Raw genomic sequence first — 53,370 nt, forward strand, 5'->3', positions numbered from 1 at the left:
TATATTAAGGTTTTAGATAAAGACTAATATCAATCTCTTATGTGATTGGACTAAGATCTCATTGGTGTCTTTATTTTTCAGTGAACTTGACCCAACACTAACTTTAAAAAATAAAATTATCTTTATGTGAAATTTTGAAAACTTGAAATTAATGGATAATTCAAAATTAGAAAATGATATATATATATATATATATATATATATATATATATATATATATATATATATCAAAGTCGTACAAAATACTGAAATAAAAAATAGTTCAAAAGCATAAAAGACGGAAAATATTCATGAAAATAAGTTTTTTTCATAATTCCTTAGTCACTAAAAGGTAGGTGTTGAAAAAGATTCAAGAAAATATTAAACTGTAATGCATTTCGTTCCCAAGGGGAAATAAATTTAAACTTAAAAAAGAAAATAATATGATCTAATAGGTTTTCTTTTGAGAGAATAACGAAAAATATTTTTGTCATAATTATGTATGTCATAATCTGTGATTAATCTTGATTTATATTTTAAAAATTCTTCATTTTTCCCTTTATTCATTATGAGTATTAAGCTTCAATAGTTACATTTTGTCATCCTTTTTCTTTATCCGATGTGGTGCTACTCTTCCATATCAAGATTTTGGAATAGGAATTCGTTGAAGATCAATATTTTGTAAATCTTGAAGGTGATACCTTGCTTAGTAAGCATTTCTATTTGTTCTTTTAAACATAACTGAGTTTCTAATTTTAGAGTTTTTCTTATTGTATAATCTAAAACTTGAAATTAATATTTCAAATTACACAATTTAAAATACAAATTTGAATTTACAACGTGTTTTTGAATTGTATGATTCAGAGTATTATATTTAAAGTTTTTGAATTGTACGATAACATCTTAAAAAGAGTTCAATTGAAAAGCCTCACATTGAATCGAAGCATCTTTATTTCCCCTAATCATTTTATGTAACAACAATGAAAAGAAAAATGAAGCAGCATTCTGGTACACCAAATAATACAAGTGTGACCTGAGAAACATCACTGTCAAAACTTATATTACAATTGCAATGTTACTCTGCTCAACACACTCTTCTCTATTCACTGTGTGTCATTCATTGTGTCTTCAGTAAAATGGAAAATACAACTCAAAGCCTGTTCTTTAACCAATTAAGATTTGTGTTCAACCTAGTCACCTGAAAATGCAATGCCAGTTTCAGAAAATTACTATAGGTGGACATCATGCAAAAGAAACATCTAAGTGAAACAGTTGCTTAAACTGAACATGTGTCAAAAAAGCAATGTTCCTCCATCAAATCTTTTACTACTTTATAAAGAAAGTAGTAAATGCATTTAATGTCTTCAAAAAAATTGACTGGCTTAACTGTGTTCAACTCAAAATTTGCTAATTACTTCTTACCTACCAACATGTTGTAGCTGTGAAAGACTCAGTCTACATCTTTAATTTCAGCTTCAACATCAATTGCTCTACCAGAATCTTTTTCTGCCATGACAGAAACAACGGCAAACAGCATCACCAACAAAGATTAAAGGTAATAAAGAGAGGGCAGATAAGGGAGATCTTTGCATTTAAGCACAATGTACTTTTAAGGGTAAAAGGAAACAAGCCATGCGCAGATTACCATTTTTAGAACGGGTGAAATTATTGAATGCTTGTCCAAATGTTGTAGATTGGTTTGAAAACTTCACTGATTCCTTCACAAACTCATTTTCAACAACTGATATCAAAACAAACTTCAACTGTGAGAAATTATGTAAAGCATTTTAAGCTATATTAATTTCAGAACATCACATGAAACTTATCTCACAAAAGAATATCACTACCTCCCGTGCAATTAAATTCATCAGAAAAGTAAAGGATAAATGGCAAAAACAACAAATCGTTTGATAGTTAGAAACATTAGCATGGGCAAACCATATTCATCTTATTTTAGGGTGGCATGTCTACTACAACCTGTCGATTTTCTTAATTCCATATGGACCAAAATACACGGCTAAATGAAAAATTTACACAAGAACAAAGTTTACCACAAGGTGTTGCTTTGACATGGTTTTTTTAAAGACAGAAGGACAAATTAGTTTTCACTTGAGCGGGAAGAAATCCACAGTTGTCAATGTTAAGCAGCTAAACAGAACTCAGATGTCTGATCAAAACTGAGTTGCATGGATATGGTACAGAACTGGGTATGGGTAATCTTTAAAAAATGGAAATAAAGGTAAATTAACATAAAACATAACATAAATTGAATAAGATACAAGTAAATTATTTGATAAATATCTATAATACTCTGATTGAGTAGGGAAATTAAAATGGAAAAGTTGCGAGGAAGGGGAGATCCTTAATTTTAACTTAAAAACTATCATTGGTGGTGTTTCTACCCGGTCCAATAGACATACTAAAGAGCACAAGACTCATTAAGTCTCTTTATTCTGAAACATCCCAAACCTACGTCTACGGGGCAATATCCACGTATCATGACTAATCTCAACAGTTTAATATTATAGTTATTATTTTGTTATTATTATCTATTTTGTTATTATAATTGAGGTAAGTATTATAACAATGGAAGTATATACCCACGGCCCGTCTTGATCCTATAAATATAACAATTATTCCCCAATAATACTCACTTAATAATCACTATATTCATAAACATCCGGTAAGATCAGGTGGGGAGATGATTTAATTAGGACTTAAATTGCAAACCTAATTATACATTAAGTCACACCGAGTCTAATTAGAATCACACACAAGTTGTGTGACCACTTTTTCAAATAATACTATAATAGTAATTTTGATACGTACTCAGGTGTATCCAATGTGTACATACCAGATACAAATCAGAACTGAAATGAAGTACCCCAAGCTACAGACCGTCAAGAATAATAAGCAAGAAGCAACAATCAGAACTGATAAATCAATCAGCTAAGAGAGTATTTACAGACCAAGTTATACAAGAAGGTACATAAATAATAAACCAAAGGGATAGATAAAGTAAAATTGTCCAGAACATCTAAAGTATATGGAATATTCTAGCATTTATGCATGAAAGAAAACGAAATAAAGCAAATAGATCAATTAAGCGAGACACGATGTAAATTTAAACCAATAAGAACCATGTAATGTCGACAAAAAATATAACAAATAGTATCAATAAAACACAATCATCATCTGCCATGCATGGCACCCTTTCAAGTCTTAACCATAGTTTAAAAAGAAACTACAAACCATACCAGGTATGGCATGTAACAGTAGGAAGTTCCAAAAATGTTCAGTGTAAAAAGGCAACAACATCGTACAATGGTCATTTACGTTCTTTACTAAAAATCTATAATAAAACTAGCTCCGTTAATTAATAATCAAAGCTTTGGTTTTGTGTAATACTGACACTGACAACACACTGAGAATAATTCATGGAGAGACAAGCAAAGTAATCCATTCTTACCAGAAAAAGGTTGACCGCAGAAAGGGCACAACTGCAAATCATCATTCAGAGAAGATCTGAAACAAATTATTACAAATTATAGAGTAGAGGTGGTTAGTGGGATTAATTCAAAATAAATCATCAACAACTAGCTTAACAAGATGAATCTTACTTGAAAACCTGAAAATCATTTCCACAATTTGGACACTGCATATATACAACAAACACTGACCCAATCAGTACTGTTACAAATCACCTTAGCATTAACTACTTCTCAATATACTATGCGTTCACAGTAAGTGGATAGAATAAAATCAATAAATTGATATCAAAACAAAATAATGAAAAAAGCTAGTTTGACATAAAATAACTTGAGCATTTAAATTTCCACCTTAAAACCTTTTAAAATAAAATTTTGTACAAACCCTTTACTGGGGAAAATCGGCTTCATGCTTAAACATGGAAGTGAACAAAAGCAATACAATCAAGCGACTATAAGCTATATATCTCACAGATTAAAAAGTACAGTTAAAAGTGCAAGAAATTTCAGAGTTAAATTTGGAAGCATCCTCACAGTGCCTTGCATTATATCTCGTCCTGCCCACCAGAGGAAAGCACCGACACCTACTATTGGTATTAACACCGCAATGAGCTGTAAAAGAAAAAAAAAAAAAAAGGAGAAGAAAAATTAAATCAATCAGTTCATTGATTTACAAGGGCTAATTTCTCAGAACTACATTTATTGGATGATACTGAGCCTTAAGGGCCTTCAAGGGATTAAAGGACATATCTTTGAAAAATATTTCACATTGAATAAAAGGAATTTACATCACACAATGTTTTATGAAATTCTGAAATGGTGTCTTTTGATGAGGGTGAAATTTAAGAAATGATGTGAAAGCAGCAAATAAGAACTTATCCCCACGTCCCTGGACAGGTAGCATGGTCTTGCATTGGTGCACAAAATTTGTCTCAGTCAACCTAGAAGACTAATCATTGAAATAATCTTAAGAGCAACCTGATTCTTTTTTCAGGTTAAACACTAAATATGTTTTATCTGATCATGTAACACTTCTACCAGGGTTACCACCAATCTGACAACCAAAACACAAAAAGTCTAACAGCATATAATTTTCATTTAGTGAGCTGGAGCACCTAACAAAGTATTGAAAATTATCCTTCGTCTATTTCTAATTTAATTGCCTATCCAAAAACAAATTGCCACACCATCTTTTTATTGGATGTGTTAGACTATAACAGGATTTATAATACACACAATTAAAAGATGGGAAGAATGGTATAACCGAGAAGCACCAGGAAAACCTATTTGATAGACTCTGCCATAATAAATTACACAATTACTCATATTTGATTCCTCTGTTATTCATTCTATCTTGTTGCTTTCTTCTTTTAAAGTGGTGTGCAAATGCATTTACAAGAACATTTCCAAATATAGATGATAAAATCAGCAAGATGAGCCTTGGCACAACCTCAGGGTTTCTAAAAGAAACAAGTAAAAGTATGTACTCGGCTAAACTGACTAAACCACTCAGCACAGTAACAAAAGGATAACTCAAAAACAAGATCGAAAAAAAGAACCTATCATATACAAATATAATATGCACTTGAACACTTCCGTATTTCAAGACAGCGATAGAACAAAAGAAACCAAGGAAGAGAATATTGAACAATACCCAAATGGAGACAATAGCATCCAAAATCCAACCAAGTTGTCCAGTCACAGAAAGGTAAGTCAGCCCAACAGCTAAAGCAATATTTCCCAAAAGCCGAGCGGTGGCACCATCATCTCTTCCACCACCACCACCGTTGAAGCCAAACCCCTGATTATTCCTCACCGCCACCATTCTCTTTTCCCTCTTGGAACCCTTATCTTTCAACAAAACCCCATTTTGAAACACTGCGCTTCCCAAAAAGCACAAGTTCTCCCTGCCCTCTCTCAGTTTCAAGCTATTCCCACTAAAAGAGCCAACCTTTGCTTCCATCCGAGAGAAAGGGAAAGTGGGTCTCTTGTATATGCCATCATGGAAGAACTTGGGCTTCAAGAGCGAACATTTGATAGAAAATTGCACAAGTGTGGTCATGGGAAACATAAGGGAAAGGAAATGTAATGTGATGGACTTAGAAAAGTTGTAGACATGATGAAATTAGAGGCTCGTAGATGATATTTTTATTGAGTTTCATGACTCATGTCCAAGTTGAGTAGTAAGAGAGCCTTGGATTTTCCTTCACAAGTTCTTTCGTTCAAACTCCAAAGAAGCGTTGCCACGTTAGCTTCAAGGGCCCCTTCAACCACATTATCTTCTTTGGTTACTAGAGAGTTAGAAACCCCCACGAAATCGAAACAAGTTTTCTTTCTTCATTTATGTTACTTTGTTCGTTTTCCAAAAAATTCTATCATCTTATGTTAGTATTTTTTTTAATCAGCAATAAAAAAAATATATGAATTGTAGAGCACTTGGATGCTCCAATCCTTTTACACATGAAGATAAAAAAAATACAAGAATAAGACAAAAATATGTAACCTTTATATGATAAGTAAATATAAGGTGATCTATACCTAAGAGATATATACACTTCTAAAAAAAACATTGAGCATAGGTTATTTCATACATTCTATACTTTTTTAGACAAGACTTTTGTTCAAATGTTAATTGATGTAAAAGTCTAAAGTTATGACAAAGAACATGATAGTTAGACTATGAAATTTTTAAAGATGGTTTACTTTAATATATTGTAGAAAATAACGTGAGACTCTTTCTATTTTTCTTGTAACATCATTCAAAATATCTTTAAAAATGTTACAAGAAGTTTTCATTGATATTATAAGTAAAGTAGTTTTTGCAACATAAAAAAACAAATTGGACTGTCCATTTGAGAATTGTTATTACATAATAAAAATATGTTTAACTTCCTGAAATAGTGAAAGCATTACAACATTTTGTATTGGGATTGTAACTTTTTACCCTACCATGCTCTCCATAGTTTTATACACATAGATTCAATTAAATGTCAATCTAATAAGCCACAAAGATATAACACTTCTACCTATTATGATAGTGACATATTCCAATTTTTAGCAACCTTCGTACAAATAAAGTCTTTATCAAAAAGCATTATCCTGGTATAAGTATATATGTCTAATATGTCTTTTATAATTTATATACGTGCCAAATAAAATTGAAATCATTGCTCCTTTATTAATTTTGTAAGATCAACACACTTATGTTAGTGGTATGACTCCATTTCAAGTAATGACTAATATAATATCCAAAATAGATAATGAAATTGACAAACATTTGTTATATGTGTATATTATTATTTAGTTTCCTTTCCAATTGCATGTGTTCTACCTAGACTAAGTCACCACAATGCTTTCAGATATGTGTATGCATAGACTCACATGACTAATTAAATACCTACATATTTTATGCATATAATCAAGCACAAATACTAGTTCGAGTAAGAGAAACTTACATTAAGAACTTTATTAGTAATCCAAATTCATGCCTTAACTTGCCCTAGATTAAAGACTTCCACAACATCTTACACCTTACTTTTAAAGATAAAGATAATGTTAATCTTATGTGTCCAAATAGTACATACTATAGTAACTTACCTACATTTCCATATTGTATTACCCTTTCTACTTAACCTTATCAGACTAAACTAATAAAACTAATATATTATTGCATTATGAGGTATTGTAACAATTTCAACTCATTTATAACATATCTTCCAAATGTCTCATACAACTCTATAACTAAAATAAGTGTTGTATTGTTTCTTCAACACATTTGCACATAACACATGTTTCTTATCACATTTGTTCTTTTGATTAGGTTATCAAGCGTTGCGACTTTGTTTATCATTATTTTTTGTGCAAGTATAATACAGTTGGTAAGATTTTAATTTTTCACAATTAACCATATAAATCTACATCTTCTTCCATATTTTTGTTTCTAATAATATTATAAATTGATTTCACTGTGTACTCATTAGTTCACCATCATTTCCAAATTCACTCATATTTGTTGTTATTATATAAAGTACATTCGCTTAGCTCAAATAGTAATTTATTTATCTAAAATTTCTTTCACCATTGTTGTCATTCTAATTTTCATTTTAAGAGTCGTCATTCTAGAAATCAATCTTCCCTAAAGTAACCTATATTTATTAAGAGAATTGACATATGTTCTTGTAAACTTTTCTAACAATAAAACTTCTCCTAATCAATTATCTTTCCAAAACAAAATATTATCAAACCATTTTTTTTTACCTTTTTCACATTCCTTATCCAAGATTTTCAATATTGTAATAATGTTATTTAAGCTTCTCCAATACCTATACTTTGATTCTAAAATATCTTCCCAAAAACCAAAATTTTCTTTCTTTAATCTTCACTTTCATTTTTCTAATAATATATTGAACATTTTTATATTTCTAACACCTAAGCCACCCGATCAAGTTCAGTTTTTCTTAAACATTATTTTACAATTAAAGTTCGAAAATAAAAGTAAGAATTACTTTTGTGATTTTTATTTTTTTATTTTAAAGTCTTTTTTTTCAGTTAAAAGTTGTTTAAGTACATCACTCCATTAAATAATACATTATGTAACGTACAAATAAGTATGTATGTGTGAAAATAAATTACTGTGGAAATTTAATTTGATTGATACAAAAATATTTAATAAAAAATGCATAAATTATTTAAATATATTCATTTAAAACTACAAAAATTTAGGCCCCTATCGTGAATCATGAAATTCTCAATTGATTCCTAAATAGTGCTAACTTGAATCAATTAGGTCCCTGTCGTTAAATTTCTTTAACGAAGTTAAACTTTTATGAGGTGGGAGGTTGACGTGTCAGGTTTTTTAAACGTGGCATTCTCGTATATTTATACGTCGCATTTCATAACAAAAAAAATGTTTTAAAAATAGTATTGCGCTTGCAGATTAAAAACCAGAAATCCAGAGGTATGAAGCACATCACTGCCAAAGTGGCAGCTTCAGAGGAACACGGTAAGACCTTTCAATGGAGGGCGACTTCTACCTCAACCAAAGAAACGACACAAACTCCAACAACATCCTCAAACTGTACAAGAAATTCGCCCAAGAAATGATGTCGGTGAAGTCCATGTAAGACACACCAATAGATATCAAAGTCGATAACAGAATCCCCAACCAAGGCGTGTTGAACCGCTTTGACCTAACTCCGAAAAACTTGGGCAGAATCCTGATCTCTGCCATGCCCAGAACCTAGTACGCGTTGTTGCTCAACTACGCCTCGAAAAGACCAATTGCCAATAAACTAGGAAGAATAAAAGAAGTTTCTTCACCATTCTCTCCACTTGTATTTCATTCCGCAAACAGCATTAAACATTCCCATCTCAAAACCCCCTCCCATAATCATAAAATTGGCGTTTCTTTCATCTAATTAATACAAAAGAAGTTTCTTTCGTATAATTAATACAAAGAAAATCGGCGTCACAAGAATCGTAGTTGAGAGGATCCTCCAAGAAGAACTTCAACTGCGCAGCGCGCTGAGCAGAGGGCAACCTCACAATGAGTGCTCTGGTCATGCCATCCCTGAGAAGCACATAAGAAGCACCACCAGAGACGTAAATAGCTTTGCATTCTCTGTTAGTGTTGGCAATCAGGCACCCTTCAGTGGTGGTCGTAGGCATAATGTATTCCCTTCCATCCAACAACAACGACCCCACCACTCCAACGGGAATCTGTAGGAACCCTATCGGCATCTCGCAGCACTGCCCCAATATCGAATCGTAGTCAAACCCCTGCACGGGTAAACCCTCCAGCAACCGACCTGACAACCTCTGCACCGTCGCACGACATATTGCAGTTGCCTGACTGCAATCCCCAAGGCGCGACTCTAAGGCGTACGACGGGACCGACCCCGAAACCACCGCCTCAACGACCTCGTCGTCGTCAGGAGACAACGAAATCGGTGATGGTGCTCGTGCTGCCTCGTTAGAAGGTTTTAGAGGTGGAGGATTTGATAACTCCACCGCTTTGTTGACGGATATGGAGCGTGGGAGAGGGATTTGATTGTGCTTTATCTTGGAGGCAGCGGAGTCGAGGAGCGTAGCGGGGCAGGGGCCAGGGGTGCGAGAGTCTTCACGGAGGATAGTCTCCTCATCAGAGAGTTCGTCGAGGGAGGCATAGGAGGCGAACCTGAAGAAGCCGATGAGGTAAACAGTAGAGGCGATGAGGGAGATGAAGGCTGGATTTGTATGAAATGCCACGTATAAAGGTCTCAGAATGCCATTTTTAAAAAAAATTGACACGTCAACTTCCAACCTCAGCAAAAACTTAACTCCATTAGTCTAATTTCACGGCAAAGGCTCAATTGAATAAAATTAACACTATTTAAGACTCAATTGGAGATTTTAAAAAAACGGAGATCAACTGAAAAGACCTACATAAATAGAAACAACTAAAAAAGTCTAACCTTAATATAATGTTCATAATCCAAATGTTGACAGTTACGATAAATGATTGATTAATTGAAAACAATTTAAATCTTTTAAGTTATACTCCAAAGTAAAAATATTAAACTCAAATAATAATTTTCATGTAAAGAACATAAATAATAAATAAAAATAAAACTATGAAAATATGTTTATAATGCATGTCTGTATAAGTTAGAATTATATAATATTTATAAAAATAGGATTTTTTGAATAAATATTAATATTTTTTATTATTTATATAATGTACATTTACTGTGTGCTGATCCAACGGTTAAAAGGAGATTAACTAATATTAATTAATTTAAAATTAAGTATGATTATCAGTAATTAAAATGTGATTGGATAGCTATTACTTCAAAGTATAATCCAAAAATTATAAATACAAATTTAAGATAAAAAAATATACGATTACATTTAATACATATTAATTACTATAACTATCAAACATTGAAATACATAGTTTCTCCACTTAACCGAGCTAGAAGATTTATAATCTCCACCCTATAACCCAAACACACACTAATATTTAAATACATATACTAACTAAACTTTGATGCATGCAAATAAAATAATTGTATTAAAAAGTTAAAATAATACAAAAATATGTTGATGAAAAACTCAATACTTCCTCTAATTTCAAAATAATATTAGTTAAAATTATTTATATTTGTTTTGTTTACATTTGAATTTGGAGTATCAGACACATTAAACTAATTGTTTGTACAATGTCTTGATTATTTTTAGACTAAGCAAAGCAGAAGCAGATTAAGAAAAACAGAAACAAAACTATGAAGGCAAAGAAAGAAAGATTGGCAACGTAATATAGCTTTCTTTACAGCTATGATTAAAATAAATTAGCAAAATGATTAGATTGAGGAATAGAGAGAATCCAAATATAATAACTTGATTAGCAATAAACAGTTTCGTGTTTCTAAGATCCCTATAATGAAATCAATCAAGTAGTGTGGCATATAATGAAATGATTAAAAGTGTCTAACAGAATATAATATTATTATAAATAGCCATCTTTTCTTTGTACCTTTGCCCTAAGCATATAGACCTATTCATCAAATGTTTGGTCGCATCATTCCTTATGCAATTCAGTCCAAATATCACACCTCTTCAAACATGTCCTAATTAACACATGATTTTAAGTAATCTGAATGTTAATTAACATGTTTTTGAGGTAAATGTCTTAACTCTGAGTTTATTTAGATGATATTATTAGAATTTATCACTATATTTAAGATATTGTTTATTTTAAAATGTTATCACATTTTACTTTTAAAAGACAAATAAAGAAATTAAAAAAAAAAAAAAAAAATATATATATATATATATATATATATATATATATATATATATATTATCTTTAATATCAATCTCTAAAAAATATAAGACTAAGTATAGAATAAATATTCACATATTTATTTTTTAATCAATAATCTTTTGACAAATTTAATATTTATAGAAAATAACGTTTTTATGGTAATGTTATGTATCAAACATAACGTATTTTAAATTTTAATATTATTTTAATTTTAAATTGATCTTGAGAATCAATCATTGTATTTTAAGGTATTGTCTATTTTAGAATAAAAGAAATATTTAAATTATATTAGATTTTAAATCTTAAGTAATGTAGAAATATTGAATGTGATAAGTACAAATATGTTTAGTGACATGTTATAAACTTTACTTTGTATTTTAATAAGGAATTTGAGATTAAAATATACAAGTGAAATAAATAAAAAATGTTAAAATCACAAGAAAAAAACAATATTACAGTGGTTGAAGGAACACAATCTTTAGAAAGGAATCATAACGTTATTTCAAGAGTTTAGTTAGTATTAATGTATTTTTTTATGCACTTATACTATGTCATTATTTTACAACTACTTTTGAAGTCAACTGTCTCAAAAACATGTTTCTATAACTCCAAGAGCCATAATGCACTATCTTGTCAAACTTACACTTTAATCTTATACTCTTAATGTCTTTTCAATTCATTCATATTTATATTTTATCTTGATCTTATTTGATCAGTATAATTTCTATTAGTAATAGAATTTAAATACAAATGTCATTTAACTTTTAAATTCGTTTGTGTGCATTGGTTCTAGAATAAATAATAATAATGGCCCAGTGTATAATATTGTCAGACCTCGTTAAATGTACCTAAAACCCTTTGCTCAGACTCATTAAAAACGCACCCAAAAAGTGGAAGTCAGGTGTTGACAGGAGAGCGGACGCTCGTCTAGACGTGGGAAGAAAATGATTTTCTGAAACTTCCGTCCCACTCTTCTCTGCATGCACCCTTCTTCCAACTACTCTGATCTTTCATTTTTCTCCTTCTTCTCACTAGAAAATCTAGCTTCTCTCTAAGAAAACTCACCCTTTCCCTTCTCCGATCATCATTCAGAGATCGTAGAAGCATTCCCGGCGTCCCAAGCTTCAACTTGAACCGAACAGTTTCGAATTCTGAAACTGGTAAGTTTCCTTCCCCTTAGCCGTTCGTTCTTGTGGACATGCAAACCAAGTTCTAGTTGCATGAGTCCTTAGTTTAATTCTGAACCCTTTCGGTCTATTGTTTGATTTTGGTTTGAAGAATAGTTGAACGTTGAGGGTAGAAGGAATCGTAGTTTGAAGAAACTGAGTTGCGGTCTGTAGGACGTTCGTTCACGCTTAGAGGTAAGGGAAGCTTATCTAATTTAATTGTATGTTGTTGTACGTTCGTTGATAATGAATGCTTGTTGATGAATGATTGAATGTATGTATCAAGTATGAATACTGATATGGTGGTTGATGTGGAATATGATTTCTTGGTATGATATGGATTGTATGAAGTAATCAAATTGATTATGATTAGAATTTTATAAAGTTATGAAACTATGTATTGAGAAATGAATTGAATATAAATGAAATCTGAATATGTATTCCCCATGATAGTGTACGTTCGTCATTGAACGGTCCTTGACCGTTCGGTGATTCTGTTATATTTGTTTGAAATGGAATTCTTTCAATTGGGAAGAATTCTAGTTGAGGACGAGCGTCTTTTTGTAATAGTGCTATGTTTGAGCGTTCGGCCAAACGTAGATGTACCTGAGTGTTATGTGAGGAACTGAAAATCTTGTAAATATGTAGTGGTATAGTTAGTTATTCTTCAACCTGGTTTCCAACGTGTCTTATCATATTTATTATTCTTAATGTTTCTATTATAAGTTTAAATTAGTGATAGGTCTCAACCCAAGCTCTTGTAATGAGTGGCGCTCGGTCTTATACCGAACGCTCGTACTCGTTTTAATTTATCAAACTTGATGAAACGGCGTTCGTCCAAATTCAGTAAAAATTCCTTTTACCGTGTTCGGTCATTGACTGACATTAGGTTTCTGTAATTGAATTATTCTAGGTATGGTTCTTTAACGTCTTGATGTGTCTACATCCATTGGATCCGGCCTAGAGCCTCCGTACTTAATTTATTCTTTGAGTATTGGTCTGAACTCACGAGAGTCAGTTCATTCAACTGATTTACGTGGTAAATAACGTTCGTCATATATGGTATATTATTGTACTCGGGTTATTCTTGAATCTAAAAGTAACTCTCTCGGTCTTATTCTATTCTGGAACGGGAGATTTTATCGGTCTCGTTTCTATCGTTCGTCCTCGTTATGAAGAGGGCTGAACGTTCGGTATTTTATGTTCTTAGAAATGATGATGAAAATGACACTAAAGTGAAAGATTATAAAGGATGAAGAGTATATGAGATAAATTAAAGGTTGTGAATTTGGAACGAGCGTTCCGGGGAGGAACGACTCTTGGATGAATATTGGAATTGGTAAAGTATGAATATGGAAATGCTTAGCTGGCGGTTCATCCTGATGTTCCGTGAGTACTCGTCCTCACGTAGAGGGGGGTAGTTCATGTGTGGGAACGGCAGGAGGTCCTAGTCCTTAGGGGTACTTTGGACGGAACAGACTAACCTCGGGTGGCAGCTGATGAGAGAATTCCAGTTACTACATCACCCGGGTGCACGAACGTCGTAGCTACACAGAATTCATACAGTCCGGACAGTCAGTCTAGTATTAGAGTTTGATTGAATCGTATGTTGGAATGCTTTTGATATATTTGTATGTGAGAAATGTATGTTATTACTTGAATTAAATTACATAAGCTTACCCTGTGTTTTTATTGTCTCGTACTTGTACGTCCGTCTTGTCATTGCAATGATCATCCGTGTGGATGTGAGCAGATGGAGACGCGCTGTTGGAGGATGCGCTGGAAGAAGAGAATTTGATAAAAGTGGAAGTGAAGGCCGAGCCATAGGAGCGTTCGGCTAGTGTATAGTAGTTTAGTTGTGAGGTGATTGTTCGGTCACCTCCTCTTTTTTGATCTATGTGACCGTTCGGTATTCAGTTTTTGTAAACCGTTCGGTCATGTTTTCTTTTATCTGGAACAAATTAAGTTTGTAACTTGTGTAAGGTCGTTCGGTCCTGAACGTTCGTTGTTTAGTTAAGACTGAACTGATTCATTATTAACTGTAATCAATTCCATTATATGGTTTCATTTCTGTATTTTTGGGATGTTACATTAGTGGTATCAGAGCAGTTTTGTTCTTTTAAGCACACTGTAGGTTATGAGTACACTATGTTTTTGTTGTGTGCTCAACGTTTGTTTAATGAGTGTTTTCAACTCTTTGAACTTGACTAACGTTCGTTTTCTCTGCTTCTCAGAGAACAAATGGCACCGAGACCTCCTCCTCAACCACAACCCACCGAACGTGATGCATCCGATAACACTAGGTTGTTGAAATCAGTAATAGAAGCCCTACAGCAGCAGAACGCTGCCCTGGTACAGCAGAATACGGCTGCTTTACAGAGTTTGGAGGCCGCACGCGCCAACTCTGAAGCAACCTAGAGGCAATTGATGGAAATCATTGCAACCACCAGGAACACATCGGGAACGTCCTCTTCCAACCCAACCCATCAGGCAGAGTGGAGTTTAGAGAATTTTCTGCAACATCATCCGGCCAAGTTTAATGGGAAGTGCCTTCCTGATGAGGCTGATCAGTGGCTACGAGATATGGAGCGGATCTACAACGCCAAGAGGTGTCCGGACGACAACAGATTGACGTTCACTGAATACTTACTGACCGGAGAGGCCAGCCATTGGTGGGCGAGTATGAAAATGATATTAACGGACACCCAAAGTCCCATCTCGTGGGAAGTTTTCAGAAGCAAGTTCTATGAGGAGTATTGATGGAGGACCATCCAAGCTCAACATAGGACCTTTAGCAAGAGCCATGTCTAAGAGAATCAAAGAGGAAGAGGGAGCACTAACTACTTTGCTCTTATGGAGTATTAATTACTAAAATCTTCCTCCTCTTTAAATAACTTTACATTGTTTTGTAGGTCATTAAATAAAGCTTGGCAAAACACTTGGAGGAGTAACCAAGCAAGGAAAAGCAAAGGAGATAAAATTGAAGATGTTGCTGTTACGCTCAGATGCATGAACACTGCAGACAACAACTCCATCTTCCTCTGCAGCTCTGCTTAGCTGGCAAACTTAGCTTGCTTCCCAAGCTTCTTTTCATTGCATCACGTACCTTTAGAATAGCTTGCATCACACATCTTAGAAGTTCTCCTTCATCTATAAATAGGGGGCTTCATCCTTTGTAAATTCAACTTTGAATTGATAATGATATGCTGTTGAGATTTCTCCAGACATTCTTTCAGAGTTCAAACACTTTGTGCCTATTCTGCACATTCTCCTCTAGCTTCCTTCGCTCTTGGAAGGCTTTCGGAGCTTGAGATTCCTTGATCTACTCATACACCTTCATTGAAACATTCATCAAACACTTACCGTGCCTCATCGTCATCCAACTAACTGCTGCCTTCTCTGGTTTTGGAAGTGTTCGTGATTGAATTGCAAGGATGCTTCCATCATTTGGCATCAAGAGCCAGTCGTTTCAGTCACGCTTCAAGAGCTAAGTGTCTCGTATCCATTCCTCTGTTTTTTTTCCCGTCTTGTGCTGTTCATATATGTCACTGTTTCATTTTGTTTTTTCTGGTTTGATTCTGTGTTTGAGTGAATGTTTGATTCTATTCACTGTTCGTTAGTGTTTGTTTTCCATTTTAATCGGTGCAACTTCTTTAATTTTCGTTTGAATCCAGCTTAATCATCATTTTCTGTTTTTGTCAGTCATGTGCAGAATTTACTGCAGTTTTAATTCTGTCTAGTATTTGCTTCTGTTCCAGCATTATTTCTTTGTTGTTTAAGTGAATCCAGTGCACTTGCTAGCTATATGTTGATCTATAAAGCAATGACAGAAAGTCAGCTTTGATCATTTGAGCTCACACGCATGGTACACTGTTTTCCAGTCCACATTCTGCAGAAAAACTCATTTTCTGGTTTGCTTTACTATCATCTGTTTCTGTCCAGATTTCTTGTGGTTTCAAGCCTTGTGCACGTTTGTCTACTGTTTTTGAAAGTGTCTAAAGCTATTGCAAGTCATATGCATCAAAGAAAAGCAAAATGAGTGGTTGAGTTCCTCATAATCTGTTTTTAACTTCAGCAGCAAATTGCATTTCTGGTTTGATGTTGACCACACTGTTTCTGGCTAGTTCTTGTGTCTCTGAACCTTGCTGCAAGTTTGTTTGAAGTTTCTAAACTTGGTTCAAGTTGTTTCCATTCAGATTAACCACTGATTTGTGAAAATCATATTTGAGTTGTTTCAAAATGCATCAAAACAGTATTGTCAAAGTTTTTATCAAGCTTTTTGCACCGTGCTTGTAGTCTTTGTTTGGTATTAGGTACTTCAATTCTGCTAGCTGTTTAACTACAGTTAGATCTAGTAATTTAGGACTTTCTCCTGCTGTGATTGAACCAGCCAGCTTTGCTTCTGTTGTACTATTAAATCTGGTCCAGTTTTTGCTTCAAAATGCTGCATAATTTGCAACTCAATCTGTGATTTGAAGCATTTGGTTGTCTCTGAACAGTTTAACCATTTGTGCAAGTTTATTTGACCATTTGAAACTTGTGTAAACTGTTTCCTTGGTCCATTTTCATTACATCTGCAAAATCATAGTTTGACTTCCCATTTTTACTTCAAATTTGGAACTCAACCAGTCATACTCTGATTCAGTGGATATTGGCACAGTTTAGTTGTTTCTATACATGTATTTGGTGCATCAAAGTTCATCTTTACTGTTCATTTGGTCACTTTTACACCTTTGTGCCAAAACACTTTCTAAAACATCAAATTTGCCTAAATTGGGAAGTGCACTACTGATTTGCTACTGCAGTGTGTTTCATTGTTGTCTAAGTGTTTGCACACATCCAATTTGATGATATAAACTTGTTTGACAAATCATTTGAACCTCACATACACTGTTGTTCCTTATAGCCACTGCTGTTAATTTTTCCAGCCACTTTGTAAGGTGTAGAGTTCATTTTTATTGCTGTTTGCCATTGTGTTTCTTTGGTTTTTCATCTTTGGATTGGCAAAAGCTGGGTTTAAGTATCCAAATACATTTATATGCTTATCCAAGTGTATAGCAATCATAAAAAGCACTTTAAACCCTGTAATCCAGATTTGAAAGGTCAAAAACCAGAAAACACAAAATCTACTGTTCTTTGTGGCATTTTATCAAACAGTTTTGAATTTTCATCAAACACTTTTACAGCACAGATTTTTCTCACTGTTTTGAGTCTTTTCTTGCTTTTATAATCTGTTCTAGACCCTATCCTAGGTTCCTTTTGAGTGCTACCTTTTGTTCTAGCCGTATATCACTTGCATTCATCATTTTTGGCTTCCAAACTATGTTTAAAAACTGGTTTTTGGTTAACTAATTTCTAGTGCAGCAGATTTTCCATCACCTCACGGTTTCAGTGTTTGACAGTGGAGTGTGACTTCATTTTGAGGTGATCCAAGTTCCAACAAGCTTCCTCCAAGAGGGTAGCATACTAGGAAGTGGAGAGTTTGTAGAATTGGCTACAAAGGTTGTTCTCCAAGCTGCATTCTTGTGCAGTTTTCAGCAGCATTTCCCCACCCCTCACACCAAAAATTTCACATACTTTTGGAGCTACACTACATTCAGATTTGGTAGCCTTCCTTGTATACATAGAATAGCTCATTTTTCTCCAATTTTCAGCTTTGTATCACGGAACCTTTGGAGTTTAATTGCTTTACATTTTTCAAACTTAAAGTAACTTGGAAAAATGCTATCCAAGCAATTCCAAGTCTACTAAGCAACATTGTCATAGTTAGTTCCCACTTATTAGAGTGAAAGTGTGTCAAGGGGCTCCAAGTGTCACTTGCACTTTCACATAGGGCCGGTTATCATTGTCTTCCATTTCCATTCATTTATTTTCTTGCTTGATTGTCTTTTATGTTTTAAGTCTCCGTGATACTTAGGAGCGCGTTTCACATAGTTAAACCTTCGTTTGGTTTCTAGGAGCATAACATCTTTGCATTCCAAAAAGGTTTTGAATGACTTCTATCTAGAAACTTGGGTGTGAAGCGTCAGGAGACACTCTGGCTAAGGAAGGACAAGGTTTCTAAGCTTGTCCATTGTGACTCACCTCTCCTTCCTGGGAGCTATTCGGTTTCATCACCTTTAGAATCTCTATAGAAGTCATTTACCAAAAACACCTCAAATTCTCTTTTCAAAAGTTTTGATTCATACTTGTGCAAGGTTTTCAAATCATTGTGAAAACAATTTCTCTACTTCACAAGCATGAGTCACTCTAGTGTTCAAGGTAATGTCACTCAAGATCAAGAGAACATAGAGTTGCGAGAAGAGCTCAATAGAACCAAGACTGAGTTGAATGAGCTAAGGCAAATAGTCGCCACTCTTACTATCAATCAAAGCAGGCACACACAGGGAACTCACTCTCATAGGCAAAATTATGATCACGATGATCATTCCCACCATAGTGATCACCATACTTACCAACCTTATGATCACTATCAACACCCTTCTAGGCGACATCACAACCATAGAGAACATCATGGAGAACCTAAGCTTGACCTTCCTCCTTTCTATGGTAGAGATAATGTTGAAGAATACTTTGAGTGGGAGATGAAGGTTGAACAAATTTTTGAATGCTACAACATAGATGATAGGAGGAGAGTGACCCTAGCCACCTTAACCTTTCAAGGTGCAGCCCTTTATTGGTGGACATCCATCATAAGGGACCAAAGGATGAATGGCGACTACAAAATCCAATATTGGAATGAGTTGAAAGCAGCCTTACACAGGCGACATGTCCCAGCCTATTATGCTAGAGAAGTCATGGACAAGCTCCATAGACTTCAACAAAGAAACATGAGTGTTGAAGAATATAGGCAAAAATTAGAGTTACTCATGTTGAGAGCGGGAATCAAAGAGGAGGAGAGATTCACCATAGCTAGATTCCAGAGTGGATTAAACTATGAGATTAGAGATAAGGTAGAACTCTTACCTTACTTAGATCTAAATGATTTTGTCCAGCTATGTGTGAGAGTGGAAGAACAAAACAGGAGAAAAGCTTCCACAAAAAGACCCTACCCTACCACATCATCATATAGGAGAGATCTTAAGAGGGAGGGTAGCTTTCCAAGATATGAGGAAACAAAGGAGAGAGAGCAAGAAAGGACACAAGATAAGTTCAAAAGCAAAGATAGAGAGCTAAAAAGGGAAAAAGAAAGCTCTAAAGGAAAAGAACAAAGAATTCCAAGAGAGCCACCCAGAGATACCAGGGGTAGGGAGACTAGATGTTTCAAATGTGGGGCCAGAGGACACTATTCAACTGAGTGTCACTTTAAAAAGTCAACCTATATCCTTGAACATAAAAGTAATAGTGAGGAGTCATCCTCTAGTGTGTCTGAGTTGTCCTCATCTGAAGAGGAACATGAAGCTCCACCTTGCGATGGAGATCTTCTCATGGTTAGGAGACTCCTTGAGGCAAAGCATGTTGAGTTAGAACAAACTCAACGAGAAAACCTATTCCACACTCGCTGCAAAGTTCTTGATAAAACATGTTCTATGATTGTGGATAGTGGTTCTTGTTGTAATTGTTGTAGCACTAGAATGGTTGAAAAGCTAGGCTTAACTCCTACTCCTCATCCTAACCCTTACAAACTTCAATGGATAAAAGAGGATGAAGGAATAGTTGTTAAGGAACAAGTAAGTGTTCCCATTTCCATAGGCAAGTATGAAGACCAAATCATTTGTGATATTGTTCCAATGGAAGCGGGTCACATTTTACTTGGACGGCCTTGGCAATTTGACAAACAGGCTTTGCATGATGGAGTCACCAACAAGATCACCATTCAACATAAAGGCAAAAAGATTATCTTGAGTCCTCTTACACCATCACAAGTGCGAGAGGATCAAATAACACTTAAGAAGAAGTTGGATGGTGAGAAGAAACTTTACTCTAATAAAGTTTCCAAAGAGAAGAAGTTGAGTTTGGTTGCAAGTGCCTCAACCAATGAAGTTGTTCCACCACACACTTCTAAAAATCTTTTCCTTGGACAACCTCACTTTCTTCTCTATTGTAAGGAGGCACTTCTTTCCATAAATCATCCACTTGATTCTCATCCAAAGGGGTTACAAAAGCTTTTGAAAGAGTTTGATGATTTATTTCCTAAAGAGGTTCAAAGTGGTTTACCACCTCTTCGGGGAATTGAACATCAAATTGATTTAATTCCATGAGCCAGTCTTCCTAATAGGCCAGCCTATAGGACTAACCCCACAGAAACCAAAGAGATAGAGAAGCAGGTTAATGATTTATTGGGAAAAGGGTGGATACAGAAAAGCCTTAGCCCTTGTGCGGTGCCAGTGTTGTTAGTACCTAAGAAAGATGGATCTTGGAGAATGTGTACAGATTGCAGGGCTATTAACAACATTACAGTCAAGTATAGGCACCCTATTCCTAGATTGGACGATATGCTAGATGAATTACATGGAGCAAACATGTTCACCAAGATTGATCTTAAAAGTGGGTATCATCAAATAAGAATTAAAGAAGGAGATGAATGGAAAACCGCTTTTAAGACCAAATTTGGCCTTTATGAATGGTTAGTCATGCCTTTTGGCTTAACCAATGCTCCCATTACCTTCATGCGATTAATGAATCATGTCCTTCAGGAATACATAGACAGCTTTGTTGTAGTCTACTTTGATGATATTTTAATTTATAGCAAAGGTCTTAAAGAACATCTTCATCATGTGAGGAAAGTATTGATTTTGCTTAGACAACACCATTTATTTGCCAACTTTGACAAATGTACCTTTTGTCAAGAGAGTGTTATTTTTCTAGGCTTCAAAGTTGGGAAAGAAGGAGTACATGTTGATCCTAGCAAAATCAAAGCTATCCAAGAATGGCCTATCCTCAAAACAGTGGGAGAAGTAAGAAGTTTTCTAGGTCTAGCAGGTTTCTATAGACGCTTTGTAGAAAATTTTTCTACTATTGCTGCTCCCCTTAATGAACTTTTGAAGAAGGATATGCCATTCAAATGGGATGAGAAACAAAGTTTAGCTTTTGAGACCTTAAAGCATAAGTTAACACATGCACCCATTCTACATTTACCTAATTTTTCCAAAGCTTTTCAAGTAGAATGTGATGCTTCTGGGGTAGGAATAGGCGCTGTTCTTATACAAGAAGGTCATCCAATAGCTTATTTTAGTGAAAAACTTAGGGGACCTACTTTGAACTATCCTACCTATGACAAAGAACTTTATGCCCTCATTCGAGCATTGAAAACTTGGGAGCATTACTTAGTGTCTCAAGAGTTTATAATAAACACTGACCATGAATCTCTCAAGTATCTAAAAGGGCAAGGAAAGTTGAACAAGCGACATGCAAAGTGGATTGAGTACCTTGAGCAGTTTCAATACGTCATCAAACATAAAAAGGGGAGTACTAATGTTGTTGCGGATGCTTTATCTAGACGACATGCATTGTTAGTTACTCTAGGATCCCAAATACTAGGTTTTGATGACATTAAACAACTTTATGAATCTGATCCTACCTTTGCATCTACTTATGCATCTTGTCTTAAGAAGCCATTCGATGGATTTTATATTTCTGAGGGGTATCTTTTTAATAAAGGAAAACTATGCATACCCCAAGGATCTATTCGAAAGCTTCTTATCAAAGAAAGTCATGGTGGAGGACTCATGGGCCATCATGGAGTTGATAAAACTCTTCATACTTTGAAAAACAAATTTTATTGGCCTCACATGAGAATAGATGTCCAAAAGCATTGTTCTAGTTGCATAGTTTGTTTACAAGCTAAGTCTAAAGTAATGCCTCATGGACTCTATCTTCCTCTTCCCATAGCTAGTACCCCTTGGGAAGACATTAGTATGGATTTTGTCTTAGGTCTACCCAGAACTCAAAAGGGCTTTGATTCTATCTTTGTGGTGGTTGATCGATTTAGTAAAATGGCTCATTTTATACCTTGCCACAAAGTAGATGATGCTAGCTATATAGCAAAACTCTTCTTTAAAGAAGTTGTTAAATTGCATGGTTTACCCAAAACTATAGTTTCTGATAGAGATGTTAAGTTTCTTAGCTACTTTTGGAAAACACTTTGGGCTAAGCTAGGAACTAAACTACTATTTTCTACTACATGTCACCCACAAACTGATGGACAAACAGAAGTAGTAAATAGGTCTCTATCTACTCTATTACGGGTAATGTTGAAGGGCAATATTAAAAATTGGGATGATCATCTACCTCATATAGAGTTTGCTTATAATAGAGTAGTTCACAAAACTACTAAACTTTCTCCTTTTGAGGTTGTTTATGGTTTTAACCCTCTCACACCTCTTGATCTACTTCCTCTTCCAGAAACATCTTCTTTTCTTCATAAAGAAGGTCTTTCTAAAGCGGAGTTCATCAAAAAGTTGCATGAAAAGGTTAAAACACATATTGAAAAACAAACTCAAAAGTATTCTGAATACAACAACAAAGGGAGAAAACAAGTACTCTTAAAAGAAGGAGACCTAGTTTGGCTTCACTTGAGAAAGGATAGATTTCCTTCTCAACGCAAATCCAAATTAAGCCCTAGAGGTGATGGTCCTTTCAAAGTGATCAAGAAGATAAATGATAATGCATATCAGTTAGACCTTCCTGAAAGTTATGGCGTCAGTCCTACTTTTAACATTTGTGATCTAATTCCTTTCATAGGAGATGCCCAACAGGGTTCCCAAGATCTGGGGACAGATCTTTTTCAAGAGGGAGGGACTGATGGAGGACCATCCAAGCTCAACATAGGACCTTTAACAAGAGTCATGTCTAAGAGAATCCAAGAGGAAGAGGGAGCACTAACTACTTTGCTCTTATGGAGTATTAATTACTAAAATCTTCCTCCTCTTTAAATAACTTTACATTGTTTTGTAGGTCATTAAATAAAGCTTGGCAAAACACTTGGAGGAGTAACCAAGCAAGGAAAAGCAAAGGAGATAAAATTGAAGATGTTGCTGTTACGCTCAGATGCATGAACACTGCAGACAGCAACTCCATCTTCCTCTGCAGTTCTGCTTAGCTGGCAAACTTAGCTTGCTTCCCAAGCTTCTTTTCATTGCATCACGTACCTTTAGAATAGCTTGCATCACACATCTTAGAAGTTCTCCTTCATCTGTAAATAGGGGGCTTCATCCTTTGTAAATTCAACTTTGAATTGATAATGATATGCTGTTGAGATTTCTCCAGACATTCTTTCAGAGTTCAAACACTTTGTGCCTATTCTGCACATTCTCCTCTAGCTTCCTTCGCTCTTGGAAGGCTTTCGGAGCTTGAGATTCCTTGATCTACTCATACATCTTCATTGAAACATTCATCAAACACTTACCGTGCCTCATCATCATCCAACTAACCGCTGCCTTCTCTGGTTTTGGAAGTGTTCGTGATTGAATTGCAAGGATGCTTCCACCAAGTATTTTCCCGATAGCGTACGTTTCGCTAAAGAGGTGGAGTTTCTTCAGTTGGTGCAAGGCGGGAAGTCTGTATCGGAGTCCACCAATACGTTCAAGCACTTAGTGAGGTTCAATACTATGGCTACCAGTGAAGAGTGGCAGTGTCGAAAATTCGAGAATGGGTTAAGGAGTGATCTCAAGGTACTAATTTCCAGCTTATGTATAAAGTCTTTTCCGACGATGGTGGAGAGAGCTAAAGTATTGGAGAAGAATGTGGCCGAAGTGGAGCAGCAGAAGGAGCAGCAACAAGCAGCTAGGGGACCGATTCTGTCAAGAACTAATATGAATCGGAATAGGACGTCGTACGCTCGTTCAACACAGCCATCGAGTTCAAGTGGGTCTCAATCTATGGTTGTTGTCGGACAATCTGGACAACATGGGGCAGTCAGATGTTTTCAATGTGGAGGACCTCATTTCAAGTCATCATGTCCTCAGTTGGTTGGAGGGAAGTGTTGTAATCGCTGTAGAAGAAATGGTCACTTGGAGAGCGAGTGCAATATGGGAGGATGAGCGGTAATGAGACCGCCAAATGCTGGAAGAGTGCAGCAAGGTCGGGGTGGACGAGCGTAGGCAGTGAGGAGAGTGTACGCAATCACGGGCGCTGAGGCAGCCAGCTCAGGTACACTCATCATCAGCACTTGCTTATTGTTTGGAAAGCCTTGCTGTGTACTGTATGATTCGGGGGCGACCCACTCCTTCATCTCGAAGGCGTGCGTTGAAAAACTGGGGTTAGCAGAGAGTGAGATGCAGTTCGACTTGGTGGTGTCAACCCCAACGGCTGGTGAGGTTAGAACGTCTACCGTTTGTATTATATGTCCTATAGAGGTCGAGGGGCGTAGATATAAGGTTAACCTAATCTGTTTGCCTCTAAAGGAGTTAGAAGTGATTTTAGGAATGGATTGGTTGGCTACCAATCGCATTCTCATAGATTGCGGCGAGAAGAAATTAGTTTTTCCTGATAAAGCAGAAGAAGACTTATCTGTGACGCTCAGTCAATTGAAAGAAGACATCATGGAGGGCGCTAGTTGCTTCCTGATTATGACGTACCCGGATGAAGAGTTTGGAGGTTCGAGTTATGAACGATCGTTCGGTCGTAAGTGGAGTGAAGAACGATCAGTCGTAGAGGAATTCCCGGACGTCTTTCCGGATGAAGTACCAGGACTACCTCCTCCTCGCGAGGTAGAGTTTACGATTGACTTGGTGACGACGGCAGGACCCATTTCGGTGGCACCTTATCGGATGTCACCAGCTGAGTTGGTTGAACTCAAAACGCAGATTGAAGAGTTGATGGATAAGAAGTTTATCAGGCCGAGCGCATCACCTTGGGGAGCGCCTGTGTTCTTGGTGAAGAAGAAGGATGACAGCTCTCGGCTCTGTATTGACTACCGACAATTGAACAAACTGACTATCAAGAACAAGTATCCCCTACCACGGATTGACGATCTGCTGAACCAACTACATGGTGCGAGCGTATTCTCAAAGATTGACTTGCGATCGCGATACATCAAATTCAGGTGAAGGAGGAAGATATCTAGAAGACTGCTTTCAGGTCTCGCTACGGACACTACGAATATGTAGTGATGCCGTTCGGTGTCACTAATGCACTAGCGATCTTCATGGACTACATGAATCGCATTTTCCGACCATACTTGGACAAGTTCGTGGTCGTCTTCATTGATGACATCCTCATCTACTCCAAGAGCTGTGACGAACATGAGGAACACTTGAGGATCGTACTTGGCGTCATGAGGGAAAAGGAGTTGTACGCCAAGCTTTCCAAGTGTGAATTTTGGATGAAGGAAGTACAATTCTTGGGGCACGTCGTCTCGGCTGGGGGAATATCCGTGGATCCGGCCAAGGTACGAGCGATACTAGAATGGGAGAGTCCACGTTCGGTCACTGAAGTCCGAAGCTTCGTGGGACTCGCGGGCTACTATATGCGCTTTATCGAAGGATTTTCTAAGATAGTAGCACCGTTGACGCAGCTAACACGAAAGGATCACCCGTTCGCTTGGATCGATCGGTGTGAAACGAGTTTCCAGGAATTGAAGAAGAAGTTGATGAGCACCCCAGTGGTGGTTATTCTAGACACGGCCAAACCATTCGAGGTATATTGCGATGCTTCTCATCAAGGTTTGGGCTGTGTGCTGATGCAAGAGAAGAGAGCGGTCGCGTACGCTTCTCGTCAACTGAAGATTCACGAGAAGAACTATCCGACGCACGACCTGGAATTGGCAGCGGTCGTCTTCGCGCTGAAGATTTGGAGGCACTACTTGTATGGATCAACTTTCCAAGTCTTCAGTGATCACAAAAGCCTCAAGTACCTCTTTGATCAGAAGGAGTTGAACATGAGACAGAGAAGGTGGCTTGAGTTCCTGAAGGACTATGATTTTGAACTACTTTACCATCCAGGAAAAGCGAACGTTGTGGCAGACGCTCTAAGCAGAAAGGTAGTTCACGTCTCGTCCATGATGGTAAGAGAACTCAATCTGGTTGAGAGTTTTAGAGATCTAAGGTTACAGTTCGACTTGGAACCGGGCAGTATTAAATGTTGTAACCTTAGAATATCCAGCAACGTCTTCGATCTTATCAGAGTGAAGCAGTCGGCCAATGAAGATTTGGTGAAGATTTTGGGCGCGCTCGATACGGATCAGGCCAAACATTTCAACACTGGAACGGACGGCCTCTTACGCTATATGGGTAGGACGTGCGTTCCAAACGACGGAGAACTGAAGAGAATTATCCTGGAGGACGGACACCAAAGTCGTCTTAGCATGCACCCTAGCATGACTAAGATGTATCAAGATCTCAGGAAATCCTTCTGGTGGCCAGGAATGAAGAATGATGTCGCTCGTTTCGTGGCATCATGCTTAACTTATCAACGAGCAAAAGCTGAACACCAGAGGCCGAGCGATTTACTACAGCAGTTGGAGAAAGAGAATTTGATAGAAGTGGAAGTGAAGGCCGAGTCATAGGAGCGTTCGACTAGTGTATAGTAGTTTAGTTGTGAGGTGATCGTTCGGTCACCTCCTCTCTTTTGATCTATGTGACCGTTCGGTATTTAGTTTTTGTAAACCGTTCGGTCATGTTTTCTTTTATCTGGAACAAATTAAGTTTGTAACTTGTGTAAGGCTGTTCGGCCCTGAACGTTCGTTGTTTAGTTAAGACTGAACTGATTTATTATTAACTGTAATCAATTCCATTATATGGTTTCATTTCTGTATTTTTGGGATGTTACAAATATTTGATTCAAGTAAATGATAATGGATTTTATTTTAGTGATTCAAAGTCGATGCTTATATGTATTCAAACTTCCTATCATTTATTTCAAACAATACATAATTCACACAAATGTTACGTTTACAAAAATATTCATTTAAAGTATGTTACGAAAAGTTTAGAAGGTTGTCTACATTTATACTTTACAAATTTTAAATAATTTAAATGAAAACGTTTAAATGTTATACTTTTTTTTCTTAAGTCGGTTTGGAAGTTTAATGTGCATGGAAAAGGTGATGTCTGCATGTAGATGAATATTTGTTTGTCTAGAATTGTTAGAATTTATTTAGACTATCAATTTGAGTTTGTTTACATATCAATTTGAGTTTGTTTACATGTATTACATATTGTGAAAGTGGTAATTTTTAGATGTTTGATGGGATTTAGAGGTTTAGTCTATATAAAGTAAATTATTTTATTCCTTATCTGTATTATAAGCTAGATAATATTCTTGTTCTTGTAAGAGTGATGTGGTACCATCCTTACTTTAAGTTGTTCAATGAAGTGTAATGATTGATGATGTTGAATATTAAAATGAAATGATGAATTGAATACTATTATCTAATGTGATTAACAGTGTAATGAAATGATGAGTTGAATATTATTAATAAAGTTTGAAATATCAGTTTAGTCAAATTGGTTCATAAGACTATTTTAGAAACAAAATTTAGAAACAAAATGTATTAGTTGTGGTATGAAAAGATAAAATACCAATTGAAACCAATTTTATAAGTTGGTATATTTGACAATATTTCTGAATCATGCTAACTTGTTAGGAAAGTCATCCATTCATTAGGCAAAATTCTAGTTTTTAAATCTAGTTTTAGTCTTTGAGTGATCCAAAACTTGTTAGATGGGCCTCTAAAACCGAGTTCTTAGGTTTTGGGTCGTTGGAAGAGTAAATAACTCGTTGAGCGAAATTATTTTCATAAAAATCTAGAGAGCCTAGGATGACTTGGTTGTTGGGCGAGTCAGACTTCATTAAGCAAATTAAATTAGTAAAAACTCCTAGAGAGAGCTCAAAGTCGATTGGTCACTAATGAGTCAATTTTGAGTAAGCAACTTAGAGTCTTTTAGATTCTTGAAAATGCATGTAAATTGTTTAAGTAGTGTTGAGCCGAAAAAAGAAATGATTTGTTTATCTAGACAAGAAAGATTATATGTTTGGTATTTTAAAATGAATATATCCTTATGTATGTGTGTGTGGCTGAGTAAAGTTAATGGTTTAACCATAATTTATTGTGAGTTGTTGATCTAATCTTTATGTGATATGAATGTAATTATTTCTAAGGAGTAAACACTATTTTGAGATATTTCAAATTGTATATTGAATGGGATATCAATAATGAGGTTTTTACAACTTTATTAATATTGGACTCACATAGAGAAAGATATCAGGTGGTGAGAGTCGATAGATGTTCTCATGACCTAGCATGCACTATCAAAAAGAATTATGTCTGATGGGTTAATATAGTATGCTAAATGCAAAATATCTTAGTCTAATTTAAAGCATGAGTCTTCCACTTGTGTGATCAAGTGTTTGTAATGATGTGATGTTTATATTTGATGACATAAGAGGTAGTCAGTTGGGCTAATATGTGTAAACTCTGTTTTTGATTGTTTGTGGTTTGAAATCCATTAGACGATGGATGAGATGAGAAATTTTGTGTGGTTGTAAAAGTTGTTGTTAATTATTATGTATGATATTTTAGGACTATTAGCTTACCTTGCTATTTTTGTTGTTAATTTTTAATGTGATAGTTATGTGTTATATAAGAGTAGATTGAGAAGTGATATATATATATATATATATATATATATATATATATATATATATATATATATATATATATATATATATATATATATATATATATATATATATATAAACTTCGTATGTAAAATTAAAATCATCTGCTCCCGTATAACAATACGAGTTATACAATCATCGCACAAACACAAACAAGAAAGGGTGAGCTAACCATAACATACAATCATTAAAACACACTCACATTATATCGTTCAAACATACACCATTAAAATTCATTACACACAATTATTCTAATGCTCTCAATTCACTTTATTATGTCTTTTATTCCTCGTAACATACCACCACTTTGACACCTCTCAAAGTCACTTTAGCCGCTCCCATAAGCCTTACGAGTATACTATGCTTATGCCCAAAGCCTTATGGTTAAACTACTCTCTTCCATCTTCTATAAGCCTTACAAGTATATTATGTTTACACCCAAAACCTTATGATCAAGATCTATTTCTCCTGCTTCCATAAGACTTACGAGTACTCTACTAATGTTCAAAGTCTTATGGTCAACCGCTATCAAGCTTTTACATATATCCATAATCATACAAAAAAAAGAAAGGTTATCCTCCATTACCTCTTGATGAACTACTTTGATCATTTCTTTACAAAATCTGAGCAACACCTTTCTTCTCTACCTTTAAAACCCTCTACACTCACAAGGATAACCCTTCTCTACAAATAACTCTCTTTGCAACTCAATCTAAACACCCTTTTAGGAGCTCTCACAACCTTCTCTATAACTTAGATCCTAACCATCAAATCTCCTTATCTACTACTAAACTCTTGCTCTCTTTTCACAACTTTCACTTCGAGATGAAAAACTTCATTTCCTCACCCATATTTATAGTTGAAGTTAGGGTTAATGTATCAGTATTGTAGCTGCACTACGTTTTTACTCTAGCAGTATTGTAGATATACTACATTTTTACTATAGCAACACGCTTTTCACGAGTGTATATTACTGTAGCATCATACGTATTTACTAAAACATTTTATTGTAACATTATACGTATTTACTGTAACATAATCCGTATTTTAATGTAACATTATACATATTTTTCTATACTCTAAAAAGCTTATCTATTTTAGTAAATATAACTATTTTTCAAGGATATTAGAGATCTTATGTGTATATTCAACATAAGGAAGATTAATCCTATACATAATTTTCACTATATTCAACAATATTTTTTCTAAAATTAAATTAAAGTTATTAGTACAATTTATATTGTTACTTAATTACTTCCTTTTGTTGGAAATTTTAATTATATTATGATTATTATTCTATTTCCTGATTCAACTATTAATGGTTAATTCAAATGATTATTATTAGTAAGATTAATAATTAGTAATATATAAGTTAGTTTTAATCTTTTAATCTAGTTTTATTTGAATAAAATTATTATTAAATACATACTTATTACTTCCAATTTTATTATATTTTTTTATAAAATTAAATTAAAACTATTGTTACAAATTATTTTATTACTTAATTCTTTTTTTGGAAATATTAATTAAATTTATAATTTTTATTTGATTTCCTAATTATTAATTAAAATTATTCACGCACGTAATTAAAGGGGTTGTTCTTGTGCCACAAGTAAAAAATTTAAAGAATGTTTTTTTGTTGAACTTTTTCTGAGATAAACCAGGGAATTTCAAAGTTATTATTGTGTTTCCTAATTTGTTAGATTTATAGATGATACATTCATATTTTTTCATACATTTTAGTTTTTAAACTTTAAAAATATTTTTTTATATAGTTGATATTAGAATTTAAATATATTAAATAATATAAATAACTTAAATATTTCTTTTGAGACATAAAAAAATTAACTCAAAAGATCAAAATTGATATAAAGATGAATTGTAATTTAACCTCAAAATTTAGTAACTAAAAATATATTTAATTATATATATATAATGTTGTATACAAAAGTCTGGTATGAGTCTTTTTATTTATTTTTAATTGAAATGAATGATTTTATTTTATTCTATTTTTAATTGAATTGAAATCATTTTTAAATATATTATATATTTATATTATCTATTTACATTACAGAAATAGCCTGCATCCGTTTAGTTGCAGAACATTGAACCAGGAAAATGTCGAAACCCTTGTACGCATCTAAAAATAACTTCCACATATAAGTAAAGAACACAAAACGTTTAACACAATTATTTTTCCCGTAATGCAAAAGCCACTATTCTTTCCCTTTCATAAAAGCAAATATTTTTATAATTAATTCATGACATAAATGTCATAATGAAAATATAATAAACAAACAGATAAGCGTAGGGGACAAAGCTATAGAAGCGTGTGGGCCGAAAAACCAAGGCGAGAAAATTTAGGGAAATATAATAATTTATGATTTGTAATCTTTTAATTTAATACAAAAAAATTGTATTTTTATTTTTATTTTACTTAAATCAATTTTATTGTGTGATTAGGAAAATGGTTAAATTTAACAAAGTAAAAATGTAGTTGAGGAGTTGCGCGTGGAATCCACTGTCATGAAGTATTTTTAATTTGTAATTTTAAAATACAAAACTATTTTATTTAAAAAGAATATAGTTACTATTAATTAACTTTAATTATTGAATAAGATAATTTCATAGAAAATGCTGTTACAAAAGTGTTTTCCACCATTATGAAAATAATAATTAATAAAAAAAAAGTCAAGGAGGGCGTCTCCTTGGCGACATTTTCTTCTTAACAGGAGCGAGGCTTTCAGTTTAGTGAGAGAGTGAAAGACAGAGAGGAAAGAGTGTGAATAGACCAAATTGACCTCGGATCTTCTTCTTTCCTCTCTCGCTTAGCTTCTTCTGCTAACTTTCTCGCTCCTATTCGTTTCCTTGTTCTTCTGGAACCTTCCACCATGAACGGTAAGGCTAACGTCACCAAAGAACTCAACGCTAAGCACAAGAAGGTTTCTCTCTCCTTATTTCTTTATTTCAGTTTCGATTTTCCAATCTACGCTAGTTGCCTCGGATCATTAATCGTGTCTTCTTGTTAGATTTGAATCCGTCACTGTTCAGTAGATGCATGTCGCGAAATTTTGAACGTGAGAATTTTGGATTATTTTTTAATGCGAATGTGTATGGTATAGCTCGCAAAATTAGGCACTGGTAGGTTTTGTTTTGATATGTTTGTCATGATTTTTGTTACTGATGGCTGGCAGGTTTGTCGATCTTTCATTTTTCGATATTTTTGGGGGATAATCAATGGGATGTTGTGGTTTGGTAGTTTGGATCCTTTTTTCTGATGTTCGCTTAGCTCCCAACATATAGTTTAGGGGTTTCTTGGCGCTACTTACACGTTCAGCAAAGAGTATGAAGCTATCGGAAGCTTAGTTGATGTGTTTCTTCAAACTCTATGTCCTTATTGTAACAATAGTCCATCCTTTTATAGGTATTTTTAGTTTTTCTTTTTTGGAGTAATTGTAGGGTTATAGTTTTAAGAGGGATTTAATCCTTGACAACTGCAGCGGTGAATTCGAGTCATGTTATATATTGATCACGGAAAAGGAAAAGACAACTGCAGAAGAAAATTAGTTTGGGTAGCAAATGTTGAAAGAAATTCGTAGTTGTTTTTTCCATGTAAAGATAGGCCAAGTTCAATTGATTCGGGAGAAGTTTTCCTTCCAGTCACCATTGTGATGTATGCTTATTGGTAATTCGTGAGATCCTTAATGTTTTCTCAACACTGAACTTTCATTTGGGTTTTCGTCTTTATTGAACGTGTTGGTATTTGAGGGTTGCCACATTTTCTGTTTTCCTTTTCTCCTTACACTGTTTTTTTTCCATACTTTAAATATGCAGATACTGGAAGGACTTCTTAAATTACCAGACAATAGAGAATGTGCTGACTGCAAAGCTAAGTATGTACTGGTGGATCTGAATGATCCGGTCTGAATTTTATGTCAGTAGTAAATTAAGCACAGGGATACTAATGGTTCATGAAAAAAAGGCTATCTCTTTTCCATGCATTTTCTGGATATATTATTTTTATTATTGTGGTTAGCAATGTTTTCTCAACTTTCTATGCTAATTTACTTTGCAGAGGTCCCAGATGGGCTAGTGTAAATCTTGGCATCTTTATATGTATGCAGTGTTCGGGAATACATCGAAGTTTGGGTGTGCATATATCAAAGGTGATGTTATTTTCCTTGGTATGGATTGTCTGTACTGTGAATATTACAAACATTGTGATTAATATTTGTTACTTATACTGCTAAGACTAAAAGGGTTTTAGTTAGATCTAAAAAAACTTATGAGAGAGAGAATGTATATTATGGTTGCTTGTAGAAAATGTCTTCCAATTCTATAATATAGAGGGTATGTTTCTGTGCTTGACAATGTGTTGTAGCAATTTAATGTTTTTTTTTTCAAGAAGAGAAATTCAGTAACACAGGCACACACACGCACATTCTTTGGAGCATACTCTCTTTTGTTGGCTAAAATTTATTGGAAATTAAAAGAAATTGTGGATCATACATCTTATTTAATGAATCCCTCTCATGATTCTGTAGTTCTTAGTACGTTTCAACTGATAATAGAGTGTTACTTTGTTAGGAGGAATGTGTTTGACAGAGAGTATTGTTAGCACTACTCTTCTAAGAAATACTGATTTTATTGTATACTTATTAAACACCCTTTCTAGTAATGACTAACCAAAGGTTTCTAAATAAGTGTCATTGGTAATCCTTTCCTTAAATGGAAGTTGAGATTTTTTTTTTAAATTATTTTGAGCTTGTAGACACTACCAAGTGGGGAAGACTTTTGCTGTTGTTATCGTTATATAATTCACGCAGTGTTTAACTTTTTATTGTGGATTAATATTTATTCTGAATAAGGATAGTTCTAGGCTGATAAATAACTTATTCGATTGACAAAGTTTTCAATTTGATCTGTTACTTTTCCATTTAAAATATAGTAATAGTACTGAATGAATTTGGTGTGGGAATAACTGAGAAATAGCTCCTAAGCCATTGTTGGAATTTTGTAGTATCTAAATACGTGCTTTATTTAATCATTAATGACTTCCCTTTCAGGTTCGTTCTGCAACCCTGGACACTTGGCTTCCAGAGCAAGTTGCATTCATTCAATGTAAGATAGTCTAAGTGGTCTTGAGTTTGTGGTTATTTTGAATTTTGCTGATATGCGTTGATTATGTATCAACACTGTCAATTTGAATTTTCTTGTTTTGGTCGTGCAAAGCAATGGGAAACGAGAAAGCAAATAACTACTGGGAAGCAGAATTACCACCAAATTATGATAGAGTTGGAATTGAGAATTTCATTCGTGCAAAGTATGTGTAATGTTCAACTCCTTGAACCTCGCTAAATATTCATCTTTGTACTGTTTAAGATGTATGGATGTCGTTTTATGACCTGGTTACATTGTTGCATGTATTTAAAGGTATGACGAGAAGAGATGGATTCCAAGAGATGGGAATCCAAAAACACCTTCTGGATTGCGGGAAGAAAGAAGTCCTTCACATTGGCAGAGGCCTGGGGAGAGAAGTGGTCATAATGTTGTTTCTGAAAAAACTTTTGAGGGAAGGAAGAAATTCCAACCGTCAAATGCAATTCCTGCTACACGAAACAGTGTTCCTGCTCCTGCTCCTCCAAAAGCACCTGAGCAAGTAATCGCTTTTGCTCCCTATTTATTTTGTTATTCTGTTAATTTTCCCCCCTGCTGTTTAACATTGTGTTGCACTTTATCTGATATTGCAGTTTTAATGTCTGTTCTGTCATTAGTTTCATGTGTTATTACTTCTACAATTAGCTGCACTTCATATGTTATTTGTAATAATATGATTAATTGAGCTGTTTGAGCGATGGTTACTTTATTTTCCTCTTTAAATAAAACCATTAGTGTTTATACTGGTATGAAATAATCTATTGTGAACAGGTAACTCCTCCTATTACCAAACCTCAGCCTGTTGAGAAAGTGGAACCATTAGCACCACAGCCACAAGCTGAATCTTCAAAGCAGGCTATGGATGCAGCTCAAAATACCCCTCCAAAAGTTGACTATGCTACAGACCTTTTCAACATGTTGTCTATGGATGTCCCGAAAGAAAATGGCTCTGAGTCGGCCAGTACAACTACTGATGATAATCTCTGGGCAGGTTTTCAGTGTATGTTTGTGTCCTTGTTACAAAATGCCATGAAAATTCAAAAGAAAGTGTTGCTGGATAGTTTTTGAAGATGTTAAGTTGCTTCAATTATGTTGGGTAGAACTTAATTTTTTTTGCCATAACTGTTTCAGCTGCTGCAGAGGTGTCAACAGCTGAGAAGACTAGTCCGCCGCCAAAAGTAGCTGATAATAGTGCTCTGTCTGCAGCTGGTATTGAGGATCTTTTCAAAGATTCACCTATGATGCCAAGCTTAACTCCAGAAAAGCCACAGAAAGATGTTAAAAATGATATAATGAGCCTCTTTGAGAAGGTACTTGCAAATTCTTCTATAGGTTTGTGAGATTTCGGAGTTACTTCTTTTACTTGATTTGTTTAGTCTTATTTATTCAATATAAAGTTCTTCTACCCTTATTTGATTTGTTCTCTAGATGCTCAATGTGCAAGATATATCCACGTCAATATTAAAACAACAATTTTTTTAGTTGCACTCTATCATTAGATGCTTTTTTTCTGGTATTTGAAATACTTTTACCTGACCAGTCATTTTGATATTGCAGGGCAATATGGTGTCTCCATTTTCTATGCATCAGCAGCAGCTTGCCATGCTACAGCAACAGTCTCTTCTAATGGCTGCTGCAGCTAAATCTTCTGGTGGGGATCTCAAGTATCCTGCGGGCATACAAGAACCTAGACCAAATGTTCCTGTGCAAAGTTGGCCAGCTACTGGCTACTCGATTTCTGGAGCATTGCCCATGCAGGTAATGACTGAAATAAGCCAAATGTTAAATGATGAATTATTGGTTTTGCCCAGCAACTAACTTGTTTCTCTTCTATCAGGTGCAGATTACGAACATGACCCCAGCACATTTTGCTGGGAGCTCTGTACAATATCAACCATCTAGGTATGTCATTATTTGGTGTGATCATCACCATATTAATCTCTTTGGATTACTTGTAGGAATATTTTATTTGATTATTACCTTATGTTGGTCCATTAACCTGGGTGGATAATTGGGTCCAATCAACTTTAGTTCCATAAGCCAAAATGATTTAGAGTGTACACTAAGGCTACTTTTGGGGGTTATGTTTCCATTTCAACCACTCTAATTTTTCAAAGCTAATGGTTCCGCCCTCCTCATTCACGAAATGAAAATTCTAGGTGAACTAGATCTACGGAACATGGAATTTACCTGGATTATGTCATCTTTTACTGAAGATCTCGTGTCAAACCGCGCACCAATCTAAAAACTGCATATTGTGCCGTTTCTGTATTTTATCATTTTTAGTGATCTCTATTGATTTTATGCATCAACCAGCGCTCTTGTTCACCAAAGAAAACCTACAAACTTGTTTTTCACTGTTGGTTCCTACCATTTCCCAAACTTATACCAAGTTTATAATGCATTTTTTATGCAGTTTCTATGGTATGGGGCAAGTTCCACCTCCAGTTAACGGTGTGATGGCGACAATGGGAGCCAGTAAACCCCAGTCAGGAGCTCCAGTGTCATCTAGTACTACACAGTCAGCGAAGGATTATGATTTTTCCTCCTTAACACAGGGGATGTTTGCTAAACACTGATAGGTGTTTTTTATTGGGCAATTCCGGCTGTCATATACCATAGAAGAAGATTAGTAAATTTATATGAACTGCGCTTTCTTTTCTCATTTTCCCCCTGACCTGTCCGTGGGTTGTAATCCATTTGTAGAGCTAGTTCAGGTTTTCCCAGTTTGTTTATTTCAGGCGATTGCTTCATTTGTATCCTAGTTCTATTCACTATTTATTCACAATAAAAAAAAGTTAGTGATATTAATTATATATTCATTTCTCTGCTTCTATGTCCTTTGTTCAATGATAAACATAATTCTGATGTTTGTTCCATGTTCATTGCAATTTCATCCTTCAACAGTGTGGCGGAGTTAACATTCCATTGGAAATTATGATGAGTGATGGAATGCTGACTGACTTTTATAAAAACTATTTTAAAAATTCTATTTATTATGTTTATTGTATTGGAGAATTGGAAGAGAGAATGAATTGAAGAAGTATCTATATGTTGTATTATTGATACTGCAAATGTTGCAGTTTATATACAGAGCATATGTAGTGTCTCAGGAACAAAAATTTAATAACCGAAAACTACCAAACTAACAGTTTTGACTTGTTATTAAAAAGAGAAAAAGATGAAAAGATAAAAAGATGAAAAGATAGAAGATATAAAGAAATAAAAAGATAAAAATTAAAGATAAAGTCTAATCGGTTAAGAATCACACAAATAGAATAGTTATACCACGAGTCCCCGACAACGGTGTCAAAAACTTGAACAAATTTTCAATCCCAAAAACGGAGTCAAAAACTTGTTAAACCTCGGCAAGTGTAACCGAATCGTATCAAGTAATAAAAGATGGTATGACCAAATATCGTTTTCCCAAGAGACTCACGACACTAAACAATTATGTGATTACTCAACTAATTAAGACTATAAAGAACATATTTTTGGGATTTTGAATGCAAATGCAATAAAATAAACATGAATGCAATTTGATCAATTGAGGTTAAACACAAGAAAGAATGGATGAAGTTGATGATATTGTTGTTGGGGTTTAGATTTAATCTAATTTACTCTCATGCATTTATGAATTCGTCTTTCTTTTCATTAATGTTAATGCCACTCTCTAAATTACCTTAAACCCGATGTCTCGGCGAAGAAAGCCTAATCATAATCACTAGTTTACAATGTCTTGTCTCCCTAGCAATTAATCATGCATTATAGTGAACAGAAGCTTAAAGACAACCAACTATCATACTCCTATGTCTAGGTTTGTAATATATTGATGGGAGAGATTCCCCAGATCTAGATTTCCCCGTATGTGTCCATATCGACAAAATCAATAATCATGACATCAAATGAGTTAAACAATGCATGCTTTGAGCAAAGAGGAAAAACCCTAACAATTAATGAAAGAAAGCATGTATCTTATAAAAGATCATGAAGAACAAATTCAATACATGAGAGTTTAAGAAGGTTACATCTTTCCCAACAACAATAAAGTTTAGCCCTCCATCGTCATGGAAGAACTAGATGAATAATGGAATGAAAGAATGAAAGAGATAGAAAAACCCGAGAAAGAGAAGAGGAGAGCCGTCACCATCCCCGAATCTACCCCTAAGGGGTGAAAAGTGTGTTTCTATGCTTAAGCCATCAAAAGATACCAACCCTAGGAAGACTAAAGCCTTATATAGACTTCTAAATATTACAGAAAAATAAGCCCAAGCCCATAAGAATAACAGAAAACGGGTCCAAGCTCAAAACAGAAAAGTTAGGGGTTTCAAATTTGTCCTCAAGTACAGATCGGTTCTCACCAGTTCTTCCACCTTCACGTTCTGTCATTGACTTGCATATGTCGTTTAGTCGTGAGGGGAAGAAAAGTTTCAGCTGCTGTAGGGTGGTTAAGTCCCTACAGGTTTGTTGTTGTTAGCTATTGCAGGGCAGTTCAGTTCCTGCAGGTTTGTTGCTATTCAGGGCAGTTAAATCCCTAAAAGTTCGTTGTTGTTAGGATAATGAAGTCCCTTTTTCAGTCGCCGCAGGGTAGTTAGTCCTTGAAGGTTTGTTATTGTTTCAGCCGTTGTAGGGTGGTTAAGTCCCTATAGGTTTGTTGCTGTTAGCCATTGCAGACAGTTCAGTTCCTGCAAGTTTGTTGTTGTTCGCTACTGGAGGCCCTTCATCTGTTCTTGTAGTTTGTTGTTGTTTGCTGCTACAAGTCATCGTCCATTTTTTATGGAAATCTCCCTCGTCCATTACTGTCCAAGTTGAAGTTTCATGGTGCTAGTTCGCCCTCGTCCATTGTTGTCCAATTTGGTTTATTGACGTTCTCTACAATTGAGTTTGACTATTCCAAGCTTGGTTCATACAATCTTCTATGATCCAGCTTGAGGGGGAGTGTTGTAATTTGAGATAATATCTTTAGAATCTTCCTAATTAGAAGAAATAGATATATAATCTTTATTTTATTTTACTTTCCTAGTTTTCCTATTTCCCTTTTTAGGATAATTAGATTATTACAAATAGAAAGTATCATAATGTATTTTTCATGATTGAGAATAATAAATCAGTCTTATTTTCCACACTCGTGGTCTGCCCACTTCATCATTCTGCACCTCTCTACTATCTTCGGACACCGTTGTTGACTCTATTGAGACAGAGTTATCAGCATCCTTTGCTATTTTGGTTTTCACAAGATTGGTGTGCCTCTGGTTCCAATCCCAACTCTCATTTTCTAGAACCATTACGTCTCTACTCAAAACAACCTTCTCTTCAATTGAATCAAAGAGTTTGTAAGCACCAGTGGGGTGATAACCAATGAATATCATAATTTTACTTTTATCCTGCAGCTTCGATCTTTTCTGATCAGGGACATGCATAAACACAAGTGAACCAAACACCTTCAAATGGCCAACTATCGATTTTTCTCCTGTCCACGCTTCAAGTGGCACTTTTCCTTATAATTTCTTTGTTGGACACCTGTTAAGCAAATGGACAGTTGTGGATACCGCCTCACCCCACAACTTTCGTGGCAATGCCTTCTCCTTCAACATGCTTCTAGCTATATCGAGAATCATTTTGTTCCTCCTCTCTGCAAGCCCGTTATGTTGAGGAGTGTATGGGCGATGACCTCATGAGTGATCCCATGCATCTGACAATGACTCTCAAATGCGGTAGATGTATATTCTCCTCCCCTGTCTGTTATGAGAATCTTCACTCGTCTACCGCTTTCCCTTTCAACATGAGCTTTGAACCGTATGAAGATTTCCAACTCGTCACTCTTCATTTTGATCACAAATGTCTGAATGAACCATTCTTAGACAGTCTTTTGCTCTCATGCTTAGGTGAGTTTTAAATGTTTTCCTAGTTTGTTTCCCAGCCATACAAGTTTCGCAAACCTTTTCCGGTAGTATGATGTCAGGCAATCCATAAACCATCCCCTTCGTACTGAGTTGTTTCAAACTCTTGAAGTTCAGATGACCATACCTCAGGTGCCATAGCCAGCTTTCATCACTGATCTTTACTGAAGCCATGCACTCAGAACTTTCAACCGCTTCTAAATTGATCTGGAACGTTTTGTTCTTGGAAATCTTGCTTCTCAAGATTAGGTTCTTGTCAACATCGAATAGCTCGACTTTGTTGTCTTCCATCACCACTTTAAACCCCCTTTGGATCAACTGACCGACACTTAGTAAATTACACTTCATGTCAGGAACGAATAGTACACCAGTGATCATTGCATTCGAACCATTTCTCCTTCGAATCACAACATCTCCCATGCCCTCCACCTTTAACGTACTGTCATCCGCAAACTTCACTTTACTCTTCTTCATAGCATCAAAATTGATTAGCCATTCTTGATGGCATGTCATATGGTTTGAACACCCAGAATCTAGGTACCATAGGTCAGCATGAGAATTAGAACTTTCAACAGAAGTGGTCACCATCAAGGTTAGTGCTCTGAATCTAAATCCTCCTGAGCAATATATGCTTCTTTTTCTTGATGTTTCTTCTATTTTCCCTTATCCGCATAACACTCATAAGCGTAATGCCCATATTTGTGACAATTGAAACATTCGACACTTATTTTATCCTTCTTCTACTAACTCTTCTCTGTTCTTCCATACTTCTCCACTAATACATATTTATCATCATGATCATCCTTAGTATTATCAACTTTCCAACTTCCTTTTGTACATTTCCCTTTCCACTTTTGTTTTTTCTTCTCATCATTTCTTGAATGGTGCACTTTCAGGGCCTGTTCATCATTCTTGACAGAATTCCTATCAATCATTCTCATTTCATGGGATTCTAGCGAACTCTAAAGTTCTTCAATCTTCATCTTGGAAAGATCTTTAGACTCTTCTATCGCAACCACTATATAGTCAAACTTTTGTGGTAGCGATCTCATAATTTTCTCTATAATCATAAGATCGTTGATGGATTCCCCGCACCCTTTCATTTGATTCGTTATGGTTAGTATTTTGTTGAAATACTCACCAACCCAATTGTTGTCCTCCATTTGCAGTAACTCATACTGCCTTCTAAGGATTTGAAACTTCACCTTCTTGATCTTCTCCCCTCCTGCATGACAACAAACCAGTATACTCGAGGCTTTTCTGGCAATAATCGCGTTCTGAATCTTCTCAAAGTGGACATCATCAACACATTGATGAATGATGAATAATGCCTTGTTGTCCTTCTTCTTGATTGCAGCTTTCTAATCTTATGTGGCACCAAGATCAAGCTCTTGGCCGTCTCCTTCAATAACTTCACACACATCTTAAAACTTGAATAGCATCTCATTTTGTGTGCTTCATCTATTCTAGTTTTTCTCTATGAGTATTGGAAGATTAGCCGCTGAAATGTCACTTTCCGGCATTCTTCAAACACGTAGGCTTCAAGAACCCAAATCTTGACAACCAACTCCCTCTGCTTCAACCACTTACCACCCGCACTGTATTCGTGATTTCTAAAGCACCACAGGTCTCTCCTCTGGATACCAATTCTATTGGAGAATTGGAAGAGAGAATGAATTGAAGAAGTATCCGTATGTTGTATTATTGATATTGCAAATGTTGTAGTTTATATACAGAGCATATATATTGTATCAGGAACAAAAAGCTCATAACCGAAAACTACCAAACTAACAGTTTTGACTTGTTACAACCAATATATTGATGGGTAAACTTATTGCGTAAGAAGAGTTATATTGAAAATTAATAAATTTAAAAATTGTTTGTATATAAGTATTTTATGACAAAGTAACATGTGAATTAAATTAATGTTATATAAGATAATAGAAGAGAAATGATACAAATAGTTGTAAGAATAAAATGACATAAAATGTGTACATGGTACATATGTTTAATTTTATGGCATGAAACATAGAAAATGGGTTTTCAGAAAAGAAGCTAGAAGGCGTTGCTGCAAAAAACAAAGACATCCACAAATTTATAAGAACAATTATTGATAGATCGACCTCCACAATCGAACAATGCCCACGTCTATAGAAGTGATTTGCAATGTGGTCTATAACCATGTCACTGTATCTAGGTTCTTCCATAGCACAACTCCTAGAATTCTAGAATCATCAATTCACACATGCTTCTTTGACTTAGTTTAAACCTACAAAATCAATTTATAAATTTATAAAGTAAAGTTTATACCTAGTATCTGGTTATATCACCATCCAACACGTCTTTTTTATTATTTATTATGGTTGATACACAACAGTCACTTACAGAACATAACGTTACTCAGTTACCTTTACACGCCAGTCGCATGTAATGGTCCATTAGTTTTTGTGTTTGACAATAGTTGCTTTTTATCGCCACCAAGTGCAATTATTAAAATATTCACTCCTCTCTTTTCATAAATCGCCCACTCTATTCTATATCACATTTGATTTTAGATTCTGAAACATCCCATTGCATAAAACCACAACATCGAGTGTTTTATATTCTATCTCCAACTTCTTTAACACCTAGTTCCGAGTAAAATAAAATAATCAGTCATTGCAAAGCACCATGTGCATTTCTCTAATCATGATCGTTCAACTTTCTTTTCTTGTTCATTAAAAAATAGTTTATTAATTCGCTCTCAGTTTATCCAAAAATATCGTGAATCGCATTTACAATACTGTAGTTTAATTTATTTCAATACAGTGTGAATAAATACGTGGACCAAATGGCTAATAAATGTGTCCATGCCCTTGGCATGAACTACATAGTTTGAAATTAAATTGATTTTTTCCACTGCGTTCGTAATTTTTCTAAGAAAAGAAGGGAATAAAAGAAATCCGAAATCCACACCAAATTGAAAGGCATGGTTGAACCAAAGCTTAGAAAGTTTATACGTAGTAGTCGTATTCAGAATGATGATGACATGTGTTGTGAAGTTGGTTTAACAACGTGTCACGTATCTAAAACCTTGACGGTGCCAACAAAACTCCACCACTTAATTTATTGTCTTTTACTTTCACTGTCTCACACAACCCATGAAATCTTTGAAAATTCTCATCAAGTTAGTTCCTATTGTTTAAAACTTAAAGTACATCCTTCTTAAATATAAATTGTTATAAATTTAACATTTTGATATTAGAAAATTCTCAATATAAGTAAATATGTGTCATTAGAGTTTGAACACACATATCATAACAAATATAATGTATATTGTTATAATCGGAATTTCTCAAGAGTATCTAAGTGAAGGAAATTCTTAAGAGTTAAATTGTTGTATTTTAAGAAAACTTTGAATTCCAATAAAACTATACTTAAATTATTATATTATAATATATTATTCGTAAATATTTTAAAAATATTTTATAATATCTAATTAGTATATACATATATAAAATCATAAATATTGTTATTGTTTAGAAATCAAAGTATAAATTTAAATATATCTTTATCTTTTAATCCGTTTCTTAAAATATTAAATTATAATATTTCAAAACTAATTATTCTATACAATACTTTATATATAGTAATTAATCGTAAGAATATTATTTTCATACACTTTATATTAAAGTTGAATTTCTAATATGCATTTTTTTAATTAAAACACTTTTTGATATAATTATAATATTTATTATCTTTTCTCAGCGAAAATGTTTACCGCATTCAAGAATTAGGTAACACGAATACATGGTTACTGTTTTTATATTGTCGGTAGGACATTTTTAATTCTCAAATAACTTGTCTATAATTGTTCATATATTTGTATGATTGATGTAAAAAATTGTTTATCGGTTTGAAACCACAAGAATGATACTTATAAAAGTCATTCTAAAACTTAAGTCAGAACATGTTCGAACGCAATGATTAAATGTTGTAATGTATGTATATAAAAAAGTCATATTTTAAACCTTTATTTATCATAGTTGTTATGAGTTTTTATCTTTTTTTGTTGGTCTAATCCTGACCCAATTACACATTAATCAATACTAGTTAGTTGATTCATTGTTATCATTGACTAAGTGTTAATATGACCTTTATTTTGCAACTAATCGGCCGAGTCGAGAGATAAATAACGAGAGGTTTTATTTTGCAACTAGTTGAGCCGTCAGCCGAGTCAAGAGATTGAAACCAAGAGAATGTCAAGACTGAAAAAGTCGATAGTAACATCAAGGACGATAGGTCAAGACTTGAGAATTTGAAATTGAAAGGTTGAGGTTGATTGGCCAAGCCACCAAATTGAGTCGTGACATCGAAACCAAAAGGTCGAGGCCAATACGATGAGGCAGAGATGGCAATACTGAAAAGTGAACAAGGCTGACTGGTTGAGCCAAGATCTCAAGACTAAAAAGTTGACGGAAAAATCGAGGCCGATAGGCGTGGATGACTAACCGAGTGAGAGAATGAGGCCGACGAGGTTGAGTTGACAAGATTGAAAATTCAACAAAACTAGCCTAGATAAACTATCATGACTGAAAAGTGAACAAAGAAATCAAGGCGAAGAGATTAGGCTGATGGGCAAAGTCAACAGAACGAGGTCAAGCTATTAAGACTGAAAAGTCGACAGAAAAATTGAGACTGGGAGGATGAGGCCAAGCGATTGAGCCAAGAGGATAAGGTCAGTCGAACTGAGTAGCTGACCTAGAGGTTGAAGCCAATTACCTTTTCTACCATAGTGTTGCTTTTCCTTGGATTACCATGCGATTAAAATAATGCTCGCTCGACCCCACAATGAATGCTAAAATGTTTCTATAGGGCTAGTTGGATGTCTTAACTCCCAAATAACTTGTCCTTTGTTGCTCTTATCTTTTGTTTGATTGTTCTCCAATATCGTTCATTTGTCCAAAACTACTTGAATGGTATCTATAGAAGACACTCCGATGTTTAAGTCAGAAGGCGTCAGAAGGCATCCGAACGCAAGGGTATTAAATGTTATGATGCATTACACTTTTATTTATAGTAGTTGTTACGAGTTTTTATTTTTTTTGTTAGTCTAATTATAGTCCAATCATACCTTAATCAATATTAATTGGTTAATTCATAATTATTATTTACTAAATATTAATATAACTTTTATTCTGCAACTGATCAATCTTACCGGTTGTTAGACCCATTAAAATCCACTCAAAACCCCATCTTAGTGGATTACATGTGTCAAGGAAGGGGAGCTGGAAATCAGAAAGTGGAAAACAGGTGGCTGCAGGAGAGTGGACGTTTGTTTTAAGTGATGGCAGTGTTAATGCCAAATTTCAAATGTTGTGCCACTTCTCTGCATGCTTACCTTCTCCTCCAAATCTCTGAAACCATTTTCTCCTCCTTCTCTCTAAAACTTTCATCTTCTCTCTAAGAAATTCTCATCTTTTCTTTCTCCGATCATCACTCAGACATCATTTCCACTCTTCCGGTGTCAAGGGCTTTCGATTGAACCGATCGATTTGTGAATCTGAGCTGGTAAGTTTTTCTCTTCACTCAGCCGTGTGGTTTCCTGGACATGCAAACCAAGTTCTGGTTTCATGTGTTGATCACTCTTCTAAAATGAGTGGTTCTGATAGTGTTTTGGTTTTTACTCGGTTTAGTTTGGAAATTGTTGAGCGTTGAGGGTAGAAGGTCTCTAGTAGAGGTGAACCCTATTCTGCAACTGTGACCGTTCGGTCACGCTTAGAGGGAAGGGAAGCATATATAATTTGATTTATATTCTCGTTTTTGAATGAATGCATGTTCGTTGATTGCTGAATGAATATGAAATATGGTTGTTACTGCATTGTTGACTGTATGTATGAATATAAGAAATGAGAAACTGGAATGATATTGTGTTGGATGATTTGGTTGATGATGAAATATTGTATGTTGTTTAAAAGTATTGATGATTAATGAAAGCCATGAAATGGGTAGGGATATTGTCGAGAGTCAGTATTGACCATTCAGTTATACTTGAGTGTTCGGTCTTGGACCAAGCGTTCATTTTCAGTAGCGTTCGTTCTTAATAAGTGTTTGGTATTAGACCAGCGCTCGTTCGATATAGTGTTTGGTTTTCTTGTGGACTCGGTTGGAACTTGATTCTTTCATTTGGAGAGAATTCTAGTTGAGGACGAGCGTCTTTGTTTTGTAATATTTGTACTTAAGCGTTCAACCAAGGATATTCGTTCCTTAGTATTTGGTTATAAACTTCAGTATATCTATATGTATTTGTATATTTCGTTCGTTCTTGAACACTAGTTAAATGATATCTTATATTTATCAAGTCTTTATTCTATAAGTTAAGTAGTGCTCGGTCTTACACCAAGCGCTCGTACTAAGTAGTGCTCAGTATTACACCAAGCGCTCGTACTAAGTGGTACTCGATCTTAAACCAAGTGATTGACCTTGATTCTGTAATCTAATTTTTAACATAAGAGAATTCGGCTAAAACGCAGTAGCGTTCGGTCTCTACAGTGCTCGATCTTCGACTAACACTCGTTCTCCTTGATGTTAAACTCATAAATAAGCTAAGTATATTATAGCGTTTCGATTTCTTCATATAAACCTGTCACTTATTATTATTTGATGTCCTATAGCGTCAGTTTCTAATGGTGTTCGACCTAGAGTCTTAGTACTCGGCCTAGGCTGATTTGCGTTCGGTCTAAACTCTCGTGAGTCAGTTCATTAAATTGGCTCACCTTGTAAATAACGTTCGATTCTATTATTCTTTGAGAGGTATTATTGTAATCGGTCTCTTTCACAACCCCGATGGTAACTCTCTTGATCTTGATTTGTTTCAGAACTGGAGACCTCTCAGTCTCACTCCAAGTGTTCGGTCTCGTTCGGGGTTGAAGATTAACGTTCGGTATTCGGTATCATATGGGATATGTATTCAAATTGGTTTGGTATTTGGTATCCTATGGGATTTGTATTCAAATTGGTTCGGTTTAAGATTTTGAAAATGAAAGATGATGGAATATGATGCAGATGAAATGAGTATGAATATGAAAGAGTATTCCAGGGAGGAATGTCTCATGAATGAATATTGAAATGGTAAAGTATGAATGTGGATAAAGCTAAACAGGCGATTCATCCTGATATTCCGTGATTACTCGTTTCTCACGTAGAGAAGGGTAAGTCATGTGTGGGAATGGCAGGAGGTCCTAGTCCTTATGGTTAATTTGAATGGAATGGACTAACCTCGGGTGGCAGCTGTTGAGGGTATCCCAGTTACTACATCCCCCGGGTGCACGAACGTCGTAGCTACACAGAATTCATACAGTCCGGACAGTCAGAGTCTAGTATTAGGCTTTGCATGAAAGAGTTAATGATTTATCTTGTTTAGTTGATTGTGTGAAATATATGTTGATACTTGAATTAAATTACATAAGCTTACCCTATTTCCTGTCTTGTCATGTATTCCCGTTCGTTCGTCCTTGTCATTGCGATGATCACCCTGTGAGTGGGAGCAGAAGGAGAAGAGTTGCTGGAAGAAGCATTGGAAGAGACGGACGTGAAGGTCGAACCTTAGGACGCTCGGTCAGTTGTTGGCCTACTCTTTTGTAGGAGCGTTCGGTCATTCGTTTACTTTATCTTTTGATTTGACCGTTCAGCATAGGAAGAGTTATAAGTCGTTCGTTCTATATTTGTAGCCATTTGTACAGTTTTAACTCCCTGCTATTTTTGTAAGGTCGTTCGGCCATAACCGTACGTCCTATCTTTTGTAAGAACTGAGTTGTACTATTATTATATGTGATCATTCTATTATATGGTTTTACACTGTATTTTTGGGATGTTACACCGGTTAATCAAGATGATTGGTTTGTCAATGTGAGAATAATTGACAAATATATATATATATATATATATATATATATATATATATATATATATATATATATATATATATAATAGAATTAGTAATAATGTATGGAAGTTTAAACAAAAAAAATAGATGAACAAAACCAAAATTGTTTTAAAGAAGAACATGAGTATTGAGACAATGATATATGGTGTTAACAAAATCGATAATCATAAACAAGAGTTTGGTACGTGTGCATGATATATTATCACGCATTGATTCTGAATGAAAATGAACCACAAATGGAAGCGGTCGTGTTCACAGACACTGCTCATGCATAGTTTTTATTAATTATTCGTCTTTACGTGCACTTTCTTTCTTTCATTATTTGTTTATATCTTCTTCGTTCATCATCACATTTTCAATTTCAGATAACAATATCTGACTTTGGTGCATTGGAAAAGAAAATTTCACAGCCATCAGTCATTCGATCATGGTCTCGTACTCCCATTTTATTATGATACGCAAAACAAAACCAAATTTCTAACTATTTGGTTGAGGTTGGTGCATGCATGATATCACCACATATATAAATATATATTGTCCATAAATGCGTCGTATTGGATCAAGTTATTGATTATTCTGTGTGGTTATGGGGTGAAGTGGTAGCTAACAAGGGACATTGGTGAGGCATGCATATAATTATTTTTTGTATTGTAGGCGATTAGGGAAGATTATTATCGACCACTTACGAAACACAATGCGTATATGTCGTGTTTTGACCGTAAAAGTATATCATGCATGCTAGTTCCTCTCAACTTCATCTATGTATAATCAATTATAGGGAAAAAAGCTTCCCACCTTACACCATATAAAACTATACCTAAATGAAAACAAACCTAACTTTGAAACTGTAGATACTTTAATTAATATATATAATCATCAAAGTAATCTTTATTATGAATTCTTGATAAGTAACGAAGTGAATTAAATGTTCCTATCTTTTACAAAGTGTGAATATGCTAGAAAATTAGAATGATTAGTACTCTTAATTAAAACTTCATTATATTTTTAGCAATATGTGAAATGAATGTATGAATTGCAAATTTTACTCTTCACACAATTTTAGTAATTATAAAAAAGTCTAGTGTTATACCGACGATCAAAATTATTAATAATAACAAAAATATAATTATAAAGTAAAACTATCGATAATTAAAAATTCATTATTAAAAATGTTCATTAACAAATTTTATTGATAGATATAAAGATTTCTTGATAATTATCAACCATTAAAACTCCGTCAGCTAATATCGTGGTTTGGGTTTTTTTTTTCTTTTCTTTTTTTTCTTTTTTCCTTCTCTTCTTCCTTTTCCTTTTCTTTTTTCGTTTCTTCTTTCTCCTCTTCTTCCTCTTCTCATTTTCTTCTTTCCCCTCCTTTTTCCCTTTTTTTCTCTTTTTTTTCTCATCATCTCTATTTAATTTATAATAAGTATTTTGTTACATTTCACGAGAAAATTTATGTCTATTGAAATTACTGAAGAATTTTAAGAAATACAATTATCAACATAATTAAAAAAATATTATCAAAAGATTAATGAATTTTATCACCACATGATCAAAGTTAAGCAAAAACTTTGATGTCCATTTTATTGACATAAGTATCTGTTAGTAATAAAAATTTTGAATTATCAATAAATTTTACTAATAGATACTTTCATTAGTAATTAATTTTCTAGATTTTCTCGGTAATTACAATTTTTTTATCGATAAATTCTATTTTACCAACAATTTTTGTTGATAATATGAGATTTTCTTGATTCAACTTGTTACCAAATATTACCTACATTATTTGGTGTGTTTTATTTTGTTATATTTCTCAACATGATATGTTTTAATAGTTTTCATTTTTAGTTTGATGGAGTCCATAACTCTTATATTTTATGTATATTACGACTTAACTAATGTAAAATAAAAGAAAATAATATCTATAATACTTTTGTTGTTATAGTGTTCACCTATAGACACAATTTGATCTTAGATAACGTATCACAAATTAAGATAATCATAAATATGTACGCATGCTTGATTTAATTCTTAAAAATTTAATTAAGAGGCTAACGAGTTGGTGGTTTGAATAATAACAAGTTTGAATCTCTTAAACGAGTAGTTAGAAGTTCTGAGTAAGTACTATTTAAGTTTTTTTCCTTTTCCCAAAAAAATACATTATATTAAGAATACACTTGTGCAAAAACAGTCTATAATGTCACGGGTTCAACGTCCAACCACTGTCAATGTTAAAAATAATCAGTGACATTTTTGTAAATAAATGCAATTGTAGAACGTCGAAGTCTCATTCAATTCGACGTTCTATGATGATAATTATTTAAACCAGCGCCTCATTCTCTGTCTTCTTTCTTTTAAAGCACTAATAGTATGTCCAATCTTGTAGGTGTTCGACATAATATTTGTCCGTTAGAAGACAAAAAGTCACCCTTTTTAATTCTTTTTTCTTTTTTCTTTTAAACAACAAATAATACGTCGAATTCTGTAAGGGCTTCGACGTATTATTTGTCTGCTAAAAGCCAAAAGGTAACCCCTTTTTAATTATTTTTTTTCGTTTTTCTTTTAAACCACATATAATACATCGAATTTTGGATGTATTATTTGTCAGCAAAAAGTTTTCCCTTTTAATTTGAGAAGGAGATTGAAAATTCATTCACTTTATCTTAGCGCGCGAGACCCTCTTCTATTCTCAAACTTTTCTCGAACGAAGTTTGACAACCATCACATGTAATCTTTCTTTCATTTGATACAAATGCATGTTAATTAACTACGTTATGTATAATTTTCGTTTGTTTTGACCGATTATTTTCTTGTTCTTGTCCTTCATATGCGCATTCTGATTTCTCTCTCACTGGTGGAAACACTTTATTTCGACGAACCCACCTTATGAAGGTTAGTTTTCGTTTTCGTTTTCGTTTTCGTTTTGAAGAACTTATTTGTTAAACTTGTTTGTTGTTGTTTGATTGAACTTGTTTGTTGTTTGTTATTGTTGTTTGTTGTTGATATTATATTACACGTTCATAGTTCATGCTTTATAAAATACCAAAAACTGAAATTTTTTGTTTCTCTGCTTTTCAGGTGTTGTAGAGTTGTAAAAAAGTATTACAATTAATTAAAAAAACAAAAAAAAATGTTTAACGTCGAATATTAACAAAATTCGATGTCAATTTGATTAATGTCGAATTTTTTAAATTTGACGTCAATTTAACGTCTCCCGATATGATGTCGACCTTGAATTCGACAGGAAAGGCCAAAAAATGACGACGTTATACGATATTTTTGTATTAGTGATATAAAAATAAAGGTTTTAAATAAAATTGTTAGACAAATTTTACTATTCTTAAAAAGGTTTAATGATTTGGTCCCTATTTTTTGGGGTTTGGTTCAAAATGGTCCTACCTTTTGAAAAAGTTCAGTAAGGCCCCATATTTTTGTTTAAAAATGTTCAACTCGTCCTTTTCGTGGACGCCGTTAAAAACATAACGGTGTTGATGCCACTGTGGTCAAATCTGAGTGAGGTGTTTTGTTGGATGATTACGTGGCACTGTGAAGTGAAGTGTGGGTTCTTTTATTAAAATCAAAGAAAATTCCAATCTAAAACCCTAACGTTTTAAGAACCCTAAAGTGTAAATTAGAATCAGAAACCCTAAATTGGAGAAAAATCCCCAATCTTTTTATGCATTTTTACCTTCCTTCCTTCTTCACCAACAGTGCATCGTACATCGAACATGGCTAATCCTTTCATACTTTTAACCCAGTGATCCATGGGTTTTTCCTCTCTCTATCGTGGGTTTCATAAAACCCCAATCTTGATCCTTTTTCTGGTGCTCCGCCATGTTTTCTATCGTGGAGCTCTCGCAAGCAGTGGTGATCATTGGAAACATAATGATTTTTTATTGCGTTCGAAGTGATGGTGGTTTTGATTCTGGTTTTCTTAGAGGTATGGCGAGACACTCTATTTCTTCTTTTCCCTAACAGAAGTTCCCTTATACATTCACAGCGAAGCTTTGTTTCAGGCAGTCACGTTCCCTTATTAGTGGTCTACGATGGAGTTGTGGTGGCTGTCTTCGAAAAGCACTTGCGACGGTGGCACCTTCGTAATGAAGGGTCATTCTTTCAACAACAATCACTCCGGACAACTTCGGAGTGATTTACGATAGAGTCGCGATAGTGAAGCTCATGAGCGACAACGACTCAAACACATTTTTCTTCTCAAGATTTGGTGGATTTGCACCGGTGGGGTTGCTTGCAACAAAGTGATGGAGATCCTGATGAACAAATCTGGTTTTGGATATAGTGGCCTTCGTTGTTCTGATTTGGCCACGTAATCATCCAAATCCGGTGGGGTTGCTTGCACCAACTCACTTCACTTCATAATGCCACATAATCATCTAACATAACACCTCACTCAGATTTGGCCACAATGGCATCAGCACCGTTATGTTTTTAACGACATCTACGAAAAGGACCGAATTAAACATTTTTAAACAAAATATGGGGTGTCACTGAATTTTTTCAAAAGGTAGGAGTATTTTGAACCAAACTCCAAAAATAAGGATAAATAATGCATTAAACCTTTTAAAAATGACTTGGAAGAGAGCGTGAAAGAAGGATAAGGCAGGACAGGAAAAACTAGACAACCCTATAGATTGTATAGGAAAAACTATTTTTCTATATGTTTTCTCGTTAAATTTATTTAAAAAGATTTCTCCTAGTTTGATAGTTGAATATTAATATAAAGATCATTCAAACAAAAGTTTGTTCTATATACATATATCTAAAAATAAAAAAATCCTAGCAATATGTCTTAAAATACTCGGTGGAACTTTTTCTTATAGCAAATTTGTCTAATTATTTCTTATACCTATAACGTAGAGTTATATTTTAATTCAATTTTTTTGAAAAGCTTTTAAAATGAAAAATAACTTTTTGACTATTTTATTTTAGTCAAAGTAGTCATAATTTCAAGAGGTTATATAATTAGTCTTGAAATAAATTTTATTACAATTTTTAAAATAATATGAAAAATAGTTTGAAACTATTATTAATTCACATATCATAAATTAGTTGAACTTTGCAATAATTATTATATGGAAAAGTGAAAATAAGTGTTAGTTTTTTATTAGTTTATTTGATGATCTCAATTCCTCTAATATTTATTAAAATCTATATTTAAACCGTTCTTAATTATTAATATATTTTATATTCTTTTAACTAAGTTCATCATTTTAGATTAATTTTATCAAATACTAAACTTGCACACATATTTTTTTTTCATTTATTTTGCAAACTACTTAGAACTAGTTGAACTTTAGTTTTTTTATATATGTGTAGTGCTGTCAAAATGAATTAGAACTCGCTAGTCAATCCGGCTCACCATGAGTTCAAATTG

The 53,370-nt window shown here is 34.5% G+C and overlaps 3 protein-coding genes across 5 annotated transcripts; 1 reads left to right on the forward strand and 2 right to left on the reverse strand.

Annotated features, from left to right (window-relative positions):
• Positions 1-897: 897 nt before the first annotated feature.
• On the reverse strand, positions 898-5,603 carry LOC124847681 (uncharacterized). 2 transcript variants are annotated; one of them, XM_047325225.2, is made up of 7 exons: positions 5,122-5,603; positions 4,002-4,079; positions 3,600-3,634; positions 3,449-3,504; positions 1,625-1,720; positions 1,406-1,485; positions 898-1,177 (listed from the first exon to the last, which is right to left on the reverse strand). In XM_047325225.2, the coding sequence occupies exons 1-6, from the start codon at positions 5,536-5,538 to the stop codon at positions 1,430-1,432; spliced, it is 738 nt and encodes a 245-aa protein (XP_047181181.2). In that variant the 5' UTR covers positions 5,539-5,603; the 3' UTR covers positions 898-1,177; positions 1,406-1,429. The 2 variants fall into 2 exon arrangements, with proteins under 2 accessions (XP_047181181.2, XP_047181182.2); XM_047325226.2 differs by having other exon boundaries at positions 1,402-1,485; positions 5,122-5,602.
• A 3,273-nt stretch (positions 5,604-8,876) lies between these two features.
• On the reverse strand, positions 8,877-9,790 carry LOC148196640 (3-hydroxy-3-methylglutaryl-coenzyme A reductase 1-like). The gene is made up of 2 exons (XM_088093483.1): positions 9,781-9,790; positions 8,877-9,691 (listed from the first exon to the last, which is right to left on the reverse strand). The coding sequence occupies exons 1-2, from the start codon at positions 9,788-9,790 to the stop codon at positions 8,877-8,879; spliced, it is 825 nt and encodes a 274-aa protein (XP_087949609.1).
• A 21,924-nt stretch (positions 9,791-31,714) lies between these two features.
• LOC124844562 (ADP-ribosylation factor GTPase-activating protein AGD5-like) lies at positions 31,715-36,990 on the forward strand. 2 transcript variants are annotated; one of them, XM_047321520.2, is made up of 11 exons: positions 31,715-31,939; positions 32,832-32,890; positions 33,073-33,163; positions 34,064-34,118; positions 34,230-34,320; positions 34,431-34,656; positions 34,926-35,154; positions 35,286-35,464; positions 35,712-35,912; positions 35,992-36,056; positions 36,571-36,990. In XM_047321520.2, exons 1-11 carry the CDS (start codon positions 31,889-31,891, stop codon positions 36,731-36,733), a joined length of 1,410 nt encoding a protein of 469 aa, XP_047177476.1. In that variant the 5' UTR covers positions 31,715-31,888; the 3' UTR covers positions 36,734-36,990. The 2 variants fall into 2 exon arrangements, with proteins under 2 accessions (XP_047177476.1, XP_087949100.1); XM_088092974.1 differs by lacking the exon at positions 31,715-31,939 and adding an exon at positions 32,503-32,682.
• The last annotated feature ends 16,380 nt before the right edge of the window (positions 36,991-53,370 follow it).

The sequence above is a fragment of the Vigna umbellata genome, chromosome 6 (assembly GCF_029865625.1).
Source record: "Vigna umbellata cultivar VRB3 chromosome 6, Vumbellata_1.0, whole genome shotgun sequence".
NCBI classification, from domain to species: domain Eukaryota; kingdom Viridiplantae; phylum Streptophyta; class Magnoliopsida; order Fabales; family Fabaceae; genus Vigna; species Vigna umbellata.

Coding starts and splice junctions, on each gene's coding strand:
- LOC124847681 (XM_047325225.2), bottom strand. CDS start 5,538: ATGTTTCCCATGACCACACTTGTGCAATTTTCTATCAAATGTTCGCTC. Junction 4,080..5,121: donor ATGCTATTGTCTCCATTTGG/GTATTGTTCAAT, acceptor TTTCTTTTACAG/CTCATTGCGGTGTTAATACC. Junction 3,505..3,599: donor AATGATTTTCAGGTTTTCAA/GTAAGATTCATC, acceptor AATTTGTTTCAG/ATCTTCTCTGAATGATGATT.
- LOC124844562 (XM_047321520.2), top strand. CDS start 31,889: ATGAACGGTAAGGCTAACGTCACCAAAGAACTCAACGCTAAGCACAAG. Junction 35,155..35,285: donor TCTCTGGGCAGGTTTTCAGT/GTATGTTTGTGT, acceptor TAACTGTTTCAG/CTGCTGCAGAGGTGTCAACA. Junction 36,057..36,570: donor GTACAATATCAACCATCTAG/GTATGTCATTAT, acceptor TTTTTTATGCAG/TTTCTATGGTATGGGGCAAG.